Source organism: Salmo trutta, unplaced genomic scaffold (genome assembly GCF_901001165.1).
Source record: "Salmo trutta unplaced genomic scaffold, fSalTru1.1, whole genome shotgun sequence".
Lineage (NCBI taxonomy): Eukaryota > Metazoa > Chordata > Actinopteri > Salmoniformes > Salmonidae > Salmo > Salmo trutta.
In genome coordinates this window covers 2426499-2498587 of record NW_021822941.1, presented here as the reverse complement: position 1 = coordinate 2498587, position 72089 = coordinate 2426499, and the positions used below count along the sequence as shown (strand labels likewise).

General features: G+C 42.2%; 4 protein-coding genes and 1 long non-coding RNA gene across 5 annotated transcripts; 1 reads left to right on the top strand and 4 right to left on the bottom strand.

The window, feature by feature from the left end:
• Nucleotides 1-505: 505 nt before the first annotated feature.
• Nucleotides 506-3019, bottom strand: LOC115187389 (uncharacterized). Its single transcript, XM_029746472.1, has 6 exons — nt 2760-3019; nt 2464-2659; nt 1666-2046; nt 1242-1385; nt 1036-1112; nt 506-840 (listed from the first exon to the last, which is right to left on the bottom strand). The coding sequence occupies exons 2-6, from the start codon at nt 2525-2527 to the stop codon at nt 682-684; spliced, it is 825 nt and encodes a 274-aa protein (XP_029602332.1). The 5' UTR covers nt 2528-2659; nt 2760-3019; the 3' UTR covers nt 506-681.
• Nucleotides 3020-15652: 12633 nt separating this feature from the next.
• On the top strand, nt 15653-19577 carry LOC115187385 (uncharacterized). Its single transcript, XM_029746464.1, has 5 exons — nt 15653-16025; nt 18080-18487; nt 18616-18765; nt 19074-19150; nt 19473-19577. The coding sequence occupies exons 1-5, from the start codon at nt 15806-15808 to the stop codon at nt 19554-19556; spliced, it is 939 nt and encodes a 312-aa protein (XP_029602324.1). The 5' UTR covers nt 15653-15805; the 3' UTR covers nt 19557-19577.
• A 4344-nt stretch (nt 19578-23921) lies between these two features.
• On the bottom strand, nt 23922-25970 carry LOC115187400 (uncharacterized). The gene is made up of 5 exons (XM_029746488.1): nt 25934-25970; nt 25043-25423; nt 24646-24795; nt 24375-24451; nt 23922-24052 (listed from the first exon to the last, which is right to left on the bottom strand). Exons 1-5 carry the CDS (start codon nt 25968-25970, stop codon nt 23969-23971), a joined length of 729 nt encoding a protein of 242 aa, XP_029602348.1. The 3' UTR covers nt 23922-23968.
• Nucleotides 25971-36545: 10575 nt separating this feature from the next.
• Nucleotides 36546-57230, bottom strand: LOC115187375 (CD5 antigen-like). The gene is made up of 10 exons (XM_029746447.1): nt 57041-57230; nt 54164-54251; nt 39641-39670; nt 39098-39409; nt 38378-38683; nt 37977-38252; nt 37200-37520; nt 37008-37096; nt 36710-36880; nt 36546-36594 (listed from the first exon to the last, which is right to left on the bottom strand). Exons 1-9 carry the CDS (start codon nt 57074-57076, stop codon nt 36746-36748), a joined length of 1593 nt encoding a protein of 530 aa, XP_029602307.1. The 5' UTR covers nt 57077-57230; the 3' UTR covers nt 36546-36594; nt 36710-36745.
• Nucleotides 54646-55260, bottom strand: LOC115187433 (uncharacterized). Its single transcript, XR_003876075.1, has 2 exons — nt 55127-55260; nt 54646-55023 (listed from the first exon to the last, which is right to left on the bottom strand). It is a non-coding gene; the product is annotated as an uncharacterized LOC115187433 (long non-coding RNA).
• Nucleotides 57231-72089: the final 14859 nt, after the last annotated feature.

Genomic DNA, 72089 nt, shown 5'->3' with positions numbered 1-72089 from the left:
GTATTGATGGCTGGTATAGGTCTCACACTCTGCTGGTATTGATGGCTGGTATAGGTCTCACACTCTGTTGGTATTGATGGATGGTATAGGTCTCACACCCTGCTGGTATTGATGGCTGGTATAGGTCTCACACTCTGCTGGTATTGATGGTTGGTATAGGTCTCACACTCTGCTGGTATTGATGGCTGGTACTGGTCTCACACTCTGCTGGTATTGATGGCTGGTATAGGTCTCACTCTGCTGGTATTGATGGATGGTATAGGTCTCACACTCTGCTGGTATTGATGGATGGTATAGGTCTCACTCTGCTGGTATTGATGGCTGGTATAGGTCTCACACTCTGCTGGTATTGATGGCTGGTACAGGTCTCACACTATGCTGGTATTGATGGATGGTATAGGTCTCACACTCTGCTGGTATTGATGGCTGGTACTGGTCTCACACTCTGCTGGTATTGATGGATGGTATAGTTCTCACACTCTGCTGGTATTGATGGCTGGTACAGGTCTCACACTCTGCTGGTATTGATGGATGGTATAGGTCTCACTCTGCTGGTACTGAAGGCTGGTATAGGTCACACACTCTGCTGGTATTGATGGATGGTATAGGTCTCACACTCTGCTGGTATTGATGGCTAGTACAGGTCTCACACTCTGCTGGTATTGATGGATGGTATAGGTCTCACTCTGCTGGTACTGAAGGCTGGTATAGGTCACACACTCTGCTGGTATTGATGGCTGAGTAGGTACTGAAGTCAGAGTTCTGGACTCTCTTCTTCTTCTTTGGTCTCCTCTGTCCTTGACGGATATCTAACGAGGCGTAACACAGGTCTCCTTCCTCCTGAGAGAGAGAGACAGAGACATATTTTAATATTACTGACATATGAATATTAATATTATACAATATGTTTTGATGTATCTTATGTTTTTATTGATTATATCTGACATTGAAAATAAAGTTTGAATAGGGCTGGGTTAACAAACACATGGACTACAATATCAAGATGGCTACCCAACATAAAACTACAACACCCACTTTGACTGCAGTCTCCTCTCTGCTGTCACTTCCCCTGGTGGTGGTCCTGTTCAGAGGAACCTGAGTCTCAGTTGTTGCTGCAGAGGAAGCGTTATCACCATTAAAACACCAACATTAGTTAAATAATAGGTAAGATTGATTAGGAATACCCAGCCTTAAAACATGAATGAGTGATAAGTGAATCTTGACTGAGAGAGTGAGTTTACCTGTTGTTCTGCAGAAGGAGTAGACACAAGCAGAGGAGAGGAGAGAGGAGAGGAGAGCAGACACAGGACACAGACTGAACAGCAACATCCAACACAGAACACAGTCTACAGGAGGAGGAGAGGACGACTCAGGAGGACTGGTTTCTGGACAAAACAGAACTACACTCTTAGAAACAATCAAGGCCATGTCAATAATCTGTTGTTAGTCATGACTCTTGGTTGTTTAAACATCAATTTGAAGAGATATTTTATGAGTTTAGATTAGTCTCAGAGGGTTTATTCAAAATAAGTTACATTTACTTTAGCGTTCCTTGCAACTCAACCTCCTCTCATTCAAGGAAACCAGACACACCAACACTAATACATTATTAATAATACTAAAGATACAGACAGAAGATAAAGACAGAATAATAACTGTTCTTACCAAGTGAAATCCTAGTGGTGATGTTTCCATAGCGGTTCAACTCTTTCTGTTTAATTAGTTTTCCTTCTTCCACCATGTTAGTCTCCACAGTCCCACAGTAGTAGAGTCCCAGGTCAGATTCAGTGATGTTCTCAATCAGTAGATCATAGGAGTTGTTAGAGGGGTTCCACACCGCATTATATCCAGGTAAACGGTTGTAAATCAAATCTTTTGCTGAAATAACAAGAGGAGGCTGGTACGTGTGAGAACAGTTCCTATACCACAAAATGTATACTCCAGTAGTTATGGTACAGTCACAGTAGAGGGTGATGTTGTCTCCTGGTCTGACTCTCAGCAACACCTCTGCTGCAGAGATCCCATCCTGACTGGAGGAAACAGCACCTACAGGTAGCAGAGGAACAGTGTTAGGATGAACTGACTGGAGGAAACAGCACCTACAGGTAACAGAGGAACAGTGTTAGGATGAATCCCACAATGTCACTTTGACATCATAAACTTCTCCACTTGAAAATATAAATGTAATGTCTTTACCACAGTCATCACAATATCACAACAAAAAGATAACAAATCTGGTCAAATATAAAACCACATCAAGAAATCATCTATCATCCAGCTATAAGGCCCAGTAAAAAAGTTACACACATAAGAATGCCATCAGAGAAACACACAGCCTGTCCATCTGGTGGTCTGATGGTCTGATGGTGACTGTCAGAGAGTAGCTGGGTCTTTGAGTAACAAGGTCTTTGCTGCGTATTTCCGTGTTCATGACTAGATGTACTTTACCATGAAAGGACGTACGAGCAGCGATTGGTTCGATCGAGTGGAAAGTTTTCAGCTTGTGGTCCTTTTCTCGGAAACGCATGTTGTGACAGGAAGAGGAGGGTCTAGCATCCAGGTCAGCAGGTTTCACACCAACGTGACGTCAATGGAAAATATTCAGCTTCTTTGAGGTGTTCACCTTAGATAGCAACACCTTAAGAGACCTATAGACACTCTATGAAGAAACAAACACACATTTTGATGACTGAGTTGACCTTTAAACCAGAAAATACACTTAAACAGAGGCTTAAAAATATAACTTTAGGCATTTATACCTGTAGTCAGGCAGTAGGCCTAATATTAGATCGCATGTTTGACCTCATGTTTGCTTGATTAAACATTGAACATTCAGTTTTAATGCAGTAAAAGGTATAAATCAAATCCTGCCCTTGACCTATTAACTATTTCAGGTAACCTGGCAGTAAGACAGGTTTCTTTAAACTGGGACCCAAAGACGACCCTATTGACCCCAGTCCAGTGGTTGACCATAACACTCTGATAACATGGAGACTAAACACTAAGTATTAGACCATAACACTCTGATAACATGGAGACTAAACACTAAGTATTAGACCATAACACTCTGATAACATGGAGACTAAACACTAAGTATTAGACCATAACACTCTGATAACATGGAGACTAAACACTAAGTATTAGACCATAACACTCTGATAACTCAACACGACGTCCTGGATACAGCCATTAGACGTGATACACTGACCTATACCAGCCATCAATACCAGCAGAGTGAGACCTATACCATCCATCAATACCAGCAGAGTGTGAGACCTATACCATCCATCAATACCAGCAGAGTGTGAGACCTATACCATCCATCAATACCAGCAGAGTGAGAGACCTATACCATCCATCAATACCAGCAGAGTGAGACCTATACCATCCATCAATACCAGCAGAGTGAGAGACCTATACCATCCATCAATACCAGCAGAGTGAGACCTATACCATCCATCAATACCAGCAGAGTGATGCCTATACCAGCCATCAATACCAGCAGAGTGAGGCCTATACCATCCATCAATACCAACAGAGTGAGGCCTATACCAGCCATCAATACCAGCAGAGTGAGGCCTATACAATGCATCAATACCAGCAGAGTGAGACCTATACCAGCCATCAATACCAGCAGAGTGTGAGACCTATACCATCCATCAATACCAGCAGAGTGAGACCTATATCAGCCATCAATACCAGCAGAGTGAGGCCTATACCATCCATCAATACCAGCAGAGTGTGAGACCTATACCATCCATCAATACCAGCAGAGTGTGACCTATACCATCCATCAATACCAGCAGAGTGAGACCTATACCATCCATCAATACCAACAGAGTGAGGCCTATACCAGCCATCAATACCAGCAGAGTGAGGCCTATACAATGCATCAATACCAGCAGAGTGAGACCTATACCAGCCATCAATACCAGCAAAGTGTGAGACCTATACCATCCATCAATACCATCAGAGTGAGACCTATACCAGCCATCAATACCAGCAGAGTGAGACCTATACCATCCATCAATACCAGCAGAGTGTGAGACCTATACCATCCATCAATACCAGCAGAGTGTGAGACCTATACCATCCATCAATACCAGCAGAGTGAGAGACCTATACCATCCATCAATACCAGCAGAGTGAGACCTATACCATCCATCAATACCAGCAGAGTGAGACCTATACCATCCATAAATACCAGCAGAGCGAGGCCTATACCAGCCATCAATACCAGCAGAGTGAGGCATATACCATCCATCAATAGCAACAGAGTGAGGCCTATACCAGCCATCAATACCAGCAGAGTGAGGCCTATACAATGCATCAATACCAGCAGAGTGAGACCTATACCAGCCATCAATACCAGCAGAGTGTGAGACCTATACCATCCATCAATACCAGCAGAGTGAGACCTATACCATCCATCAATACCAGCAGAGTGAGAGACCTATACCATCCATCAATACCAGCAGAGTGAGACCTATACCATCCATCAATACCAGCAGAGTGAGGCTTATACCAGTCATCAATACCAGCAGAGTGAGGCCTATACCATCCATCAATACCAACAGAGTGAGGCCTATACCAGCCATCAATACCAGCAGAGTGAGGCCTATACAATGCATCAATACCAGCAGAGTGAGACCTATACCAGCCATCAATACCAGCAGAGTAAGACCTATACCAGCCATCAATACCAGCAGAGTGAGACCTATACCATCCATCAATACCAGCAGAGTGTGAGACCTATACCATCCATCAATACCAGCAGAGTGTGAGACCTATGCCATCCATCAATACCAGCAGAGTGAGAGACCTATACCATCCATCAATACCAGCAGAGTGAGACCTATATCATCCATCAATACCAGCAGAGTGAGAGACCTATACCATCCATCAATACCAGCAGAGTGAGACCTATACCATCCATCAATACCAGCAGAGTGAGGCCTATACCAGCCATCAATACCAGCAGAGTGAGGCCTATACCATCCATCAATACCAACAGAGTGAGGCCTATACCAGCCATCAATACCAGCAGAGTGAGGCCTATACAATGCATCAATACCTGCAGAGTGAGACCTATACCAGCCATCAATACCAGCAGAGTGTGAGACCTATAACTCCATCAATACCAGCAGAGTGAGACCTATACCATCCATCAAAACCAGCAGAGTGAGACCTATACCAGCCATCAATACCAGCAGAGTGAGACCTATACCATCCATCAATACAAGCACAGTGTGAGACCTGTACCATCCATCAATACCAGCAGAGTGTGAGACCTGTACCATCCATCAATACCAGCAGAGTGAGAGACCTATACCATCCATCAATACCAGCAGAGTGAGAGACCTATACCATCCATCAATACCAGCAGAGTGAGACCTATACCATCCATCAATACCAGCAGAGTGAGAGACCTATACCATCCATCAATACCAGCAGAGTGAGACCTATACCATCCATCAATACCAGCAGAGTGAGAGACCTATACCATCCATCAATACCAGCAGAGTGAGACCTATACCATCCATCAATACCAGCAGAGTGAGGCCTATACCAGCCATCAATACCAGCAGAGTGTGAGGCCTATACCATCCATCAATACCAACAGAGTGAGGCCTATACCAGCCATCAATACCAGCAGAGTGAAGCCTATACAATGCATCACTACCAGCAGAGTGAGACCTATACCAGCCATCAATACCAGCAGAGTGTGAGACCTATACCATCCATCAATACCAGCAGAGTGAGACCTATACCAGCCATCAATACCAGCAGAGTGAGACCTATACCATCCATCAATACCAGCAGAGTGTGAGACCTATACCATCAATCAATACCAGCAGAGTGTGAGACCTATACCATCCATCAATACCAGCAGAGTGAGAGACCTATACCATCCATCAATACCAGCAGAGTGAGACCTATACCATCCATCAATACCAGCAGAGTGAGAGACCTATACCATCCATCAATACCAGCAGAGTGAGACCTTTACCATCCATCAGTACCAGCAGAGTGAGGCCTATACCAGCCATCAATACCAGCAGAGTGAGGCCTATACCATCCATCAATACCAACAGAGTGAGGCCTATACCAGCCATCAATACCAGCAGAGTGAGGCCTATACAATGCATCAATACCAGCAGAGTGAGACCTATACCAGCCATCAATACCAGCAGTGTGTGAGACCTATACCATCCATCAATACCAGCCGAGTGAGACCTATACCATCCATCAATACCAGCAGAGTGAGAGACCTATACCATCCATCAATACCAGCAGAGTGAGACCTATACCATCCATCAATACCAGCAGAGTGAGGCCTATACCAGTCATCAATACCAGCAGAGTGAGGCCTATACCATCCATCAATACCAACAGAGTGAGGCCTATACCAGCCATCAATACCAGCAGAGTGATGCCTATACAATGCATCAATACCAACAGAGTGAGACCTATACCAGCCATCAATACCAGCAGAGTGTGAGACCTATACCATCCATCAATACCAGCAGAGTGAGACCTATACCAGCCATCAATACCAGCAGAGTGAGACCTATACCATCCATCAATACCAGCAGAGTGTGAGACCTATACCATCCATCAATACCAGCAGAGTGTGAGACCTATACCATCCATCAATACCAGCAGAGTGAGAGACCTATACCATCCATCAATACCAGCAGAGTGAGACCTATACCAGCCATTAATACCAGCAGAGTGAGGCCTATACCATCCATCAATACCAGCAGAGTGTGAGACCTATACCATCCATCAATACCAGCAGAGTGAGAGACCTATACCATCCATCAATACCAGCAGAGTGAGACCTATACCATCCATCAATACCAGCAGAGTGAGAGACCTATACCATCCATCAATACCAGCAGAGTGAGACCTATACCATCCATCAATACCAGCAGAGTGATGCCTATACCAGCCATCAATACCAGCAGAGTGAGGCCTATACCATCCATCAATACCAACAGAGTGAGGCCTATACCAGCCATCAATAACAGCAGAGTGAGGCCTATACAATGCATCAATACCAGCAGAGTGAGACCTATACCAGCCATCAATACCAGCAGAGTGTGAGACCTATACCATCCATCAATACCAGCAGAGTGAGACCTATACCAGCCATCAATACCAGCAGAGTGAGGCCTATACCATCCATCAATACCAGCAGAGTGTGAGACCAATACCACCCATCAATACCAGCAGAGTGAGAGACCTATACCATCCATCAATACCAGCAGAGTGAGACCTATACCATCCATCAATACCAACAGAGTGAGGCCTATACCAGCCATCAATACCAGCAGAGTGAGGCCTATACAATGCATCAATACCAGCAGAGTGAGACCTATACCAGCCATCAATACCAGCAGAGTGTGAGACCTATACCATCCATCAATACCATCAGAGTGAGACCTATACCAGCCATCAATACCAGCAGAGTGAGACCTATACCATCCATCAATACCAGCAGAGTGTGAGACCTATACCATCCATCAATACCAGCAGAGTGTGAGACCTATACCATCCATCAATACCAGCAGAGTGAGAGACCTATACCATCCATCAATACCAGCAGAGTGAGACCTATACCATCCATCAATACCAGCAGAGTGAGACCTATACCATCCATAAATACCAGCAGAGCGAGGCCTATACCAGCCATCAATACCAGCAGAGTGAGGCCTATACCATCCATCAATAGCAACAGAGTGAGGCCTATACCAGCAATCAATACCAGCAGAGTGAGGCCTTTACAATGCATCACTACCAGCAGAGTGAGACCTATACCAGCCATCAATACCAGCAGAGTGTGAGACCTATACCATCCATCAATACCATCAGAGTGAGACCTATACCAGCCATCAATACCAGCAGAGTGAGACCTATACCATCCATCAATACCAGCAGAGTGTGAGACCTATACCATCCTCAATACCAGCAGAGTGTGAGACCTATACCATCCATCAATACCAGCAGAGTGAGAGACCTATACCATCCATCAATACCAACAGAGTGAGACCTATACCAGCCATCAATACCAGCAGAGTGAGGCCTATACCATCCATCAATACCAGCAGAGTGTGAGACCTATACCATCCATCAATACCAGCAGAGTGAGAGACCTATACCATCCATCAATACCAGCAGAGTGAGACCTATACCATCCATCAATACCAGCAGAGTGAGAGACCTATACCATCCATCAATACCAGCAGAGTGAGACCTATACCATCCATCAATACCAGCAGAGTGATGCCTATACCAGCCATCAATACCAGCAGAGTGAGGCCTATACCATCCATCAATACCAACAGAGTGAGGCCTATACCAGCCATCAATACCAGCAGAGTGAGGCCTATACAATGCATCAATACCAGCAGAGTGAGACCTATACCAGCCATCAATACCAGCAGAGTGTGAGACCTATACCATCCATCAATACCAGCAGAGTGAGACCTATACCAGCCATCAATACCAGCAGAGTGAGGCCTATACCATCCATCAATACCAGCAGAGTGTGAGACCTATACCACCCATCAATACCAGCAGAGTGAGAGACCTATACCATCCATCAATACCAGCAGAGTGAGACCTATACCATCCATCAATACCAACAGAGTGAGGCCTATACCAGCCATCAATACCAGCAGAGTGAGGCCTATACAATGCATCAATACCAGCAGAGTGAGACCTATACCAGCCATCAATACCAGCAGAGTGTGAGACCTATACCATCCATCAATACCATCAGAGTGAGACCTATACCAGCCATCAATACCAGCAGAGTGAGACCTATACCATCCATCAATACCAGCAGAGTGTGAGACCTATACCATCCATCAATACCAGCAGAGTGTGAGACCTATACCATCCATCAATACCAGCAGAGTGAGAGACCTATACCATCCATCAATACCAGCAGAGTGAGAGACCTATACCATCCATCAATACCAGCAGAGTGAGACCTATACCATCCATCAATACCAGCAGAGTGAGGCTTATACCAGTCATCAATACCAGCAGAGTGAGGCCTATACCATCCATCAATACCAACAGAGTGAGGCCTATACCAGCCATCAATACCAGCAGAGTGAGGCCTATACAATGCATCAATACCAGCAGAGTGAGACCTATACCAGCCATCAATACCAGCAGAGTAAGACCTATACCAGCCATCAATACCAGCAGAGTGAGACCTATACCATCCATCAATACCAGCAGAGTGTGAGACCTATACCATCCATCAATACCAGCAGAGTGTGAGACCTATGCCATCCATCAATACCAGCAGAGTGAGAGACCTATACCATCCATCAATACCAGCAGAGTGAGACCTATATCATCCATCAATACCAGCAGAGTGAGAGACCTATACCATCCATCAATACCAGCAGAGTGAGACCTATACCATCCATCAATACCAGCAGAGTGAGGCCTATACCAGCCATCAATACCAGCAGAGTGAGGCCTATACCATCCATCAATACCATCAGAGTGAGGCCTATACCAGCCATCAATACCAGCAGAGTGAGGCCTATACAATGCATCAATACCAGCAGAGTGAGACCTATACCAGCCATCAATACCAGCAGAGTGTGAGACCTATACCATCCATCAATACCAGCAGAGTGAGACCTATACCATCCATCAAAACCAGCAGAGTGAGACCTATACCAGCCATCAATACCAGCAGAGTGAGACCTATACCATCCATCAATACCAGCAGAGTGTGAGACCTGTACCATCCATCAATACCAGCAGAGTGTGAGACCTGTACCATCCATCAATACCAGCAGAGTGAGAGACCTATACCATCCATCAATACCAGCAGAGTGAGAGACCTATACCATCCATCAATACCAGCAGAGTGAGACCTATACCATCCATCAATACCAGCAGAGTGAGAGACCTATACCATCCATCAATACCAGCAGAGTGAGACCTATACCATCCATCAATACCAGCAGAGTGAGAGACCTATACCATCCATCAATACCAGCAGAGTGAGACCTATACCAACCATCAATACCAGCAGAGTGAGGCCTATACCAGCCATCAATACCAGCAGAGTGTGAGGCCTATACCATCCATCAATACCAACAGAGTGAGGCCTATACCAGCCATCAATACCAGCAGAGTGAAGCCTATACAATGCATCACTACCAGCAGAGTGAGACCTATACCAGCCATCAATACCAGCAGAGTGTGAGACCTATACCATCCATCAATACCAGCAGAGTGAGACCTATACCAGCCATCAATACCAGCAGAGTGAGACCTATACCATCCATCAATACCAGCAGAGTGTGAGACCTATACCATCCATCAATACCAGCAGAGTGTGAGACCTATACCATCCATCAATACCAGCAGAGTGAGAGACCTATACCATCCATCAATACCAGCAGAGTGAGACCTATACCATCCATCAATACCAGCAGAGTGAGAGACCTATACCATCCATCAATACCAGCAGAGTGAGACCTATACCATCCATCAGTACCAGCAGAGTGAGGCCTATACCAGCCATCAATACCAGCAGAGTGAGGCCTATACCATCCATCAATACCAACAGAGTGAGGCCTATACCAGCCATCAATACCAGCAGAGTGAGGCCTATACAATGCATCAATACCAGCAGAGTGAGACCTATACCAGCCATCAATACCAGCAGTGTGTGAGACCTATACCATCCATCAATACCAGCCGAGTGAGACCTATACCATCCATCAATACCAGCAGAGTGAGAGACCTATACCATCCATCAATACCAGCAGAGTGAGACCTATACCATCCATCAATACCAGCAGAGTGAGGCCTATACCAGTCATCAATACCAGCAGAGTGAGGCCTATACCATCCATCAATACCAACAGAGTGAGGCCTATACCAGCCATCAATACCAGCAGAGTGATGCCTATACAATGCATCAATACCAGCAGAGTGAGACCTATACCAGCCATCAATACCAGCAGAGTGTGAGACCTATACCATCCATCAATACCAGCAGAGTGAGACCTATACCAGCCATCAATACCAGCAGAGTGAGACCTATACCATCCATCATTACCAGCAGAGTGTGAGACCTATACCATCCATCAATACCAGCAGAGTGTGAGACCTATACCATCCATCAATACCAGCAGAGTGAGAGACCTATACCATCCATCAATACCAGCAGAGTGAGACCTATACCATCCATCAATACCAGCAGAGTGAGAGACCTATACCATCCATCAATACCAGCAGAGTGAGACCTATACCATCTATCAATACCAGCAGAGTGAGGCCTATACCAGCCATCAATACCAGCAGAGTGAGCCCTATACCATCCATCAATACCAACAGAGTGAGGCCTATACCAGCCATCAATACCAGCAGAGTGAGGCCTATACAATGCATCAATACCAGCAGAGTGAGACCTATACCAGCCATCAATACCAGCAGAGTGTGAGACCTATACCATCCATCAATACCAGCAGAGTGAGACCTATACCATCCATCAATACCAGCAGAGTGAGAGACCTATACCAGCCATCAATACCAGCAGAGTGTGACCTATACCAGCCATCAATACCAGCAGAGTGAGCCCTATACCAGCCATCAATACCAGCAGAGTGAGACCTATACCATCCACCAATACCAGCAGAGTGAGACCTATACCAGCCATCAATACCAGCAGAGTGAGACCTATACCAGCCATCAATACCAGCAGAGTGAGACCTATACCAGCCATCAATACCAGCAGAGTGAGACCTATACCAGCCATCAATACTAGCAGAGTGAGACCTATACCATCCATCAATACCAGCAGAGTGAGACCTACACCATCCATCAAATACTCATAACTTGGATGAACTCTCTTCCTCAGGACAAACGGTAGACAGAAAGCAACATAACAACGGTAGACAAACAGCAGCATGGCAACAGCAACAGGAAGTGTGGGTTTCCTGTGTGCTGAGTGTGTGTCTTCTCAGCCAATCAGTGACTAGCTCTTATATGAGTACTGTAATACCAACATCATAATATCAGACTTATCAACATTAGTAGTGGTCAATGTATGTTTATGTTTACATGTGTTTACATGTGTTTATATATACATTATGTGTGTATATGGGAGTGTTTGTGTCAACATGATTGCATATCATATATAGTCCTATGTGTGTGGTTGTGGTTTACTCAGCTAGTGCTGCTGCTCTGTAGGGGAGGGGTTAAGGGGGCACTGGGTTTCAGGTCTGAGGAGCAGTGTCAGAGTAGCTGGGTCTGTCAGTAACAGTATCAGAGTAGCTGGGTCTGTCAGTAACAGTATCAGAGTAGCTGGGTCTGTCAGTAACAGTATCAGAGTAGCTGGGTCTGTCAGTAACAGTTTCAGAGTAGCTGGGTCTGTCAGTAACAGTATCAGAGTAGCTGGGTCTGTCAGTAACAGTATCAGAGTAGCTGGGTCTGTCAGTAACAGTATCAGAGTAGCTGGGTCTGTCAGTAACAGTATCAGAGTAGCTGGGTCTGTCAGTAACAGTATCAGAGTAGCTGGGTCTGTCAGTAACAGTGTCAGAGTAGCTGGGTCTGTCAGTAACAGTATCAGAGTAGCTGGGTCTGTCAGTAACAGTATCAGAGTATCTGGGTCTCTGATCCAGATATCAGTTAGTATAACAGGTAAACACAACCATAAAGGATACAATCACAACTACTGCCCTGCCCTCTCATTTTAACAGTTCACATCTCTTGACTTGAACTAGTCCATCTCAAGGCCTGATGGGTAATGTTAGACTCCAGATGTGGAACACAGCCAGACTGAGATGGACCCACATCACATGAGGAAGTCACACCTCATGACTTGAGTCTTAGAGGTGTTGATACAGCTGAATGAATTTGTTGTTTCAGTCAAAGTAACGTCATAAAGTATCTATCTGGTATCTGTTTCCTCATACAGACTGTTAATACTACACTTTATACCATGCATACTGGAGAAATATTACATATTATTCTATAATAATGTCACATAGTATTTTGCACACACACAAACACACACGTATTGTCACGTCCTGACCAGTAAAAGGGGTCATTTGTCATTATAGTATGGTCAGGGCGTGGCAGGGGGTGTTTGTTTTGTGTGTTTTGGCTTTTTTGGGTTTTCTTCTATGTTTTCTATTTCTATGTTTAATTCTAGATTTCTATTTCTATGTTGGGTTTTTGGCAGAACCTCCAATTAGAGGCAGCTGGTTGTCGTTGTCTCTAATTGGAGGCCATATTTAGTTGATGTTTGTTTCACTTGTGTTTTGTGGGTGGTTGTTTTCCGTATAGTCTATGTTGCCTTACGGAACTGTCGTGTGTGGTTTTGTTATTTTTGTTTAAGTGTTCACGTTACTTCAATAAATGAAGATGAGCACTCTTCACGCTGCGCCTTGGTCCCCTTTGTACGACCCGCGTTACACGTACGTGCAGTTCCACAGTGGCTGGCCAAGCAGTTGACACATCACTAGTCAAGTAGATGGAAACATTGTGGTTTCTACAGACCTGAAAACTACCCCTCAGACCTGAAGTGATGTGAACCACTCTACTCTTTCGCAATATCTCTGTTTGTCACTCTCTCTCTCTCTTCCCGCCTCTCTCAGTACCAGGCCCAGCAACTGTCTGAAACACAGGCCCCCCTTAACCCCTCAGTCCTCCCCTCAGACCTGAAACCCAGGCCCCCTTAACCCCTCCCCTACAGAGCAGCAGAACGAGCTGAGTAAACCACAACCACACACATAGGACAATATATGATACACAATCACATGGACTCACTCCCATATACCCACATATATATATAAACAGATGTAAACATGTACATACATTGACCACCAATAATGTTGATAAGTCTGATATTATGATGTTGGTATTACAGTACTCATATAAGAGCTAGTTACTGATTGGCTGAGAGGACACACTCAGTACACAGGAAACCCACACTGACTTCCTGTTGTTGTTGCCATGGTGCTGTCATTCAGCCTGAGGAAGAGAGAACAAACGTTGTTATTACAAGTTAATTTGTCACATATATCTCTCCCTTTCACACATATTGACCAGAGTGTGGATGTTAACTGATTGGCCACTGTTCATTGATAAACACAGAGATCATTCATCAGATGGTATAAAAAGTACTGTTTAACACTGGGTCTATAGCACATCCTCCAATGCATCTTGGGTATTGTAGTTTACTATTATCAGCACCATAGTTCAGTGTTCTAAATAAAATGGTCCATCATGAAAAATAAGATACGATGCTTAACTTCTTGTTTACTGTTCTAATTACATTGGTAACCTGTTTATAACAGCAATAAGGCACCTTGGAGGGTTGTGGTATATTACCAATATATCACAGCTAATGGCTGTATCCAGGACGTAGTGTTGAGTTATCAGAGTGTTATGGTTTAATACTTAGTGTTTAGTCTCCATGTTATCAGAGTGTTATGGTTTAATACTTAGTGTTTAGTCTCCATGTTATCAGAGTGTTATGGTCTAATACTTAGTGTTTAGTCTCCATGTTATCAGAGTGTTATGGTTTAATACTTAGTGTTTAGTCTCCATGTTATCAGAGTGTTATGGTCTAATACTTAGTGTTTAGTCTCCATGTTATCAGTGTGTTATGGTTTAATACTTAGTGTTTAGTCTCCATGTTATCAGAGTGTTATGGTTTAATACTTAGTGTTTAGTCTCCATGTTATCAGAGTGTTATGGTTTAATACTTAGTGTTTAGTCTCCATGTTATCAGAGTGTTATGGTCTAATACTTAGTGTTTAGTCTCCATGTTATCAGTGTTATGGTCTAATACTTAGTGTTTAGTCTCCATGTTATCAGTGTTATGGTCTAATACTTAGTGTTTAGTCTCCATGTTATCAGAGTGTTATGGTCTAATACTTAGTGTTTAGTCCCCATGTTATCAGAGTGTTATAGTCAACCACTGGACTGGGGTCAATAGGATCATCTGTGTGTCCCAGTTAAAGAGTTTGTCTGTCAGGTTACCTGAAATAGATCAAGCATGAGGTCTAACATTAGGTCTACTGCCTGACTACAGGTAAAAAGGCCTACTTTAGGTCTAACATTAGGTCTACTGCCTGGCTACAGGTATAAAGGCCTACTTTAGGACTAACATTAGGTCTACTGCCTGGCTACAAGTATAAAGGCCTACTTTAGGTCTAACATTAGGCCTACTGCCTGACTACAGGTACAAAGGCCTACTTAGGTCTAACATTAGGCCTACTGCCTGACTACAGGTAAAAAGTCCTACTTTAGGTCTAACATTAGGTCTACTGCCTGGCTACATGTATAAAGGCCTACTTTAGGACTAACATTAGGTCTACTGCCTGGCTACAGGTATAAAGGTCTACTTTAGGTCTAACATTAGGCCTACTGCCTGACTACAGGTACAAAGGCCTACTTTGGGTCTAACATTAGGCCTACTGCCTGACTACAGGTAAAAAGGCCTACTTTAGGTCTAACATTAGGCCTACTGCCTGACTACAGGTATAAAGGCCAACTTTAGGTCTAACATTAGGCCTACTGCCTGACTACAGGTATAAAGTCCTATGGTTCTACTTTAAGCTTCTGTATAAGTGAATTGTCTTTAAGGTTTAAAGGTCAACTCAGTCATCAAAATGTGTTTTTGTTTCTTCATGGTGTCTATAGGTCTAAGGTGAACACCTCAAAGAAGCTGAATATTTTCCATTGACGTCACGTTGGTGTGAAACCTGTTTACCTCGATGCTAGACCCTCCTCTTCCTGTCACAACATGGGTTTCAGAGAAAAGGACCACGAGCTGAAAACTTTCCACTCCATCGAACCAATCGCTGCTCCTATGTCCTTTCATGGTAAAGTACATCTAGTCATGAACACGGAAATACGCAGCAAAGACCTTGTTACTCAAAGACCCAGCTACTCTCTGACAGTCACCATCAGACCATCAGACCACCAGATGGACAGGCTGTGTGTTTCTCTCATCACTCTCTTGTGTAAGTAGCCTTTAGAATTAGTTTTATTAGGCCTCACAGCTGCACGATAGCTCATCGTTTGATGTGGTTTTATAGTTCTCTACATTTATTAACCTACCCTTTTGGGTTCTATAGAACCCTTTTGGGTTCCCTCTGTGGAAATGGTTCGATCTTGAACCCAAAAGGGCTCTACCTGGAACCAAAAGGGCTCTACCTGGAACCAAAAGGGCTCTACCTGGAACCAAAAGGGCTCTACCTGGAACCAAAAGGGTTCTACCTGGAACCAAAAGGGTTCTACCTGGAACCAAAAGGGCTCTACCTGGAACCAAAAGGGCTCTACCTGGAACCAAAAGGGCTCTACCTGGAACCAAAAGGGCTCTACCTGGAACCAAAAGGGCTCTACCTGGAACCAAAAGGGCTCTACCTGGAACCAAAAGGGCTCTACCTGGAACCAAAAGGGCTCTACCTGGACCAAAAGGGTTCTACCTGGAACCAAAAGGGTTCTACCTGGAACCAAAAAGGGTTCTACCTGGAACCAAAAAGGGTTCTACCTGGAACCAAAAAGGGTTCTACCTGGAACCAAAAAGGGTTATTCTAAGGGTTCTCCTATGGGGACAGCCAAAGTACCCTTTTTACTAAGAGTGTAGTGTGTACGGATAAGAGCGTCTGCTAAATGACTTAAATGTAAATGTAAATGTGTACGTGCTGTTACTTTGCATGCCATCTTTGTCTATGGAGGATCCCACTTTATATAATGTTTACATACCCTACATTACTCATCTCATATTTATATACTGTACTCTATACCATCTACTGCATCTTGCCTATGCCGTTCGGCCATCGCTCATCCATATATTTATATGTACATATTCTTATTCATTCCTTTACACTTGTGGGTATAAGGTAGTTGTTGTGAAATTGTTAGATTACTTGTTAGATATTACTGCATGGTCGGAACTAGAAGGACAAGCATTTCGCTACACTCGCATTAACACCCGCTAACCATGTGTATGTGACCAATAAAATTTTATTTGATGATGGCATGCCATAGCTCTCTGTAGTTGCCATAGCTCTCTGTTGTTGCCATAGATCTCTGTTGTTGCCATAGCTCTCTGTAGTTGCCATAGCTCTCTGTTGTTGCCATAGATCTCTGTTGTTGCCATAGCTCTCTGTAGTTGCCATAGCTCTCTGTTGTTGCCATAGATCTCTGTTGTTGCCATAGTTCTCTGTTGTTGCCATAGCTCTCTGTTGTTACCATAGCTCTCTGTTGTTGCCATAGCTCTTTGTTGTTACCATAGCTCTCTGTAGTTGCCATAGCTCTCTGTTGTTGCCATAGCTCTTTGTTGTTGCCATAGATCTCTGTTGTTGCCATAGATCTCTGTTGTTGCCATAGCTCTCTGTTGTTGCCATAGCTCTCTGTTGTTGCCATAGATCTCTGTTGTTGCCATAGCTCTCTGTTGTTGCCATAGATCTCTGTTGTTGCCATAGCTCTCTGTTGTTGCCATAGCTCTCTGTTGTTGCCATAGCTCTCTGTTGTTGCCATAGCTCTCTGTTGTTGCCATAGCTCTCTACTGTTGCCATAGCTCTCTGTTGTTGCCATAGCTCTCTGTTCTGAGACCAGTGTCTCGGCAGATGTTGTCCACGTAGGTTTCATGTGGTGTTCCTGAGGGTGAACCCACAATATGAGACTGTAGAAAGTGAATCATATCCAAACAAGATTCTGGTTCATCCTAACACTGTTCCTCTGCTACCTGTAGGTGCTGTTTCCTCCAGTCAGTTCATCCTAACACTGTTCCTCTGCTACCTGTAGGTGCTGTTTCCTCCAGTCAGTTCATCCTAACACTGTTCCTCTGTTACCTGTAGGTGCTGTTTCCTCCAGTCAGTTCATCCTAACACTGTTCCTCTGCTACCTGTAGGTGCTGTTTCCTCCAGTCAGTTCATCCTAACACTGTTCCTCTGCTACCTGTAGGTGCTGTTTCCTCCAGTCAGTTCATCCTAACACTGTTCCTCTGTTACCTGTAGGTGCTGTTTCCTCCAGTCAGTTCATCCTAACACTGTTCCTCTGTTACCTGTAGGTGCTGTTTCCTCCAGTCAGGATGGGATCTCTGCAGCGGAGGTGGAGCTGAGAGTCAGACCAGGAGACAACATCACTCTCTACTGTGACTGTAACATAACTACTGGAGTATACATTATGTGGTATAGGAACTGTTCTCACAAGTACCAGCCTTCTCTAGTTATTTCAACTTACTACGTTTACCAAAATCTTCAGGATGTTTCTCATATTCCCAACCGTTTCCCTGGATATAATGTGGTGTGGAACCCCTATAACAACTCCTATGATCTACTGATTGAGAACATCACTGAATCTGACCTGGGACTCTACTACTGTGGGACTATGGAGACTAACCTGGTTGGAGAAGGAAAACTAATTAAACAGAAAGAGTTGTACCACTATGGAAACATCACCACTAGGATTTCACTTGGTAAGAACAGTTATTATTCTGTCTTTATCTTCCTGCTGTATCTTTGGTATTGACTAACAATAGATCATTGAGAAGGCCTTGATTGTTTCTAAGAGTGTAGTTATGTTTGTGTTTAATATTTTGTCTAGAAACCAGTCCTCCTGAGCCCTCCTCCTCCTCCCCTCCTCCTGTAGACTGTGGGCTGTGTTGGATGTTGCTGTTCAGTCTGTGTCCTGTGTCTGCTCTCCTCTCCTCTCTCCTCTCCTCCACCTGTGTCTACTCCTTCTGCAGAACAACAGGTGCACTGACTCTCTCACTCTCTCAGTCAAGATTGACTTTTTCACTCATTCATGTTTTAAGTCTGGGTATTCCTGATCAATCTCACCTATTATTTAAAATAATTACCTAAGTTTATAACCAGCATTTTGACCACAATAAGTTAACATTTTTATTATTATTATTATTTTTTTCACCTTTATTTAACCAGGTAGGCAAGTTGAGAACAAGTTCTCATTTACAATTGCGAAACATCTACCAACTATTAACTGATATGTCCTAGTTTAACCTGAAACTTGGTGTTTTAATGATGCTAACTCTTCCTCTACAGCTCCAACTGAAACTCAGGTTTCTCTGAACAGAACGACCACCAGGGGAAGTGACAGCAGAGAGCAGACTACAGTCGAAGTGGGTGTTGTAGTTTTATTATGGGTAGCCATCTTGATTTGTAGTCCATGTATTAGGTAACCCTGCCCTTTTCAAAGAGTTTTTTTCATGCCAATTATAGTCATTAATAACAGTAGATATATATTATATCAAAACATGTTGTAAAATATTAATTTTCACATATCACTAATATTAAAATATAACATATTAGCTCTCACTCTCTGTCTTTCTCTTGGCCTCTTTCTCTGTCTCTCTCTCTTTCTCTTTCTCTCTGTCTCTGTCTCTGTCTCTGTCTTGGTTTCTTTCTCTGTCTGTCTCTCTCTCATCGTTGGATATCCGTCAGGAACAGAGGAGACCAAAGAAGAAGAAGAGAGTCCAGAACTCTGACTTCAGTACCTACTCAGCCATCAATACCAGCAGAGTGTGACCTATACCATCCATCAATACCAGCAGAGTGTGAGACCTATACCATTCATCAATACCAGCAGAGTGAGACCTATACCATCCATCAATACCAGCAGAGTGATACCTATACCATCCATCAATACCAGCAGAGTGATACATATACCACCCATCAATACCATTAGAATATGAGACCTATACCATCCATCAATACCAGCAGAGTGAGACCTATACCATTCATCAATACCAGCAGGGTGAGACCTATACCATCCATCAATACCAACAGAGTGAGACCTATACCAGCCATCAATACCAGCAGAGTGAGACCTATACCATCCATCAATACCAGCAGAGTGAGACCTATACCAGCCATCAATATCATTAGAATGTGAGACCTATACCATCCATCCATACCAGCAGAGTGAGACCTATACCATCCATCAATACCAGCAGAGTGAGACCTATACCATCCATCAATACCAGCAGAGTGAGACCTATACCAGCCATCAATACCAGCAGAGTGTGAGACCTATACCATCCATCAATACCAGCAGAGTGTGAGACCTATACCAGCCATCAATACCAGCAGTGTGAGACCTATACCATCCATCAATACCAGCAGAGTGAGACCTATACCATCCATCAATACCAGCAGAGTGTGAGACCTATACCATCCATCAATACCAGCAGAGTGAGACCTATACCATCCATCAATACCAGCAGAGTGAGACCTATACCATCCATCAATACCAGCAGAATGTGACCTATACCATCCATCAATACCAGCAGAGTGAGACCTATACCATCCATCAATACCAGCAGAGTGAGACCTATACCATCCATCAATACCAGCAGAGTGAGACCTATACCATCCATCAATACCAGCAGAGTGAGACCTATACCATCCATCAATACCAGCAGAATGTGAGACCTATACCATCCATCAATACCAGCAGAGTGTGAGACCTATACCATCCATCAATACCAGCAGAATGTGACCTATACCATCCATCAATACCAGCAGAGTGAGACCTATACCATCCATCAATACCAGCAGAGTGAGACTTATACCAGCCATCAATACCAGCAGAGTGAGACCTATACAACAATAATAACATTTGGACTCTCTTCCTCAGGCTGAATGACAGCACCATGGCAAGAACAACAGGAAGTCAGTGTCGGTTACCTGTGTGCCTAGTGTGTCTTCTCAGCCAATCAGTGACTAGCTCTTATATGAGTACTGTAATGCCAACAACATAATATCAGTTTATCAACATTAGTAGTGGTCAATGTATGTATAAGTTTACATATAAATAATGTTGGTATATGGGAGTGTTTGTTCATTTGATTGCATGTAATGTATTGTCCTATGTGTGTGATTGTGGTTTACTCAACTAGTGATTCTGCTCTGTAGCGGAAGTGTTATGGGAGGCCTGGGCTTCAGGGGGGGGTTAAGGGGAGAGAAGTCTCCAGGTCTGAAAGGAGCCATGTTTTTCTGGTTCCCTCCAGAACTCTGTTTCTGCTCCTCATTCCTGCTGCCTTCCTGACTGTGGTCTGATCTGTGTCCTGGTTGTGATCTCCAGAACTCTGTTTCTGCTCCTCATTCCTGCTGCCTTCCTGACTGTGGTCTGATCTGGGTCCTGGTGGTGGTCTCCAGAACTTGTTTTCTGTTCCTCAACCCTGCTGCCTTCTGGGTTGGGACAACACAAGGTGGATCAGGACATTGGGATACTCATATCAGTTTGTGTTAACTTAACTTTTCATCCAGTAGAGGGATGTGGCAACAGTTAAACATGTTGTGTTAAAACCAGGAGTTCATAAGGAGAGGAGGGAAGTCCAGAAAAGAAGCAGAGACCAGTCATTCTTCTTGTCTGTAGTGAATTGAACTTCTCTATCAGAGACCAGTCATTCTCCTTGTCTGTAGTGAATTGAACTTCTCTATCAGAGACCAGTCATTCTCCTTGTCTGTAGTGAATTGAACTTCTCTATCAGAGACCAGTCATTCTCCTTGTCTGTAATGAACTTCTCTTCTACGTGTCCAATTAGATCAGCATCAACTTTTTTGTATTTTCTTTTACAATGTAATTTGTATTTACCATTTCAAAATGTCTACATTTTATTGGTATGCATTTACTATGTTGTATTGAGCTAATGTTAATGTCTGATTTATAGTTGGTGAATATACCTGTAATAAATATATTTTTGGAATAAAATTGTTTTTCAGAGATTATAATGTTCTGTGGTATAATTAACCTGATTTCACTATGTAACTCTATTGATAATGTGGTATAATTAACCTGATTTCACTATGTAACTCTATTGATAATGTGGTACAATTAACCTGATTTCAATATGTAACTATATTGATAATGTGGTATAATTAACCTGATTTCAATATGTAACTCTATTGATGTGGTATAATTAACCTGATTTCACTATGTAACTCTGTTTAGAATGTTGTTGCTCTGAAATCTTTTACTGAGAAACATTGAAAACGTTTAAAATGTTCAACCATAGGCTGAGTCAGGGCCCTCCAACCCTGTTCATTGAGAGCTACCCTCCAGTAGGTTTTCGCTCCAACCCCAGTTGTAACTAACCTGATTCAGCTTATCAACCAGCTGATTATTAGAATCCTTTTCCATTGTGCTAGATGAGGTTTGTAGTGAAAACCTACCGGATGGTAGCCTCCAGTAACAGGGTTATAGATTTCTGGGCTTCATGTTGATGAAACCATAGAAACTACTGTGGTTCTTTACATGTTAAGGGAGGTGATATAAATCACACCCCTTAACATATAAACCACACCCCTTAACATATAAATCACACCCCTTAACATATAAACCACACCCCTTAACATATAAATCACACACCTTAACATATAAACCACACCCCTTAACATATAAATCACACCCCTTAACATATAAACCACACCCCTTAACATATAAACCACACCCCTTAACATATAAACCACACCCCTTAACATATAAACCACACCCCTTAACATATAAATCACACCCCTTAACATATAAACCACACCCCTTAACATATAAATCACACCCCTTAGCCTCCATGCTCTGTATATGCATCTCTGTCATCCTCTAAAGCCACACCCTCTTTATCTCTAAAGCCACACCCTCTTTATTTCTAAGTCACCCCTTCAAATCTAAGCCACACCCTCAGATAGCTCTGATTGGTTTCCTGGAGCGTTCGTCAAACCAAATATAATGACCTCGTGCTCTAAGAGAAGTTAAGGGGAGACAAATAAATAATGAAATAAAATGTAATTAATCTGAATCAATATTTATTCAGACTCATTAACACACATCAATACACTTACAAATGGAAAGCAATGAACTTTAACACCTAGAATTACAAACTAAAACAATAACAATAGATATTTAACCATTATTCCCTGAGCTTAACAACATTTTCGAAATCATTATTGTTATTATTATGAAAAGGCTACAGAAAAAAGTTAAACATAAACAATTTGTATGAGAGGGTTTTTAAAAAGCACAACATTTTCCCCTAAAAATTAAGTAAATAAAAAAAAAATATCAAAATTACTGTTGTTACACCTTGTCCTCCCAGCAATGTTGGTATAGGTCTCACTCTGCTGATATTGATGGATGGTATAGGTCTCACTCTGCTGGTATTGATGGATGGTATAGGTCACACTCTGCTGGTATTGATGGATGGTATAGGTCACACTCTGCTGATATTGATGGATGGTATAGGTCTCACTCTGCTGGTATTGATGGATGGTATAGGTCTCACTCTGCTGGTATTGATGGATGGTATAGGTCTCACTCTGCTGGTATTGATGGATGGTATAGGTCACACTCTGCTGGTATTGATGGATGGTATAGGTCTCACACTCTGCTGGTATTGGTGGATGGTATAGGTCTCACACTCTGCTGGTATTGATGGATGGTATAGGTCTCACTCTGCTGGTATTGATGGATGGTATAGGTCTCACTCTGCTGGAATTGATGGATGGTATAGGTCTCACTCTGCTGGTATTGATGGCTAGTACAGGTCTCAGTCTGCTGGTATTGACGGCTGGTATTGGTCACACTGCTGGTATTGATGGCTGGTATAGGTCTCACTCTGCTGGTATTGATGGCTGGTTTAGGTCTCACTCTGCTGGTATTGATGGATGGTATAGGTCTCAGTCTGCTGGTATTGATGGATGGTATAGGTCTCACTCTGCTGGTATTGATGGATGGTATAGGTCTCACTCTGTTGGTATTGATGGATGGTATAGGTCTCACACTCTGCTGGTATTGATGGATGGTATAGGTTTCACTCTGCTGGTATTGATGGCTGGTATAGGTCTCAGTCTGCTGGTATTGATGGATGGTATAGGTCTCACTCTGCTGGTATTGATGGATGGTATAGGTCTCACTCTGCTGGTATTGATGGATGGTATAGGTCTCACACTCTGCTGGTATTGATGGCTGAGTAGGTACTGAAGTCAGAGTTCTGGACTCTCTTCTTCTTCTTTGGTCTCCTCTGTTCCTGACGGATATCCAACGATGAGAGAGAGACAGACAGAGAAAGAAACCAAGACAGAGACAGAGACAGAGACAGAGAGAAAGAGAAAGAGAGAGAGACAGAGAAAGAGGCCAAGAGAAAGACAGAGAGTGAGAGCTAATATGTTATATTTTAATATTAGTGATATGTGAAAATTAATATTTTACAACATGTTTTGATATAATATATATCTACTGTTATTAATGACTATAATTGGCATGAAAAAAACTCTTTGAAAAGGGCAGGGTTACCTAATACATGGACTACAAATCAAGATGGCTACCCATAATAAAACTACAACACCCACTTCGACTGTAGTCTGCTCTCTGCTGTCACTTCCCCTGGTGGTGGTTCTGTTCAGAGGAACCTGAGTCTCAGCTGGAGCTGCAGAGGAAGAGTTATCACCATTAAAACAACAAGTTTCAGGTTAAACTAGGACATATCAGTTAAACGTTAGTAGATGTTTACTTATTGTGGTCAAAATGCTTTAAAAAAGGTTAAAAACGTAGGTACCCAGACTTAAAACATGAATGAGTGATAAGTGAATCCTGACAGAGAGAGTGAGAGAGTAAGTTTACCTGTTGTTCTGCAGAAGGAGTAGACACAGGCGGAGGAGAGGAGAGAGGAGAGGAGAGCAGACACAGGACACAGACTGAACAGCAACATCCAACACAGACCACAGTCTACAGGAGGAGGGGAGGAGGAGGAGGACTCAGGAGGACTGGTTTCTGGACAAAACATTAAACATAAACAGAACTACACTCAGAAACAAATCAAGACCTTCTCAAAAATATATTGTTAATCATGACTCTTGGTTGTTTAAACATGAATTTGAGGAGACATTTTATGAGTTTAGATTAGTCTCAGATGGTTGATTCAAAATAAGATACATTTTCTTTAGCGTAACTCTCGTTCAAAGAAACCAATACCAAAGATACAGCAGGAAGATAAAGACAGAATAATAACTGTTCTTACCAAGTGAAATCCTAGTGGTGATGTTTCCATAGTGGTACAACTCTTTCTGTTTAATTAGTTTTCCTTCTCCAACCATGTTAGTCTCCATAGTCCCACAGTAGTAGAGTCCCAGATCAGATTCAGTGATGTTCTCAATCAGTAGATCATAGGAGTTGTTAGAGGGGTTCCACACCACATTATATCCAGGTAGAGAGATGGAACTTAAAAACTTAGTTGAAAAAACTAGAGGAGGCTGGTACTTGTGAGAACAGTTCCTATACCACACAGTGTATACTCCAGTAGTTATGTTACAGTCACAGTAGAGAGTGATGTTGTCTCCTGGTCTGACTCTCAGCTCCACCTCTGTTGCAGAGATCCCATCCTGACTGGAGGAAACAGCACCTACAGGTAGCAGAGGAACAGTGTTAGGATGAACTGACTGGAGGAAACAGCACCTACAGGTAACAGAGGAACAGTGTTAGGATGAACTGACTGGAGGAAACAGCACCTACAGGTAGCAGAGGAACAGTGTTAGGATGAACTGACTGGAGGAAACAGCACCTACAGGTAGCAGAGGAACAGTGTTAGGATGAACTGACTGGAGGAAATAGCACCTACAGGTAACAGAGGAACAGTGTTAGGATGAACTGACTGGAGGAAACAGCACCTACAGGTAACAGAGGAACAGTGTTAGGATGAACTGACTGGAGGAAATAGCACCTACAGGTAACAGAGGAACAGTGTTAGGATGAATCACAGAATGTCACTTTGACATCATAAACTTCTCGTCATGTCTTTACCACAGTCATCACAATATCACAATAATAAGATAACAAATCTGGTAAATAATAAAACCACATAAAGAAATCATCTATCATCCAGCTAAAAGGCCCAGTAAAAAAAGTTACTCACATAAGAATGCAATCAGAGAGACACACAGCCTGTCCATCTGGTGGTCTGATTTTATTTATTTATTTAAGTCATTTAGCAGACGCTCTTATCCAGAGCGACTTACAAATCGGGAGGTCTGATGGTCTGATGGTGACTGTAAGAGAGTAGCTGGGTCTTTGAGTAACAAGGTCTTTGCTGCGTATTTCCGTGTTCATGACTAGATGTACTTTACCATGAAAGGACATACGAGCAGCGATTGGTTCGATCGAGTGGAAAGTTTTCAGCTCGTGGTCTCATTTCTCTGAAACAATTTTTGTGTGACAGGAAGAGGAGGGTCTAGCATCGAGGTAAACAGGTTTCATACCAACGTGACGTCAATGGAAAATATTCAGCTTCTTTGAGGTGTTCACCTTAAATAGCAACACCTTAAGAGACCTATAGACACTCAATGAAGAAACAAAGAAACATTTTGATGACTGAGTTAACCATTAAACCAGAAAATACATTTATTCAGAGGCTTAAAATAGATATATAATCCTTTATACCTGTTGTCAGGATGTAGGTCTAATGTTAGACCCAAAGTAGGTCTAATACCTGTAGTCAGGCAGTAGGCCTAATGCTATACATCAGGTAGTGCTTATATCTGTAGTCAGGCCTAATGTTAGACCTAAAGTAGACCTTTATATCTGTAGTAAGGCAGTAGACCTCATTTATGACCTCTTGTTTGACCTATTTCAGGTAACATGGAGACTAAACACTAAGTATTAGACCATAACACTCTGATAACATGGAGACTAAACACTAAGTATTAGACCATAACACTCTGATAACATGGAGACTAAACACTAAGTATTAAACCATAACACTCTGATAACATGGAGACTAAACACTAAGTATTAAACCATAACACTCTGATAACATGGAGACTAAACACTAAGTATTAGACCATAACACTCTGATAACATGGAGACTAAACACTAAGTATTAAACCATAACACTCTGATAACATGGAGACTAAACACTAAGTATTAGACCATAACACTCTGATAACATGGAGACTAAACACTAAGTATTAGACCATAACACTCTGATAACATGGAGACTAAACACTAAGTATTAGACCATAACACTCTGATAACATGGAGACTAAACACTAAGTATTAAACCATAACACTCTGATAACATGGAGACTAAACACTAAGTATTAAACCATAACACTCTGATAACATGGAGACTAAACACTAAGTATTAGACCATAACACTCTGATAACATGGAGACTAAACACTAAGTATTAGACCATAACACTCTGATAACATGGAGACTAAACACTAAGTATTAGACCATAACACTCTGATAACATGGAGACTAAACACTAAGTATTAGACCATAACACTCTGATAACATGGAGACTAAACACTAAGTATTAAACCATAACACTCTGATAACATGGAGACTAAACACTAAGTATTAGACCATAACACTCTGATAACATGGAGACTAAACACTAAGTATTAGACCATAACACTCTGATAACATGGAGACTAAACACTAAGTATTAGACCATAACACTCTGATAACATGGAGACTAAACACTAAGTATTAGACCATAACACTCTGATAACATGGAGACTAAACACTAAGTATTAGACCATAACACTCTGATAACATGGAGACTAAACACTAAGTATTAGACCATAACACTCTGATAACATGGAGACTAAACACTAAGTATTAGACCATAACACTCTGATAACATGGAGACTAAACACTAAGTATTAAACCATAACACTCTGATAACATGGAGACTAAACACTAAGTATTAGACCATAACACTCTGATAACATGGAGGCTAAACACTAAGTATTAGACCATAACACTCTGATAACATGGAGACTAAACACTAAGTATTAGACCATAACACTCTGATAACATGGAGACTAAACACTAAGTATTAAACCATAACACTCTGATAACATGGAGACTAAACACTAAGTATTAGACCATAACACTCTGATAACATGGAGACTAAACACTAAGTATTAGACCATAACACTCTGATAACTCAACACTACGTCCTGGTTACAGCCATTAGCTGTGATGTATTGGTAATATACCACAACCCCCCAAGGTTCCTTACTGCTGTTATAAACAGGTTACCAATGTAATTAGAACAGTAAACAAGTTGTTTTGCATCGTACCTATGGTATATTGGCTCATATATGCAGTATATAGCACAGCTTTCAGCCAATTAGCATTCGTGGCTCTAACGAGCGAGTTTTAAAAATTACTTTTAATTAATCAATAGAGATTGTGATATTTTTCATGATGGACCATTGTATTTGGAACACGAAACTATGGTGGTGATAATAGTAAACTACAATACCCTAGATGCATTGGAGGATGTGCTATAAACCCAGTGTTAAACAGTACTTTTTATACCATCTGATGTATGATCTCTGTGTTTATCAATGAACAGCGGCCAATCAGTTAACATCCACACTCTGGTCAATATGTGTGAAGGGGAGAGATATATGTGACAAATTAACTTGTAATAACAATGTTTGTTCTCTCTTCCTCAGGCTGAATGACAGCACCATGGCAACAACAACAGGAAGTCAGTGTGGGTTTCCTGTGTACTGAGTGTGTCTTCTCAGCCAATCAGTGACTAACTCTTATATGAGTACTGTAATACCAACATCATAGTATCATAATTATCAACATTAGTATTGGTCAATGTATGTTTATGTTTACATATATGTGGGTATATGGGGGTGTGTCCATATTATTTTACATCATATATAGTCCTATGTGTGTGGTTGTGGTTTACTCAGCTAATGCTGCTGCTCTGTAGGGGAGGGGTTAAGGGGGGCCTGGGTTTCAGGTCTGAGGAGCAGTGGCAGAGTAGCTGGGTCTGTCAGTAACAGTATCAGAGTAGCTGGGTCTGTCAGTAACAGTATCAGAGTAGCTGGGTCTGTCAGTAACAGTATCAGAGTAGCTGGGTCTGTCAGTAACAGTATCAGAATAGCTGGGTCTGTCAGTAACAGTATTAGAGTAGCTGGGTCTGTCAGTAACAGTATCAGAGTAGCAACAAAAGGACTATGCATGATATACAATCATATGGACACACCCCCATATACCCACATATATATAAACATATACATACATTGACCACTACTAATGTTGATAAGTCTGATATTATGATGTTGGCATTACAGTACTCATATAAGAGCTAGTCATGATTGTCTCAGAAAACACACTCACTACACAGGAAACCCCCACTTACTTCCTGTTGGTGTTGCCGTGGTGCTGCTATTCTCCTGATGATGAACTCACGTTTCACACTGAGTGCGTTTCTCACTTTTTCTATGTCCTATTTGTTGTCCTACTAATCCTGAAATACAGAATACATCCACAAAGATAAATAACTACAATTGGCTTGGCTGTACCATCACATCCTATCCAGGGGATCATGGTTATTGTAGTTTCTGGTTGTAGTTTCTGGCTGCCTTCAATTCAGGGTGTCCAAGACTGGTGAGGCCAAGATGTTTTGTGGATAAATACTACATTTAAGGACACAGATCATAGTGAGATTTAAATGTTATGATTACTGGATGTTCATAATTTGGTAAATCAAACATTAATACTGGCAAGCTACAGCTATAGATGCCAACCTTAAGTCTCTGTCTCATGATAGGTCTCTGTCAGAAGTGTCTTCTCTTTCATGGGTCAACAGTTACATCAACATTAGTATTTGGTTCTTCATGTTGTGTTTGATGATGTTGCAGCAGGTTGACTTGACCAGGTGCTGCTATTTAGGTGTTGCTATCTACAACGACCACAGAAAAGAAGCTGAATATTTTCCAAACCTGTTTACCTCGATGCTAGACAATCCTCCTTCATGTCACAACATGGGTTTCAGAGAAAAGGACCACAAGCTGAAAACTTTCCACTCGATCGAACCAATCGCTGCTCGTATGTCCTTTCATGGTAAAGTACATCTAGTCTTGAACACGGAAATATGCAGCAGAGACCTTGTTACTCAAAGACCCAGCTACTCTCCGACAGTCACCATCAGACCATCAGACCACCAGATGGACAGGCTGTGTGTTTCTCTCATCACTCTCTTGTGTAAGTAGCCTTTAGAATTAGTTTTACTGGTCCTCATAGCTGCACGATAGCTCATCGTTCAAATCAAATCAAATTGTATTCGTCATGTAGGAGGAGGGTCTCAGAGACCCTCCCCATTATGTATTAAGGGGACTTTAAGATTCATATGTTTTGCTGCAGGCCCTATAATAGATACTGTTGCTATGTGTCTAAAACTCTGCCACTATACGTTGCAGTAGCATCTATATTAGTGTTTGTGGTTAAGCCCTGGCTGCTGTGAGAGTGAGCTGCAGGCTGGGTCTGAGTCAGACTGAAACTAGATAAAGAGAAGTAACCACTGTCTGGTTTTGACATGTTGATCTTGTGTGACAGTGGACAATGCTAATGAATTCAGAGAAGCTACTGTACTGGGTTACTTTATAAGGTAACCTCAGCTTATTGATACACACATACATTGACGTAGGTGATCAGACCACCAGGTAGTGATCACATGTATATAATCAGCTGTGTCTGTAGGTGGGATGCAGAACTTACTCTGAAACATACATGATGTGTTTCCATTGTTAACTTCTGTCTGCAATTGCATTAATAAAGGTTTAATTGATTTACTTAAAGAAGATATTGTCTGACTGCTGATTTCACCAATAAGCCAATGATTGACAAGGAACAAGGAACCTACCCCAACAGTTACGTGTGCCAAATACAACAGTAAAATGATAACTTGTAAGCCCATAATCAACAATGCAGTTTAAAAAAAAAAAGTTTAAGTAAAAAAATAACAAATAATTAAAGAGCAGCAGTAAAATAACATTATCGAGGCTATATACAGGGGGTACCAGTACTGAGTCAATGTGAGGGGGCACCGGTTAGTCGAGGTAATTGAGGTAATATGTATGTGTAGGTAAAGGTAAAGTGACTATGCTTAGATTATAAACAGAGAGAAGCAGCAGCGTAATGGGGGGGGGGGGGGCAATGCGAATAGTCTGGGTGGCCATTTGATTAGATGTTCGATTAGATGTTCAGGAATCTTATGGTTTGGGGGTAGAAGCTGTTAAGAAGCCTTTTGTACCTAGACTTGGCGCTCCGGTACCGCTTGCCATACAGTAGCAGAGAGAACAGTCTATGACTAGGGTGGCTGTAGTCTTTCAACATTTTAGGGCCTTCCTCTGACACCGCCTGGTATAGAGCTCCTGGATGGCAGGAAGCTTGGCCCCAGTGATGTACTGGGCCAAACGCACTGCCCTCTGTAGTGCCTTGCGGTCGAAGGACGAGCAGTTGCCATACCAGGCAGTGATGCAACCAGTCAGGATGCTCTCGATGGTGCAGCAGTAGAACTTTTTGAGGATCTGAGGACCCATGCCAACTCTTTTCAATCTCCTAAGGGGGAATAGGCTTTGTCGTGCCCTCTTCACGACTGTCTTGGTGTGTTTGGACCATTCTAGTTTGTTGTTGATGTGGACACCAAGGAATTTGAAGCTCTCAACCTGCTCCACTACAGCCCCGTCGATGAGAATGGGGGCGTGCTCTGTCCTCCTTTTCCTGTAGTTCACAATAATCTCCTTAGTCTTGGTTACGTTGAGGGATAGGTTGTTATTCTGGCACCACCCGGCCAGGTCTCTGACCTCCTCCCTATAGGCTGTCTCGTCGTTGTCGGTGATCAGGCCTACCACTGCTGTGTCGTCTGCAAACTTAATGATGGTGATGGAGTCGTGCCTGTCGTATGTCTCAAACCTTCTCTCATTGGTCGAGACAGGTGTCTATCATCATGCCATGCGGCACTTTGGGGTGGACCCACCTGTCTCGATCAATGAAAGAAGACTTGAAATTGACAAGATGGCAGCATACACATTGTTGGATTACTTCTTGGAGCAAAAAATGTATTTATTTGAATAAGGAAGCATTTTCTAAATTCCAACGGACCCCTTGCTACTTGACATTGGCATTTTGTGAGACTACACAAATTGAGGACAAAGACAGTATCAATAAGTCTGGTTGAAAATGCTCTGTGTTACACCAAACCGTACCTCTCCTGTAACTCCCAGTAATGGATACCAAAAATCTTTGGTTAAATCACATTAGCCTTGTCCAAATACCCAGACTTGTGTTCTAAATGGTAGGTATTTTGGGTTTGTGAAAAAATTACATTTTAGAGTAGCACATGTCAAATTAAAACAAATTAAATACACTTTAAATGCCAGGATGTCATATTAAAGTCAGGTTTTCATCTAGTAGAATTCACTGCAAACTATTGAGGAAGAGAATCATCTTTCTAGACTCACATGTGACTGACAACAGCTGATAACCAGCTGAAGGGAACACTACCAAAATAAACTAGTGGTGGGAATGCCATTGTATTCTCAGTATGATGAGTGTAGTCTGCTGCAGGGTGAACTGGGACAGGAAATCATATTATATAAAATATATATCTTAACAGGCACCTGTTGATTACGAAGCATGTTACAAATATAATTTTATCTGTAGGTGCTCTTTCCTCCAGTCAGTTCATCCTAACACTGTTCCTCTGCTACCTGTAGGTGCTGTTTCCTCCAGTCAGTTCATCCTAACACTGTTCCTCTGCTACCTGTAGGTGCTGTTTCCTCCAGTCAGGATGGGATCTCTACAGCAGAGGTGGAGCTGAGAGTCAGACCAGGAGACAACATCACTCTCTACTGTGACTGTAGTGTTTCCATTGGAATATTTATTGTGTGGTTCAGGAATTGTTCTCATGAGCACCAGCCTACTCTTACGATCTCCGTCTACGACTATTTCCAAAGTCCTCTCCCTCCCTTCTAACAACTCCTATGATCTACTGATTGAGAACATCACTGAATCTGACCTGGGACTCTACTACTGTGGGACTAAGGTGATGAATGAAGTGGAGATTCAGGTCTACCACTATGGAAAGGTCACCACTTGGATTTTAATTGGTAAGAATTGTTTCCTTGTTTCATGTGTGAACATCCAGTAAAGTCCATGTTCCTCTGGGAGTGAACATGTTCTGAAGCTTTTTGAAGTTCCTGTTAAAACAACTCATAGTTGGTAGGAACTCTATCCAGGGGACTAGATGATAGGTTAATATAACCTTACACAGTAATCTGTTTAGTGATGTTGTTCCTCTCTACTGTACAGAGGACTCCATCACCTCTCGTGACTTTCCTGACTGTGGTGTGTCTGCTGACTGTGGTCTGATCTGGGTCCTGATGGTGGCCTCCAAAGCTCTGTTTCTGCTCCTCATTCCTGCTGCCTTCCTGACTGTGGTCTTATCTGGGTCCTGGTGGTGGCCTCCAAAGCTCTGTTTCTGCTCTTCATTCCTGCTGCCTTCTGGGCCAGGGAACACACACGGTGGCTCAAGACCAGGGTTTCTGTTAGGCACCAGACACTTGACATCCGCATGTTAATTTACCGGACATTTGGTAAATTTACCTGACCCATATACAATGGGTGTGTAACCTGATCAGGGCGTCCACCCACAGTGCTCAGAATGACAAATCATATGTAGATTATGGTAATTAATATCAACAGAACATGCAAGTCAAGGATGCAACAATGTGTGGTCCTTCTAACCTAACACTGATTAGCTCTTACAAAACATTTACTTTACCTCAGACAACAAGACGAGTATCCCCCATAGTAGAACATTTTACCTTTTCTATTCATCAGCTTGTAGAGAAAATAAATATCCTATTCCAAACAGACTCTGAGATAGTTGTGGGACGATAGATTCCAAATTCATACAACCATTAGACCTAGGCTACAACGAAGAGGCTAATTAACATTATTTCTCAATGGGATTTTTTCTTCTTCTCCAAGACAATAGGCCGGCCAAAAGCCGGCTATTACCGGTTAACAGAAACCCCAGTCAGGACATACAGCTTCTCATGTGAACTTAATTTCTCAACAACTACAGTGATTGATGACCTGTTTTACATGTTGTGTTTTGTTGTGTTAAAACCAGGACTTCATAAGGAGAGGAGGGAAGTCCAGAAAAGAAGCAGAGACCAGTCATTCTCCTTGTCTGTAGTGAATTGAACTCCTCTATCAGAGACCAGTCATTCTCCTTGTCTGTAATGAATTGAACTTCTCTATCAGAGACCAGTCATTCTCCTTGTCTGTAGTGAATTGAACTTCTCTATCAGAGACCAGTCATTCTCCTTGTCTGTAATGAATTGAACTTCTCTATCAGAGACCAGTCATTCTCCTTGTCTGTAGTGAATTGAACTTCTCTATCAGAGACCAGTCATTCTCCTTGTCTGTAGTGAATTGAACTTCTCTATCAGAGGCCAGTCATTCTCCTTGTCTGTAATGAACTTCTCTATCAGAGACCAGTAATTCTCCTTGTCTGTAATGAACTTCTCTATCAGAGACCAGTCATTCTCCTTGTCTGTAGTGAATTGAACTCCTCTATCAGAGACCAGTCATTCTCCTTGTCTGTAGTGAATTGAACTTCTCTATCAGAGACCAGTAATTCTCCTTGTCTGTAGTGAATTGAACTTCTCTATCAGAGGCCAGTCATTCTCCTTGTCTGTAATGAACTTCTCTATCAGAGACCAGTCATTCTCCTTGTCTGTAGTGAATTGAACTTCTCTATCAGAGACCAGTCATTCTCCTTGTCTGTAGTGAATTGAACTTCTCTATCAGAGACCAGTCATTCTCCTTGTCTGTAGTGAATTGAACTTCTCTATCAGAGACCAGTCATTCTCCTTGTCTGTAATGAACTTCTCTTCTACATGTCCAATTAGATCAGCATCAAACTGTTGTGATTTGTTATTTTGCCTTTCTTTTTTGTCTATAGATCCTTTTAACAAAGTTTCTACTTTTATCTGAACTTTTTTGTCGCTTCTTTTACAATGTAATATTTTTTTACCATTTGAAAATGTCTTCAACATTTTATTGTTATGCATTTTCTATTTTTTATGGACATAATGATCAGGTCTGATTTATAGTTCAGATATAGAAATTGTTAGTGCCTGATTTATAGTTCAAATTGAGATAATGATAATGTCTGATTTATAGTTCAGATTGAGATAATGATCATGTCTGATTTATAGTTCAGAGTGAGATCATGATAATGTCTGATTTATAGTTCAGATTGAGATCATGATAATGTCTGATTTATAGTTCAGATTGAGATCATGATAATGTCTGATTTGCAGTCATGTGGTCTGTGTGTATCTAACCTAACGTAGCAGGTGTAAAAGTGTATCCACCCTCCAGAGATCTGTATATAGTGACAAGATGCTCATGTCTATGTCTCTAACAATGGGAGTTGTTGTCCTGTGTAGTGATATTCAGAACACCTCCAGATATCTGTATATAGTGACAAGATGCTCATGTCTATGTCTATAACAATGGGAGTTGTTGTCCTGTGTAGTGATATTCAGAACACCTCCAGTTGCAGTAGAAAGCTGTTATTGTGATATGAAGATGCAGAATTCTGCCTCTGTCTGTCTGTCTGTCTGTCTGTCTGTCTGTCTGTCTGTCTGTCTGTCTGTCTGTCTGTCTGTCTGTCTGTCTGTCTGTCTGTCTGTCTGTCTGTCTGTCTGTCTGTCTGTCTGTCTGTCTGTCTGTCTGTCTGTCTGTCTGTCTGTCTGTCTGTCTGGGGGAGAGGTGTCACTAAGGGTCAAGGTGCTGAGCTGATGTCTGGTGTCACTGATGGAATCATTAATGATCAATAACCCCTTGACCACTGGGAAATAAAAAACTGGAGGGGAAATCACACAAGACTGACAGCCTGTGAGTTTATTAAAAGCATTCAGTGATTACATGACAGTTTAGAGAACAACAGGTCTTTATCTGGAAAGAGTAAATAACATAACAGCTACATCATCTGAACTCACAACTATACACTGAGTGGACAAATCATTAGGAACACCTTCATAAGAAAATAACATCATTATCTCTATACTACTAACATCATAACAATGATATATCATAATCAATAACAGGGGTAAACAACACAAACAACAACAAAAAACCACTTCATTAAAAAATGTTTCAAAATACAAAGAATGACCAGATGATTATAATAATACATGGACTAATAATGGAAACACTTCAAATAAAGAATCTAAGAGACACTAAATAAGATAAAGAATCTAAGAGACACTAAATAAGATAAAGAATCTAAGAGACACTAAATAAGATAAAGAATCTAAGAGACACTAAATAAGATAAAGAATCTAAGAGACACTAAATAAGATAAAGAATCTAAGAGACACTAAATAAGATAAAGAATCTAAGAGACACTAAATAAGATAAAGACATTAAGACAAAAGCAAAAAGTAATACTACTGCAATTTAATACATTCTGGAACACAAAACAGACGTAATTGAGCTACTCGCTTAAAATAATCAAAACCCCATGTTACCCAGAACCCCATGTTACCCAGAACCCCATGTTACCCAAAACCCCATGTTACCCCAAACCCCATGTTACCCAGAACCCCATGTTACCCAGAACCCCATGTTACCCAGAACCCCATGTTACCCAGAACCCCATGTTTCTCTGGTGGTAAAACCAAACTAAAGGAATAATGGTGGTTGCAGTCACTCCTTTTAGATTTCTTCCAAGGTTCTAGAAAAATAAACTAATTCTGAACTTGTTATTAAAATTAGAACCACTTCAGGTTTGTCACCACATTTTAAACACCAGTCCACTGCTGACCATCCATTTAAAACACATAACTGACCTAAGATCAGCATGTAGGGTCAGCTTCATTCTACTCCTACTCCGTCCCCTGGGCTGCTCTCTCCTCTCCCGGTCCAGCTTCAGCTCTGGAGCTCAGAGAGACCATCTCCATGGCATTGACATAAAAATCCATGCTGTTCACCCTGTTCACTCTCTTCTGCCTCCTGGTGGGCTAGGGAGACACAGCACCAACAGTCAGACATTTACTCTCTAGTATCTCCATTCTCTCTCCCTCCCTCTCCCCCTCACCCTCTCCCTCTTGTTTAAATGACTTGTAACGTCTGAGTAAATGTCTTTACCTTGTAGTACAGGTAGGAGGTGATGATGGCTGTCAGTAGCATCAGCAGCACTACAACGTGTCTGATGATGAAGGCTGGCAGAGGAGAGGCTGCAAACAGAAACACCTTTGATGAGGGGACTGATCATCATCACATAGATCTGTGGGAAATCTGTCAATGACAAAGTTATAAGTCTGGTTCATGTTCAGTTACCTGTGATGGTGAGGGAGAGGAGCTCACTCTCAGAGGAGAAGTTATGAGAGAAAACATAATTGTCATAAACACAGCTGTAGATCCCTTGGTGGGAGTCATCTGCAGCAGGGAAGAGGAAGGCAGCAGAGTGATTGACAGCTGGCTGGGTCTGGGTTCTGTTGGAGCCGGTGAACGTGAGGAGGAAGGAGCCTCCTGGGTACTGTGGCTGAGTGGAGCAGGTGATGGTGAAGCTGTAGCCCTTGAACACCTCGGGCCCCTGGTGGCCCCTGGAGACCCCTCCCATTGAGTCAGTCAGGGAGATATCAGGCTGGACCAGGAGATCTGTAACAATAAAAGAGAACAAGACAAACCTCTTCAACTAGTTTCCTATAGATATGACAATAACATCAGCATGTAACAGTGCTAGCCACCCTCCCTCACAGGGCAACATGAGTAGTGGGCCTACAGTCACTGAGACAACATATGTTGATATCAGGCTTAAGCAGGACATCTGGAACAAGAGGAGAGAAAAAGAAAACGTAGCTCCTCAACTACTTTCCTCATTTAGATATGACAATAACATGACATGTGACAGTGGTAGTGAGTAGAGACGTTCACTGAGATAACACTCAAATACAAAACCATTCTGGAATTTTAAGTAGTATTTGATTCCTACTTGACTGAGTGATCTATTTAGTAAAGCAGACTGACAAGCTAAACAGTCATCATGAGAGGTGCAGAGGAAGTTGTATGAATGAAGGAAATCAGATGAATATAATTATAATATCTTGTTATTACCTGAGCAGATCCCTGTGAGTCCAGGAGAGAGATAATAACTTCTCCAACACTCCCTCAGTGAAGACTCAGACCCAGAACAGGAAACTAAAAACCCTCCAGTGGTGTTTCCAGGTAGAACTGAAACAGTGGAGCCACAACCCAGCTGTCTACACACTACTGCAGCTACATCCCTCTGGTTCCAGTCAGATCCCACAGTCCTCCACTCTCCCTGGTCGTACCGCTCCACTCCACCAGCACAGCGACTGCCTCCTCCCAACAGCCTCACATCATCAGGCTCTGAGAAAAGAAAAGAGAGAGACAGTAATCTTACTATTTTCTCACTAAAACACACCTATATTGTCTCTCATATTCTTCACTCCAGGTGAGAAACAATGTTGATTGAGTGACAAACGGTTTCTTACCTGAGCAGGTGAGTCCAACAGCATTACCAGGTAGACAGGTGTTGTTTTCTCTGTCTGAGGTGTCACAGTCCAGGAGAAGGGACTCTTTGCCTTTACACTGGAACTCTTTATCCCAGGTCTGACCCTCACCTTCTCCATAGAGCCCCCCCTGTAGAGCTGCAGGAGCCCCACAGCCAAGCACCCCACAGACTACCTCTGCATCCTGCCGGTCAAAGTCAGCTTCACACACTGAGGCCCAGGACTGATTGGACTTCACCTCCACTCTCCCAGAGCAGAGACCAGCTCCATCCACAAGCCGCACAGACTCTGGAGAAAAAGACTTGGTTGAACATTCAATCAGTTTTGTTGATGACACTGTCAAGGACTAAACACAAATATGTTGGATAAAATATTGTAGTTTGCTATGTTTGATACTGTAAGAGGTAGAAATGGGTTCTTAGTCACTCAGGATAGGGTTGGGAATAATGCAGGCAGGAGACAGGAATAAGTTCACTTCACTTTATAGAAAATAAACAGCTGGACATCCATCAGGCAGCTTCACTTCAGTACCATCTGAACTACAATGATCTCCCATAAACCAATATGACAAACACAAATAAAATGTTTAAATACATCTGACATCTCTCCCTCTATTTAAATGAAATAAAAACACATAAAACATGATACATGGTAATATTGTATAATGTATAAATAAATCTCTCAATATGGCCAGCCTCTTACCTGAACAGGTCACATGATGATAATATCCACCACTACAGGCACCAGGTCCTCCTCCTATGATGACACACTGTCTAATAGAAGACTCATCTCCACTACATCTCAATAGTCTGACTCCTCTTCTTCCATCTTCAACCAGAGGTCTTCTAGATTCAGCTACAGGATTCCCACAGTCCAGCTCTCTACACACAACCTTAACCTCTCTCATCATGCTCCATAACACAGAACATAGAACTGACCACTCTCTTCTGAAGAAGACTTCCACTGTCCCAGAACAGGAAGTGGTCCCATCCACCAGTCTGACTGAGAGTTCAGCTGTAAACAGCAGAGAGGAAAACACAGTGGTGAGGACAGATGATGACAGTGATTGTGTTATTCTAACAGCAGTAGTGCTTTGTGGTTGACAAGTATTAGTAGTTCCATAAAACACTACTTGTTATTGGGGTTTAGAATGGTTTGTATGGACACATGAATTTCTCCATGTGGGATAATAAAGTTGACTAATATTGAACTGCTATAATCACTGTAGATTTATACTCTACCTACCTGGTGGACTGACGCTTTGAGCCTGGAGATCTGAGGAGGAAGAGAGAGACAGAGGAGAAAGAGAGAGAAAGAGACAGAGAGATAGAGAGAAACAAAGGAGAAAGGGAGGAGTCAGAGGAAGAGAGAGACAGAGGTTAAATGAACATCAACATGACCTTTCATGATGTGATGGGGAAGACAGGCTTATCGTTGGTATGGTGCAACAACACCCATGTGTACATACACTATATATACAAAAGTATGTGGACACCCCTTCATATTAGTGGATTCTATTTCAGCCACTCCCCTTCCTGACAGATGTATAAAATCAAGCATTCAGCCATGCAATCTCCATAGACAAACATTGGCAGTAGAATGGCCTTCATGAAGAGCTCGTGACTTTCCCCTCTCTTCTCCTCTCCTTACCCTCCCCTCCCCCCTCTACTCTTCTCCCCTCCCCTCCCCTCTCTTCATCCCCTCTTTTCTCCTCTCCACTCCCTTCCTTTCCCCTCTCCTCCCCATCTCCCCTCTCCTCTTCTCTTCCCCCCTCTCTTCTCCTCTTCTCCCTCTCTCCTCTTCTCCCCCTCTCCTCTTCTCTCCCTCTCTTCTCCCCGTCTCCTCTTCATCCCCTCCCATCGCCCCTCTCCTCTCCTCTTCTCCATTTCTCCTCCCCCCTCCTCTTCTCCCACCTAACTTCTCTCCCTCACTTCTCCCCCTCTCCTCTTCTCTCCCTCTCCTCTCTTCTCCCCCTCTCCTTCTCTTCTCTCCCTCTCCTCTTCTCCATTTCTCCTCTTCTCCCCCTCTCCTCTTCTCTTCCCCCCTCTCTTCTCTCCTTCTCCCCTCTCCTCTTCTCCCCCTCTCCTCTCCTCTTCTCCATCTCTCTGCTACTCCCCCTCTAATCTCCTCTTCTCCCCCTCTCCTCTCCTCCCCCTCTCCTCTCCTCTTCTCCCCCTCTCCTCTCCTCTTCTCCCATTCTCCCCCTCTCATCTTCTCCTCTTCTCCCCCTCTCTTCTCCCTTTCTCCCCCTCTCCTCTTCTCCCCCTCTACTCTCCTCTTCTCCCATTCTCCCCCTCTCCTCTTCTCCCCTTCTCCCCCTCTCCTCTTCTCCCCCTCTCTTCTCCCTTTCTCCCCCTCTCCTCTTCTCCCCCTCTCTTCTCCCTTTCTCCCCATCTCCTTTTCACCCCCTCTCTTCTCCCTTTCTCCCCCTCCTCCCCCTCTCCTCTTCTCCCCCTCTCTTCTCCTCTTCCCCCCCTTTTCTCCCCTTCTCCCCTCTCCTCTTCTCCCCCTCTCCTCTCCTCTTCTCCCATTCTCCCCCTCTCCTCTTCTCCCCCTCTACTCTCCTCTTCTCCCATTCTCCCCCTCTCCTCTTCTCCCCTTCTCCCCCTCTCCTCTTCTCCCCCTCTCTTCTCCCTTTCTCCCCCTCTCCTCTTCTCCCCCTCTCTTCTCCCTTTCTCCCCATCTCCTCTTCACCCCCTCTCTTCTCCCTTTCTCCCCCTCTCCTCTTCTCCCCCTCTCCTCTTCTCCCTTTCTCCCCCTCTCCCCCTCTCCTCTTCTCCCCCTCTCTTCTCCTCTTCTCCCCCTCTCTTCTCCTCTTCTCCCCCTCTCTTCTCCTCTTCTCCCCCTCTCTTCTCCTCTTCTCCCCCTCTCTTCTCCCATTCTCCCCCTCTCCTCTTCTCCCTTTCTCCCCCTCTCCACTTCTCTCCCTCTCCTCTTCTCCCCCTCTCCTCTTCTCCCCCTCTCTTCTCTTCTCCCCCTCTCCTCTCCTCTTCTCCCCTCTCTTCTCCCCTTCTTCCACTCTCCTCTTCTCCCCCTTCTTCTCTCCCTCTCTTCTCCTCTTCCCTCCCTCTCTTCTCCTCTTCAACCCCTCTCTTCTTCTCCCCCTCTCTTCTCCCTTTCTCCCCCTCTCATCTTCTCCCCCTCTCCTCTTCTCCCCCTCTACTCTCCACTTCTCTCCCTCTCCTCTTCTCCCCCTCTCTCCTCCCCCTCTCCCTCTCCTCTTCTCCCCCTCTCCATCTCTCCTCTTCTCCCCCTCTCTTCTCCCCCTCTCCTCTCCTCTTCTGCCCCTCTCCTCTTCTCCCCCTCTCCTCTCCTCTTCTCCATCTCTCCTCTTCTCCCCCTCTCTTCTCCCCTTCTCTCCTCTCCTCTCCTCTCCTCTCCTCTCCTCTCCTCTCCTCTCCTCTCCTCTCCTCTCCTCTCCTCTTCTCCCCCTCTCCTCTTCTCCCCCTCTCTTCTTCTCCCCCTCTCTTCTCCCCTTCTCCCCATGGTGGCAGACTATATACAGTAGAGAGGCTATATACAGTAGAGAGACTATATACAGTAGCGAGGTTATATACAGTAGAGAGACTATATACAGTAGAGAGGCTATATACAGTAGAGAGGTTATATACAGTAGAGAGACTATATACAGTAGAGAGGTTATATACAGTAGAGAGGTTATATACAGTAGAGAGGATATATACAGTAGAGAGGTTATATACAGTAGAGAGGCTATATACAGTAGAGAGGTTATATACAGTAGAGATACTATATACAGTAGAGAGGCTATATACAGTAGTGAGGCTATATACAGTAGCGAGGATATATACAAGCAGACAGAGTTCAGTGTGTCAGATCAGAGGGCCTGTTTTCCGGACCTCTGGCAGTCTCTATGGGGGTACCACAGGGTTCAATTCTCGTGCCGACTCTTTTCTCTGTATATTTCAACGATGTCGCTCTTGCTGCTGGTGATTCTCTGATCCACCTCTACGCAGACAACACCATTCTGTATACTTCTGGCCCTTCTTTGGACACTGTGCTAACAAACCTCCAAACGAGAACACTAGAACACATAGAACACTCCTTTCGTGGCCTCCAACTGCTCTTAAACGCTAGTAAAACTGAATGCATGCTCCTCAACTGATAGCTACATGCACCCGCCCGCCTGTCCAGCATCACTACTCTGGACGGTTCTGACTTAGAATATGTGGACAACTACAAATACCTAGGAGTCTGGTTAGACTGTAAACTCTCCTTCCAGACTCATATCAAACATCTCCAATGCAAAATCAAATCTAGAATTGGCTTTCTATTTCGCAACAAAGCCTCCTTCACTCACGCGCCAAACTTACCCTAGTAAAACTGACTATCCTACCGATCTTCGACTTCAGCGATGCCATCTACAAAATAGCTTCCAATACTCTACTTAGCAAATTGGATGCAGTCTATCACAGTGCCATCCGTTTTGTTACCAAAGCCCCATATACCACCCACCACTGCGACCTGTATGCTCTAGTCGGCTGGCCCTCGCTACATATTCGTCTCCAGACCCACTGGCTCCAGGTCATCTATAAGTCTATGCTAGGTAAAGCTCCGCCTTATCTCAGCTCACTGGTCACCATAGCAACACCCACCCGTAGCATGGGCTCCAGCAGGTATATCTCACTGGTCATCCCGAAAGCCAACACCTCCTTTGGCCGCCTTTCCTTCCAGTTCTCTGCTGCCAGTGACTGGAACGAATTGCAAAAATCGCTGAAGTTGGAGACTTTTATTTCCCTCACTAACTTTAAACATCAGCTATCTGAGCAGCTAACCGATCACTGCAGCTGTACATAGTCCATCTGTAAACAGCCCATCCAATCTACCTACCTCATCCCCATATTGTTTTTATTTACTTTGCTGCTCTTTTGCACACCAGTATTTCTACTTGCACATCATCACCTGCTCATCTATCACTCCAGTGTTAATTTGCTAAATTGTAATTACTTTGCTACTATGGCCTATTTATTGCCTTACCTCCTCATGCCATTTGCACACACTGTATATATACTTTCTTTTTTTCTATTGTGTTATTGACTGTACGTTTGTTTATTCCATGTGTAACTCTGTGTTGTTGTTTCTGTCGCACTGCTTTGCTTTATCTTGGCCAGGTCTCAGTTGTAAATGAGAACTTGTTCTCAACTAGCCTACCTGGTTAAATAAAGGTTAAATAAAAAAATAGAACACACACACATACACCTGGTTAAATAAATGTGGGGGGATCTAATTTAATACATTTGCTTTCATCTGTTTTTTAAATCATTTATATCAGAGGTCAGGGTCAAGGTGAGCCGGACCAAGAGTGGAAAAGGTTACTGGTTATGATGACATCACTGGTGAGAAGTCAGTAATGAAAAGATATTCAGTTGACTGCATGTTAGTCTGTCAGCCCCATCTCTGATGACATCTCCCTCTCTCTCCATCTCTCCTCCCCTCCTCCTCTGTCCCATAGCCACATTATGTAGTTTGGGGGGTGTAGAAATACAGCTAAACCTATGGTATGGCTAAATGGGGTGTGTAGAAAAACAGCTAAACATAGGGTATGGCTAAATGGGGTGTGTAGAAATACAGCTCAACCTAGGGTATGGCTAAATGGGGTGTGTATAAATACAGCTAAACCTTGGGTATGGCTAAATGGGGTGTGTAGAAATACAGCTAAACCTAGGGTATGGCTAAATGGGGTGTGTAGAAATACAGCTAAACCTAGGGTATGGCTAAATGGGGTGTGTAGAAATCCCCACACCAGATAATTTACTGTACTTAAAACTCTAAAATACTATTTGGAGAACGGCAAAAACTAACAAAAATGCCCCCAGACATTAATTATCAGTGCAATATTAGGTTTATATTAGGTTTAAAGGTCTGTGGAATGGAGTGTACAATGTACTACTCAACTTCATCATACATAGACTACATTGACTCATTTAGTCTACTGGTGGAACAGTACAATGAAATAAATGCATAATAAACTCAGCAAAAAAAGAAAAGTCCACTCACTCTCAACTGGGTATATTTTCAGCAAACTTAACATGTGTAAATATTTGTATGAACATAACAAGATTCAACAACTGAGACATAAACTGAAGAAGTTCCACAGACATGTGACTAACAGAAATTGAATAATGTGTCCCTGAACTAAGGGGGGGGGGGGTAAAAATCAAAAGTAACAGTCAGTATCTGGTGTGGCCACCAGCTGCATTAAGTACTGTAGTGCATCTCCTCCTCATGGACTGCACCAGATTTGCCAGTTCTTGCTGCGAGATGTTACCTCACTCTTCCACCAAGGCACCTGCAAGTCCCCGGACATTTCTGGGGAGAATGGCCCTAGCCCTCACCCTCCGATCCAACAGGTCCCAGACGTGCTCAATGGGATTGAGATCCGGGCTCTTCGCTGGCCATGGCAGAACACTGACAATCCTGTCTTGCAGGAAATCACGCACAGAACGAGCAGTATGGCTGGTGGCATTGTCCTGCCAGAGGGTCATGTCAGGATGAGCCTGCAGGAAGGGTACCACATGAGGGAGGAGGATGTCTTCCCTGTAACGCACAGCATTGAGATTGCCTGCAATGACAACAAGCTCAGTCCGATGATGCTGTGACACACCGTCCCAGACCATGACGGACCCTCCACCTCCAAATCGATCCCGCTCCAGAGTACAGGCCTCGGTGTAACGCTCATTCCTTTGACTACAAACATGAATCCAACCATCACCTCTGGTGTGACAAAACAGCAACTCGTCAGTAAAGAGCACTTTTTGCCAGTCCTGTTTGGTCCAGCAACGGTGGGTTTGTGCCCATAGGCGACGTTGTTGCCGGTGATGTCTGGTGAGGACCTGCCTTACAACAGGCCTACAAGCCCTCAGTCCAGCCTCTCTCAGCCTATTGCGGACAGTCTGAGCACTGATGGAAGGATTGTGCGTTCCTGGTGTAACTCGGGCAGTTGTTGTTGCCATCCTGTACCTGTCCCGCAGGTGTGATGTTCGGATGTACCGATCCTGTGCAGGTGTTGTTACACGTGGTCTGCCACTGCGAGGACGATCAGCTGTCTGTCCTGTCTCCTTGTAGCTCTGTCTTAGGCGTCTCACAGTACGGACATTGCAATTTATTGCCCTGGCCACATCTGCAGTCCTCATGCCTCCTTGCAGCATGTCTAAGGCACGTTCACGCAGATGAGCTGGGACCCTGGGCATCTTTCTTTTGGTGTTTTTCAGAGTCAGTAGAAAGGCCTCTTTAGTGTCCTAAGTTTTCATAACTGTGACCTTAATTGCCTACTGTCTGTAAGCTGTTAGTGTCTTAACGACCGTTCCACAGGTGCATGTTCATTAATTGTTTATGGTTCATTGAACAAGCATGAGAAACAGTGTTTACACCCTTTACAATGAAGATCTGTAAAGTTATTTGGATTTTTACGAATTATCTTTGAAAGACAGGGTCCTGAAAAAGGGACTTTTTTTAAAAATTGAGTTTACAAGCGTCAAAGGCTGACTTCAAATACCAACATCATTGTGAAACTAACCGGAGCATAAAACAGCTGACTGTGAATGTAAACTGTGCCAGATAAATCCTACACATGTATTGAAATAAAAGGCAGACATCAAAGGATTTACTTAGAACTACAATCGACAAGGACGAGTAACGACAAACAGGCTCAACCAAAGAACGAAGAAAATGATGAAATACAAAAGGAAAATCTGCACATTAAAGGAAAAATCCACCCAAAACCACTCAATATTTTTTATTTACTGTGATAAATTACTCTAATATGTGAGAACAATCATTTTTGTTAACAGATTTTTCATTTTGGTGTTATAATAAGGTTGGTAGAAATATGGAAAATCTGAGGAAATTTGTTGCAGCTCAAGTTGAGTACAAAATCCACAATGCAATGTTCTCGCCTAAACACACTGCACTATCATTTTATGGTTCAACAATCTCACCATGTTCAACCTGCAGATCGATGTGTCTCACAGAGTGGAGTTTAAATCACAACGGCAGATATACTTCTGAGGAGATGGGAAACTTTGCCCGTTCTACGTCATCCCTCGTTATTGGCCCACGCGGTGCATTCTGGGCGATTCTGGGGCAGGAGGCGAATGGGAGTCTACTGAGCGCTAGCTCAAAAACCCAACGTTAACACGAATTTAGTCAACAAGAAGTACAACATGACTAATCTTTTCCGAGATGTGAGGTAAATTGACTTGCTATCTGTAGTATCATCCAGCTTTGGAATCGTGGCATTACGTACTTTCGAAGAAAATAGCCACATTTCTCGACATACAGTATACTGACTATGAGAAGGGATTGCGTGACGAGTAGCTTAGCAACCGTGTGACGCAGCATGACAACCTGAACGTGATTGGTCGACAGTGTGCTGGGAAGGGCGGTATACATTGTTCATTAATGGATTCCTATCTCCTTTCTATAATATCTCTGGCAAAGGCACCACGCAATGCACCCTGGACTATAGAGGCAGACAAATAGGAGAAACGTGTTAGACCCTCCGTTAAATTATCAATTTCCCAAGGCAGGAATATCACAAAAATATGATAAACTTCTCATTAGAAAGAAGACCTCCCGAGTTACATCGTCCAGTATTGAAATCTGTATGAATAACGTTTTGGCGATCTAAAAGTCATATTCCTATTAACTACCAGTGTAGTGAGACTCTATCATGATGCTACATCATACCGGACATATTTCTGCCTGCTTGAAGGCAAATAACTCAGATACACATGAAAACATGACATGACGCAGGGAATCGATAGAACATCACTCAGAAATGAACAAAAACAATACAATATTTAACTTTACCTTAAGGCTGCACCGCTGATTGGACAGCGCCTCCATACAGGAAGACAATGCATAGTGGGGCTCCGTGGCCTGTGGTTGAATGGACAACGTTTCTGTCTAGTAGCCAGCAACAAATATTCAGTTTGTGGGCATTTAAACATTTTTTGGGCACAGTTGAGTAGCATAAAATGCTGATATGGAAATAATTACAGTCACGCAGATCTTTAGAAATTGTAGGATCAATTGTAAATTGGATCTCGTGAAAAGCGTTGTTGACCCCCTGCTATAATGTATATGAAGTCACCCTTGTGGAGCGGTTCATATAGTGTACTATGACAGTGTCATTGTCTCATGTGCTTCCCACCAAAATTGTTGCTTTGCATCCAGAGATGTTCCTTATGATGTCTGCACCCAGCTCATTATGTATCTGCCTGTCTGCATTATTCACCAGGGAAAGGAAACATTCTGTGAATACTGAAGCATTGCATCAACAAGGTGGCTCTGATAATATTGAAACATTGTATAAATGAACAAGGCGGCTTGGAGAAACTGAAACATTTAGTATCAACAAGACAACTCTGAGAATATTCATATTGCAACATAGTAGCCAACGTGGAGGCAGCAGGGCCAGCTTGTCTGTCTGATATTATTGTGTTGCCTTCGCAGCATCTGGGTGCTCATTATATACTAAAACCAGCCCTACATCCACACTACAGCTAAATAACTTAGCAATATTTAATGATGTTATGCCAGCAATATTGATCTGTTCATCTTTTAATTCAGGAAGATGGACAAGCAACACTGATGGAGTGAGAGGTGGAAATGCATTATACCAGAGGTAGGTAGGCTACAGGTAGGGATTAGGATGCAGACAGAGCAACACTGATGGAGTGTGAGGTGGAAATGCATTATACCAGAGGTAGGTAGACTACAGGTAGGGATTAGGATGCAGACAGAGCAACACTGATGGAGTGAGAGGTGGAAATGCATTATACCAGAGGTAGGTAGACTACAGGTAGGGATTAGGATGCAGACAGAGCAACACTGATGGAGTGTGAGGTGGAAATGCATTATACCAGAGGTAGGTAGACTACAGGTAGGGATTAGGATGCAGACAGAGCAACACTGATGGAGTGTGAGGTGGAAATGCATTATACCAGAGGTAGGTAGACTACAGGTAGGGATTAGGATGCAGACAGAGAAACACTGATGGAGTGAGAGGTGGAAATGCATTATACCAGAGGTAGGTAGACTACAGGTAGGGATTAGGATGCAGACAGAGCAACACTGATGGAGTGAGAGGTGGAAATGCATTATACCAGAGGTAGGTAGACTACAGGTAGGGATTAGGATGCCGACAGAGGATGATGATGTTGGCCTATTTTTTATTTAACTAGGCAAGTCAGTTAAGAACAAATTCTTATTTCCAATGACGGCCTGGTTCAGGGGCAGAACAGATTTTTACCTTGTCCTTGTCAGCCCGGGGATTCAATCTAGAAACCTTTCAGGTACAGGCCCAACGCTTTAACCACTAGGCTACCTGCCGCCCCTATAAGCAAGAAGGTTATTTTTGGCTGACTACAGAAGGCTATATCAGACCGCTGATACAGTACTGCACTACTAGGGTGAAAAAAAAAAATCCCAAAAGTTTACAAAAATATTACAATTACATTTTTGTATTTTTCTGGGGTCGCTGCAGCACCCTCATCACACCTACTTCCCTCGGCGATACTCTGTCCCCTCCCCTCTCTCCCCTCTGCCCTCCCCTCTCTCTCCACTACTGTCTCCTCTGCCCTCCCCACCCCCTCCTTCCTCTCTCTCTCGTTCTCTCTCTCTTCCTGACATGTAGCATCAGGCCTGTTGATCTTGACTCAGGTCACAGACCTCTGGCATCTACACTCCCCCCTTCTCCTGCTCTAACATCAGACCAATATTAAATAGATACATAAAATATACTCTCATTCATTTACATAGAGACAGATACAATCAATCATTGACACACTGAATATACAACAGTCAGATGCATGACACCATCACAACTTAACTGACATTAGTGCCCAGGTGGACAGTTAGGCTACAGTAAAGTACATTTACAGGTGATCACATCATTGTCCTGCTTTGAGACACATTTCTACTGTCTGCTTCCAGTTGTATGTTCTTTTACTAGCCCTGAAATGTATAATATATCTTACAATATCAAAACATATCTCAGTAACTGTCACAAGTGTATAACAGCATCCTACCTGTGTTCCAGAAGAGGATCAACAACATCATCACTGCAGGTATCATATCTGTCTCTAACTGGGGCTCCACTGAGCTATACAGTCTACTGTCGTAGAGAGGACTGAAGAATGGAAAATACTGCTAGGCAAAATGACTTCTCTCTCATTACTTCCTTATTTCAGTGGTGTGAAAAACTTTTCTTAGATCAGTGGTTGAGCTCAGCTAAATAGAGCAAACTGATCTGTTCTGAAAAACCCCACAGGAAACTGCTGACAGAGCAGCAAAGTTTCACATACAGTTGAAGTTGGAAGTTTACATACACTTAGGTTGGAGTCATTAAAACTCATTTTTCAACCACTCCACAAATTTCTTGTTAACAAACTATAGTTTGGCAAGTCAGTTAGGACATCTACTTTGTGCATGACACAGATCATTTCCCCAACAATTGTTTACGGATTATTTAACTTATAATTAACTGTATCACAATTCCAGTGGGTCAGAAGTTTACATACACTAAGTTGACTGCGCCTTTAAACAGCTTGGAAAATTCCAGAAAATGATGTCATGGCTTTAGAAGCTTCTGATATGCTAATTGACATCATTTGAGTCAATTGGAGGTGTACCTGTGGATGTATTTCAAGGCCTACCTTCAAACTCAGTGCTTCTTTGCTTGACATCATGGGAAAATCTAAAGAAATCAGCCAAGTCCTCAGAAAATAAATTCTAGACCTCCACAAGTCTGGTTCATCCTTGGGAGCAATTTAAAAATGCCTGAAGGTACCACGTTCATCTGTACAAACAATAGTACGTAAGTATAAACACCATGGGACCACGCAGCCGTCATACTGCTCAGGAAGGAGACGCGTTCTGTCTCCTAGAGATGAACGTACTTTGGTGTGAAAAGTGCAAATCAATCCCAGAACAGCAGCAAATGAACTTGTGAAGATGCTGGAGGAAACAGGTACAAAAAATATCTATATCTACAGTAAAAATGAGTCCTATATCGACATAACCTGAAAGGCCGCTCAGCAAGGAAGAAGCCACTGCTCCAAAACCGCCATTAAAAAGCCAGACTATGGTTTGCAACTGCACATGGGGACAAAGATTGTACTTTTTGGAGAAATGTCCTCTGGTCTGATGAAACAAAAATAGAACTGTTTGGCCATAATGACCATCGTGATGTTTGGAGGAAAAAGGGGAGGCTTGCAATTCAAAGAACACCATCCCAACCGTGAAGCCCGGGGGTGGCAGCATCATGTTGTGGGGGGGCTTTGCTGCAGGAGGGACTGTTGCACTTCACAAAATAGATGGCATAATGAGGATGGAAAATTATGTGGATATATTGAAGTAACATCTCAAGGCATTAGTCAGGAAGTTAAAGCTTGGTTGCAAATGGGTCTTCCAAATGGACAATGACCCAAGCATACTTCCAAAGTTGTGGCAAAATGGCTTAAGGACAACAAAGTCAAGGTATTGGAGTGGCCATCACAAAGCCCTGACCTCAATCCTATAGAACATTTGTGGACAGAAGTGGAAAAAGCGAGTGCGAGCAAGGAGGCCTACAAACCTGACTCAGTTACACCAGCTCTGTCAGGAGGAATGGGCCAAAATTCACCCAACTTATTGAAGGAAGCTTGTGGAAAGCTACCTGAAACATTTGACCCAAGTTAAACAATTTAAAGGCAATGCTACCAAATACTAATTGAATGTATGTAAACTTCTGACCCACTGGGAATGTGATGAAATAAATAAAAGCTGAAATAAATCACTCTCTCATATTATTCTGACATTTCAAATTCTTAAAATAAAGTGGTTATATGTCAGGAATTGTGTAAAACAGAGTTTAAATGTATTTGGATAAGGTGTATGTAAAATTCCGACTTCAACTTTAGTGTGTGTTATAATATCACCTCTAACTTTCTACTGCTTGAGTTCACCTCTTATAGAATATTGGCTAAATGTTCCAGAACCTAAATATAAACAGTACCAGCACCCAAAATGAGTTCTGATGAGGTCTCATGTTAGAGCAGGAGAAGGGGGGATGTGGTGTAGAAGCTAGAGGTCTGTTACCCAAGTCAACTCAACAGGTCTGATGGTTTAATGTCAGGGTCAGGATGGACTGGGACAAGAGAGGAAAAGGTTACTGGTTATGATGACATCATAACTGCTCCAATATCCAAGAGAGGAAAAGACATGGAGGGGGGTCATGAATACATATTAGACATGGGGGGGTCATGAATACACATTAGACATGGGGGGGTCATGAATACATATTAGACATGGGGGGGTCATGAATACACATTAGACATGGGGGGGTCATGAATACACATTAGACATGGGGGGGTCATGAATACACATTAGACATGGGGGGGTCATGAATACACATTAGACATGGGGGGGTCATGAATACACATTAGACATGGGGGGGTCATGAATACACATTAGACATGGGGGGAGGCATGAATACACATTAGACATGGGGGGGTCATGAATACACATTAGACATGGGGGGGTCATGAATACATATTAGACATGGGGGGGTCATGAATACATATTAGACATGGGGGGGTCATGAATACACATTAGACATGGGGGGAGGCATGAATACACATTAGACATGGGGGGGTCATGAATACATATTAGACATGGGGGGGTCATGAATACACATTAGACATGGGGGGGTCATGAATACACATTAAACATGGGGGGGTCATGAATACACATTAGACATGGGGGGGTCATGAATACATATTAGACATGGGGGGGTCATGAATACATATTAGACATGGGGGGGTCATGAATACATATTAGACATGGGGGGGTCATGAATACATATTAGACATGGGGGGGTCATGAATACATATTAGACATGGGGGGGTCATGAATACATATTAGACATGGGGGGGTCATGAATACATATTAGACATGGGGGGGTCATGAATACATATTAGACATGGGGGGGTCATGAATACATATTAGACATGGGGGGGTCATGAATACACATTAGACATGGGGGGGTCATGAATACACATTAGACATGGGGGGAGGCATGAATACACATTAGACATGGGGGGGTCATGAATACACATTAGAAATGGGGGGGTCATGAATACACATTAGACATGGGGGGAGGCATGAATACACATTAGACATGGGGGGGTCATGAATACACATTAGACATGGGGGGGTCATGAATACACATTAGACATGGGGGGGTCATGAATACACATTAGACATGGGGGGGTCATGAATACACATTAGACATGGGGGGGTCATGAATACACATTAGACAGGAAAATAACAATATTGAGGCTTTATACAGGGGTACCAGTACAGAGTCAATGTGGAGGCTATATACAGGGGGTACCGGTACAGAGTCAATGTGGAGGCTATATACAGGAGGTACCTGTACAGAGTCAATGTGCGGGGGCACCGGTTAGTTGAGGTAATTGAGGTAATATGTACATGTAGGTAGAGTTAAAGTGACTATGCATAGATAATAAACAGAGAGTAGCAGCAGCGTAAAAGAGGGGTCTCGGTAGCCCTTTGATTAGCTGTTCAGGAGTCAGTGACTACGACTAAACCATCACAATACAGTAACTACGACTAAACAATCACAATACAGTAACTACGACTAAACCATCACAATACAGTAACTAAACAATCACAATACAGTAACTACGACTAAACCATCACAATACAGTAACTAAACAATCACAATACAGTAACTACGACTTAACCATCACAATACAGTAACTATTACTAAACAATCACAATACAGTAACTAAACAATCACAATACAGTAACTATGACTAAACCATCACAATACAGTAACTATTACTAAACCATCACAATACAGTAACTATTACTAAACAATCACAATACAGTAACTAAACAATCACAATACACTAACTAAACCATCACAATACAGTAACTAAACCATCACAATACAGTAACTAAACAATCACAATACAGTAACTAAACAATCACAATACAGTAACTACGACTAAACCATCACAATACAGTAACTATTACTAAACAATCACAATACAGTAACTAAACAATCACAATACAGTAACTATGACTAAACCATCACAATACAGTAACTATTACTAAACAATCACAATACAGTAACTAAACAATCACAATACAGTAACTACAACTAAACCATCACAATACAGTAACTACGACTAAACCATCACAATACAGTAACTATGACTAAACCATCACAATACAGTAACTATTACTAAACAATCACAATACAGTAACTATTACTAAACAATCACAATACAGTAACTAAACCATCACAATACAGTAACTACTGGTCACTATTATGTAATATATTCTAATATGAATTCATTCTAGAATTGTGTCTGTTATTAATGATAAACCTTTAAACTCCACTCTTCCTCCCATCTCTCTATTTTTCAGCTCCAGATGACAAAACCTACACAGTCCAGGGGTTGCAGGTCTGCTGACTTCCTTCTGGTCACACTTTGTATTCAGAGAAATATCCAATAAACCAAAGACATTGCTTTAACTGTGAATGTACTTTATTGCAGATATTTTCCTCAAATAAAATAAACAAGTTATTACAATTTATTTACATTGGGTCTAATGTGTGTGTGAGAGGGAGGCATGTGAAGGGTTAAAGTTGATTTTGGGGGTCTTCTAAAGACCCCCACCACTGATTATGTTGTTATTAATTTGCTGACGTGCCATTGTACTTATACTCACTGTATAGCTGAATATTGAGGCCTCTCTGTGTGTAGCTCTCTGCCAAAACCCGCAGCCCTGCGTCTGTGAGAAGAGGTGAGAAAAGGGACTGTGGATGACAGAGAGACACAGAGAGACACAGAGAGACACAGAGAGACACAGAGAGACACAGAGAGACACAGAGAGACACAGAGAGACACAGAGAGACACAGAGAGACACAGAGAGACACAGAGAGACACAGAGAGACACAGAGACAGCTTCTGTTTTTCTCTGAAACAAGGGCAGATTTACATACTGCTGAGACCGGTTCTCAGAAACCTTGTGTTAAGAATAACTTGTTCTTTTAGCTGCACATACAGGGTTTGACGCCATAAGGTGTGATCTATATAAGATCCTGTCTTTCTTTTGTTCGGGGCAGAACTCAGGAGAGACATCAGTTGTATGTTGATCTTTGACTTCTGTCTACGGCTGTATTCTAATTATAATATCTTCATTTTATATATTCACATTTTAAGTATTCCTTATTTGTAAATAACGGAGCCCAGAAAAGTGGAACCAACACATGTTTTCAACTCAGAAAAAAGCACACAGAATTTCCTCAAACTGTAAACATTAAGCCATAGTCTTTTACAATATTATCAATCACCCTTTGATTTGATAGATATGGACAGTAATTATGTAGATATTGAGAATGGATATGAAGGAGTAGATCTCTCCAATCCTCAAATAAAATGCAGCAAACATGAAATAAACAAGTAATTACAATGTATTTACATTGTGGATAATGTGTGTGTGTTTTATTTTTCCTTGTCAGCCACCCATCTCTGCTTTGTCAGTCTTGATAGGCCCAGTGTCTTCTGGGTGAGGCTGTCAGGCAGATCTGAAAGAGAGACACACAAAGTGACAGTAAGTATACAGGTGAACAACATGTGTGTGTACATCTGTTGGTGTGACTGAGCATATGCAATCGAATTCTGAATTACCTGTAACCATCTGGGTCTCCTCAACAGTTTCTCCCTTCACGGCCAGTGTAGTAGGAACTGGTGCAGCCGGTAAATGAAAGACCACAGCAGAGGACTGCTGAGACTGCAGCTGAACTGCTGGGGCTGGCAGATCTAAAAGAGAGAGGCACAATATTCTGAACTGACAATAATCATAAACTAAACATACTGAATGAGTGTAAGGCCTAGATCCAATCAGATCAAGTGTTAACCGGTGATATCTGACACCACATAGCTGATGTTTTGGCCGTGTCAGAGGTGAATAACAACGACGCTAGTTAACTGCACCCCATATCAACCAACTACTATCTGGTCACAAGGCTACGTTGTTATCATTTAGTAATGTTGTACTGTAGTCTACTGCACCATATCAACCAACTACTATCTGGTCACAAGGCTACGTTGTTATCATTTAGTAATGTTGTACTGTAGTCTACTGCACCATATCAACCAACTACTATCTGGTCACAAGGCTACGTTGTTATCATTTAGTAATGTTGTACTGTAACCTACTGCACCATATCAACCAACTACTAGCTGGTCACAAGGCTACGTTGTTATCATTTAGTAATGTTGTACTGTAACCTACTGCACCATATCAACCAACTACTATCTGGTCACAAGGCTACGTTGTTATCATTTAGTAATGTTGTACTGTAACCTACTGCACCATATCAACCAACTACTAGCTGGTCACAAGGCTACGTTGTTATCATTTAGTAATGTTGTACTGTAGTCTACTGCACCATATCAACCAACTACTATCTGGTCACAAGGCTACGTTGTTATCATTTAGTAATGTTGTACTGTAACCTACTGCACCATATCAACCAACTACTATCTGGTCACAAGGCTACGTTGTTATCATTTAGTAATGTTGTACTGTAACCTACTCCACCATATCAACCAACTACTATCTGGTCACAAGGCTACGTTGTTATCATTTAGTAATGTTGTACTGTAACCTACTGCACCATATCAACCAACTACTATCTGGTCACAAGGCTACGTTGTTATCATTTAGTAATGTTGTACTGTAGTCTACTGCACCATATCAACCAACTACTAGCTGGTCACAAGGCTACGTTGTTATCATTTAGTAATGTTGTACTGTAGTCTACTGCACCATATCAACCAACTACTATCTGGTCACAAGGCTACGTTGTTATCATTTAGTAATGTTGTACTGTAACCTACTGCACCATATCAACCAACTACTAGCTGGTCACAAGGCTACGTTGTTATCATTTAGTAATGTTGTACTGTAGTCTACTGCACCATATCAACCAACTACTATCTGGTCACAAGGCTACGTTGTTATCATTTAGTAATGTTGTACTGTAACCTACTGCACCATATCAACCAACTACTATCTGGTCACAAGGCTACGTTGTTATCATTTAGTAATGTTGTACTGTAGTCTACTGCACCATATCAACCAACTACTATCTGGTCACAAGGCTACGTTGTTATCATTTAGTAATGTTGTACTGTAACCTACTGCACCATATCAACCAACTACTATCTGGTCACAAGGCTACGTTGTTATCATTTAGTAATGTTGTACTGTAACCTACTGCACCATATCAACCAACTACTATCTGGTCACAAGGCTACATTGTTATCATTTAGTAATGTTGTACTGTAGTCTACTGCACCATATCAACCAACTTGCCAACTAGTAGAGACAAGGCTATATGTTGTCATTCAGTAATACTGTAACGTTACTGTACATCACATTATTATCCACCTAGGTAGCTAGTGATAGCTTAGCTAGCCCCAAAGAAACAACCAATGAGCCAACAGGCTTTCAACAAAATATCTATCTAGCTTGTATGACTGCATGTAAAACAACTTTACAGATGATTACGAAGTTTGAAAGCAAAGTTGACTTACCAGTATGCTGCTCTCTCGGGAACTAGAGTGAGGCATCCAGATATGAGGTTAGCTAGCGCCGTTAGCATTAGCTAGCTAGCAGCGCCAGCATGTTAGTTAAGAAAGTATCTATCCAGCAACAATGTCGAGGTCAAAAACGAAATGAACTATGTTAAGCCGCGCTGACTTTGTAAGATAAGTCAACTCGTACTGAAATAATTAACAGGCTGAACGTACATATCTGTGACTAACATAATGTAAACATAATGTCTGACCAATCGGAATCCAGGTTTCAAGATTGTTTTGGTCATGCGGACTGGGAAATTTTCTGTGAAGCCTCAGACAATAACATTGATTTATACGCTGACTCGGTGAGTGAGTTTATTAGAAAGTGCATTGGAGATGTTGTACCCACTGTGACTATTAAAACCTACCCTAACCAGAAACCATTTGTGCAAAACTGAAAGCGCGAACCACCATATTCAACCATGGAAAGAGGTTGGGGAATATGGATTAATATAAACCGTGTAGTTATTCCCTCCGCAAGGCAATCAAACAAGCGAAATGTCGGTATAGGGACAAAATGAAGTCGCAATTCAACGGCCCAGACACGAGACGTATGTGTCGCCCCAACAGGAACAGAAAGTCCAGGACCCAGTTTCACAGGGAGGGGTTGAGACCCAGGGCCTTAAGCTTAATGATGAGCTTGGAGGGTACTATAGTGTTGAATGCTGAGCTGTAGTCAATGAACAGCATTCTTACATAGGTATTCCTCTTTTCCAGATGGGATAGGGCAGTGTGCAGTGTGATGGCGATTGCATCGTCTGTGGACCTGTTGGGGCGAAATGTTGGTGTTACTACCATGCTGTGTTGTCATGTGTTGCTGCCTTGCTATGTTGTTGTCTTATGTCTCTCTTTATGTAGTGTTGTGTTGTCTCACTTGTCGTGATGTGTGTTTTGTCCTATATTTATATTTTATGATTTTATTTTTAATCCCAGCCCCCTAGAAGGCCTTTTGCCTCCTGCCAGGCCATCATTGTAAATAAGAATTTGTTCTTAACTGACTTTCCTAGTTAAATAAAGGTTAAATATAAACATGGCAATGTCCTACTGCATGTAGGTCTACTGCAGCTCTGATTGGTTCTGCAGCACCGGTCTGTGTAGAGTCGGGATGAGTCGTGTTGATGTAATAGAATCCTACTCCGATGTGTTCTGTCTACAACATCTCTTACATAGTTGCTTTAGTTTCGGTATGTTGCAGTGAAAGTGGATAATATTCCATTGATCACATTTACCACAGTAAAGGGACACGTTGATGGTGTTAACAGGGAAAACTCTAGAACAGTGGTCACCAACCTTTGAGTCAAAATGCAAGCCGAGATCTACCAATCAGCTTTTCTTTTTAACATGACTTGAAAAACGTAACATTAACCAATTAAAAACAGTACTGTAGCAGTGAGTTTTGTGCAGTAAGCTACAGGCCCAATACATTATCACCGTCTGACGGAGAAGTCAGTCACTGGCCTCGGACAGCATTTAGTAAACTAACACACCTCCTCCCTGCTCCGTTTTCAGCTCCGTTAGCAATGTGTCGACACAGTTCATTTAGCATCTCAGTTCATACAATACACACATTATTATTACCTTCCTTCAGTAACAATATGGTATAAGGAACAGGCAGACAAGCGTTCATGTTTGATTCATGTGATGTTTATTGTACTGATCAATGTTTTGGAGTAGCGCTGTTTGATTATTTCTGTTCCTCTCCGTCTCTGTAACTTTCGGGTTTGCTGGAATAAGGACGCGAGCTTCTTCTTCTATGGTATAATTACGTTCACAACAATTATATGTGCATTCCGCCACCTACTGTTCAGGTGGATAATACGTCTCCAAAAAGGATAAACATTTAATCAAATAAATACAATAAATTCAATACAAACTATAAGTAACGAAATGTTAATTAAAGTAAATCAGCCTGCTTTTCTATTTTAATCAGGTCCCTACACAGGCTCAGAGGGATCCTGTGATGGAGGGACATTTCCTGGTGACAGTCGTCCTTGAAGTGCTTCTGACATAAGTCTTGGAGGCCCAAAAACTTCTCGGCTGCAGTTATAATAATGTGCAGTACAATGAATAACTGTGGCTGTAAATGCTACAAAATCCACCTTCTCCACAATAAGTGTATCCAGATCACTTGATTGACGTATAACATTTACAACTGGTTGTGGTACATCCACCTCCATATCTTCTTCAGAACTGTGGCCTCTTTTACATTTACATTTACATTTACATTTAAGTCATTTAGCAGACGCTCTTATCCAGAGCGACTTACAAATTGGTGGATTCACCTTATGATATCCAGTGGAACAGCCACTTTACAATAGTACATCTTCCCTTCAACTCTATTCACCACCTCCACATAGGAGACTTGCTGTACAGCCCTGATCCTTGACTCCTCAACCTCTTTCACCCTAACAGGGCATTCTGGGAATTCAGAAATATGATCCCAACCACAGTTACAACATTTTACATTCACAGACTCTTCTAGAACATATTCCGTCAATCTGAAAACACTTATATATCCCAACTTTACATAGGGTGGTAAATACTAAGCAAACACCAATAATACAGACAAACTCTGCTCCTTTCCCCCCATTCTCCATAGGGTCAATATTACAGATGAACAGCTATATTCTCCATAGGGTCAATATTACAGATAAACAGCTATATTCTCCATAGGGTCAATAATACAGATAAACAGCTACATTCTCCATAGGGTCAATATTACAGATAAACAGCTACATTCTCCATAGGGGTCAATAATACAGATAAACAGCTACATTCTCCATAGGGGTCAATAACACAGATAAACAGCTACATTCTCCATAGGGTCAATAATACAGATAAACAGCTACATTCTCCATAGGGGTCAATAATACAGATAAACAGCTACATTCTCCATAGGGGTCAATAATACAGATAAACAGCTACATTCTCCATAGGGGTCAATAATACAGATAAACAGCTACATTCTCCATAGGGGTCAATAATACAGATAAACAGCTACATTCTCCATAGGGGTCAATAATACAGATAAACAGCTACATTCTCCATAGGGTCAATAATACAGATAAACTCTGCTCCTTTTCCCCATTATCCATACGGGTCAAGAGATGTGCATTAATAACCTCTTGAGCATATCATCCCGTTAGCGGGATCATTTTCCAGCGAAAACTCCTAGCGACATTAGCATAACGAAATTCAATATTTTTTTTTTTCAAATATAGGACTGTCTCATACTGTTTTATAGATACACCTCTCTTGAATCGACCCTCGTTGTCCGATTTCAAAAAGGTTTTACAGGAAAAGCACAATATTAGATTATGTTAGAGGAGTACATGGTAAAAGTAGCATCATATGAATTTTCCGACCAAGCACACGCATCACATATAACCAAAAAACAGCTAAATGCAGCACTAACCTTTTACAAACTTCATCAGATGACACACCTAGGACATCATGTTACACACAGCATGCAATCTTTTGTTCAATAAAGGTCATATTTCTATATAAAAACAGCATTTTACATCGGCACCTGACGTTGACTAACTATTTTCCCATAAAATGCGTCCCGGGAAACAGTGCTACAATTTTATAAATTACTATTCGAAAACGATTTTTTTTTTTTATATTGTCAATCTAAGATTTATAGATGAATATCTCTTGAAAACACCCGTCATAACAGATTTTAAATTAACTTTACAGAGTAATCACACTTTGAGATAAAAGGGGATGCGATACCCAGAAAATGAGCTAGAAAGCCTAGCTCGTCGCCATCTTGGAAAAATCGCACATCACATCTGATCTTGTATAATATTGCCAATAATCCCTCACCTTTAGTTGTCTTCATCAGAAAGCACTTCCCGGGATCCCAGGTCCACGACAAATGTATTTTCGGTCGAAAAAGTCCATCTTTTATGTTCCATTAGCTTGCTGTTGTTAGCGCGTCCTAAGGCTGTAATCAAATGTTGATACGGGCGCGGGACCTGCCTAACGAAAAATGACTTTTTTGACTGCTGTAGGTTCGTTCAAACATGTCAAACGTTGTATAACATTAATCTTCAGGGCCTGTTTCAACAAGAGAGCCAATCAGATTCGAGTGGGACGATTTCATTGTGTTTCAAAAGGTTTCCAAAGGTGGGGGCAGACACGGCCGCCGACGTCACAATGCTGATGGCCCTACTACTGTGACCAATTGCCACATCGTCTCCTTCACTGAGTTTCGACCGCAGAAGCCTCAAAACACTTTGTAAAGACTGGGGACATCTAGTGGAAGCACTGGAAAGTGCTCAATTATCATTTTTTCACGTTGTAAATTATAGGGAAGGCTGTGAAGTCGAGTCCACAATTCAGAATCCCACTTCCTGGTTCAATCGGTCTCGGGGTTTTGACTGCCATACGAGTTCTGTTATACTCACAGACACCATTCAAACAGTTTCAGAAACTTTAGGGTGTTTTCTATCCATATAAAATAAGTATATGCATGTCCTAGCTTCTGAGTTTGATTAGTAGGCCGTTGAAAATGGGAACGAATTTTTTCCAAAATGCGCTGTGGCGCCCCCATTGGTAGGGTACTCGCAAGAGGTTTTAACTACTCCTGGAATTTTATGTCTAAGATATTGATCATCAATGTCCAATGGGACGCCAGAGAAACACCTTTTACTGGTGGCTGCTCCGAATATCAAACTGTTCACTTCATGTGTCGATAAATTCACGAGCCACAATGCATGTTCCCTTTGGCTTTTTATATACACACCATATCAACACCATACCACTCCTGGTTACTATGACTACACCATATCAACACCATACAACTCCTGGTTACTTTGACTACACCATATCAACACCAAACCATTCCTGGTTACTATGACTACACCATATCAACACCATACCACTCCTGGTTACTATGACTACACCATATCAACACCATACCACTCCTGGTTACTATGACTACACCATATCAACACCATACCACTCCTGGTTACTATGACTACACCATATCAACACCATACCACTCCTGGTTACTATGACTACACAATATCAACACCATACCACTCCTGGTTACTATGACTACATCATATCAACACCATACCACTCCTGGTTACTATGACTACACCATATCAACACCATACCACTCCTGGTTACTATGACTACACAATATTAACACCATACCACTCCTGGTTACTATGACTGCATCCACAATTCCCAACACCTTCTTCACCATCCTCCTGACTTCAACAGGGTTTCCCAACTAAACATCCATATCCAACGAAGAACGTTCTCCAACAAGCAACGATTCATCAGACTCATTTTACACAACATGTTAGTCCTTTTTGTTCCATTCATGGACTTCACTGTTGTCCACTCATCTTTCTCGCTAACTGTACTCGACGCGCTTTCAACTTCAAACGACATTTCTGCTTCTGTCATCACACGGTCCTCCTCTCCCTTTTCCACACCAAGGACCAGAGCTACCACAGTCAGGCTGGCTTTGTAGTGCCTGTCCAGAATTGCGCGTTCATGTGAATGGCTGTATTGGAAGACACCATGTTAGTAGTGATGGGTTTATACAAATGTTTTATATTGTGCTATATAGTATTATGATAAACTGATTGCAAAGGTTCTATTAAGATAATTCATGATATGTTTAGCTGAGTGGAAAATGTAGTCTTTCATGTTTGTAATGGCTTAATTCATGAGTTTTGTATGTTCTGTTGGGAGCGGGCTTCCCCTACAAAAGGGAAAGGGGGATACCTAGTCAGTACAACTGAATGCATTCAACTGAAATGTGTCTTCTGCATTTAATCCAACCCCTCTGAATCAGAGAGGTGCGGAGCCCCTTCGGCGCCCGGGGAACAGTGGGGAGCCTCTCAGTTCAAGGGGGAACCTTTTTCATTGAGCTGTTGATGGGGAAGCACTGTTTAGCTGTCCCCATAATGTATACTTTAGTGGCAGTACAGTTTTCTTTCTGAATCACTATGTAAATAAACATCCTGCAGCGAAGTGTGTTTGAGGCTCCACCATAGTTTTATTAGGCAGTTTCAGTTTAATACAGGCTGAAGTTTCAGTAAAGGTTGTCCAGTTTAGCCTTCTGACCTACTCTACACCACACACCACATATTAGCTTAGCTTGAATTACTCTGCCAATACATTGTTCAGGACATATTTTAAAGTTGAGGTAGGCTATATGATTACACCGGTAATAGTTGTATTACTTGTGAGGCACAGCTGAGGGAGCATACATTTAAATAATTAGCTTTTTATTTTACAGGGCTGATGGTGCCTGCATCTGATGGCAGCAATGTCCACATGGCAGTAGACCTACTCCTGAATGTCCACATGGCAGTAGACCTACTCCTGAATGTCCACATGGCAGTAGACCTACTCCTGAATGTCCACATGGCAGTAGACCTACTCCTGAATGTCCACATGGCAGTAGACCTACTCCTGAATGTCCACATGGCAGTAGACCTACTCCTGAATGTCCACATGGCAGTAGACCTACTCCTGAATGTCCACATGGCAGTAGACCTACTCCTGAATGTCCACATGGCAGTAGACCTACTCCTGAATGTCCACATGGCAGTAGACCTACTCCTGAATGTCCACATGGCAGTAGACCTACTCCTGAATGTCCACATGGCAGTAGACCTACTCCTGAATGTCCACATGGCAGTAGACCTACTCCTGAATGTCCACATGGCAGTAGACCTACTCCTGAATGTTCCAACAAGCAGTTTGGGGGAAAACAGTGTACTAAAATGCACAGGGCACATGGAAGAGGTTTCATGGACAGACATGGAAATATCAGTTAGAAAGAGGAGGGTTTAAAGATACAACTACTATCATGTGTTGATAATATGATTATTTAGGATAATGTCTTTGACTGACAGATAATGTAATATTTTTTAAAGAAAACCAATGGAACAGGAGATCTCATATTTATAAAATAATTACCTCAACGTTTCTATGGTGGGATTTTGTCAACAGGCTACTTTGAAGCAAGGTAAGACATGCCTCATAATACAGTATGAAGTAAAACGTCCAGGTTTCAAAGCATTAAGGAACAGAAACAATATAGAGATGGTAATGACAGACCTGTCTTCTGGTAGCTGGAAAGGCTTTCTCTAAAACCTGCTCTATTCAATGTTAAACAGCTACAAAGTAGTCTATACCTACCTGTCAGAATGATATCATGATTATTTGCATCAATCCAGTGGCCATTTCTTCTGCAAACTCCAGTCCACCCTGCTAATCAACCAACAGTGTTTGGTGCCTGTATACTTGAATTAAAGGGGAACTACTCTCAAAAATAATAAAAAATTAACGTTTCTTATATTCTTCCCAGACCTCAAATGTGGTCTCCTGATGTGGTTTAAGCATTGTTATGGACAGAACATACAATTGTATTGTTTATCTGTTTACATTATTACTTTTTTTAAAGATTTGAAACCTGTGAATTTCTGACTCAGTTTCTCGGTTTCAATAAAAAGTATACTATTATCCTACTGAACAGTACAGCTTGGGTTGGTCTACTATTATCCTACTGACCAGTACAGCTTGGGTTGGTCTACTATTATCCTACTGACCAGTACAGCTTGGGTTGGTCTACTATTATCCTACTGACCAGTACAGCTTGGGTTGGTCTACTATTATCCTACTGAACAGTACAGCTTGGGTTGGTCTACTATTATCCTACTGAACAGTACAGCTTGGGTTGGTCTACTATTATCCTACTGAACAGTACAGCTTGGGTTGGTCTACTATTATCCTACTGAACAGTACAGCTTGGGTTGGTCTACTATTATCCTACTGAACAGTACAGCTTGGGTTGGTCTACTATTATCCTACTGAACAGTACAGCTTGGGTTGGTCTACTATTATCCTACTGAACAGTACAGCTTGGGTTGGTCTACTATTATCCTACTGACCAGTACAGCTTGGTTTGGTCTACTATTATCCTACTGAACAGTACAGCTTGGGTTGGTCTACTATTATCCTACTGAACAGTACAGCTTGGGTTGGTCTACTATTATCCTACTGAACAGTACAGCTTGGGTTGGTCTACTATTATCCTACTGAACAGTACAGCTTGGGTTGATCTACTATTATCCTACTGAACAGTACAGCTTGGGTTGGTCTAGTATTATCCTACTGACCAGTACAGCTTGGGTTGGTCTACTATTATCCTACTGAACAGTACAGCTTGGGTTGGTCTACTATTATCCTACTGAACAGTACAGCTTGGGTTGGTCTACTATTATCCTACTGAACAGTACAGCTTGGGTTGGTCTACTATTATCCTACTGAACAGTACAGCTTGGGTTGGTCTACTATTATCCTACTGACCAGTACAGCTTGGGTTGATCTACTATTATCCTACTGACCAGTACAGCTTGGGTTGATCTACTATTATCCTACTGAACAGTACAGCTTGGGTTGGCCTGACTGTGAAAGACCAATATGAACAGTACAGCTTGAGTTGGTCTGACTGTTAAAGATCAATATGGGATTTATAATTTTAGGTCATTCAGAGTGTATGTCACTGTGTCTCATGCTGTTCACACAGGGGGCCTTTCCTTCACTGGGCCGTTTGGAAAATGTTTTACTAAATTAGAGTACTGTATACCCACTTCTCCAGGCACCACTACACCACTGGCCGACACAACAGCTTTCAACATACCAGTATTTAGTTTGGAAACTTTCTAAAGAAATGCTGGTATAAATAATACAATATTAAAATACATCAAATTATCCATTTATTTGTTTCTAAAGTGGTTGCACTGCTGTGACAAACAGTTGTACTGCACTACAGTGCTAAAATAATTGATATTCTTAAAGTTGATCTTGTTTTTGCAGGGGGACTCTTATTTAGAAGAAAATAATCTGATGTTGTGCTGCCTGCATATTATCCTGCTGCTTGCAGAATGATAATATAGGCTTTTAACCTCGAATATGTGTACGGTGTGCTGCGAGGTACAAACTTCAGAGATCTCTACAGAGAGCCACATCAATAAGAGGTTCTTTCCACAAGGGGGCAACAAACGCCAGTTAATATTCCAGAATAGAGCACCACAGAATATATAGGCTCCCTTTGCTAAGTGGTCAATGTGGAGATCCTCTGGCCTGGGCCAGGCCTGCATCCCAAAAGTATTTACTGCTTCCTGAAGTGTGCACTCGTTCACTACTCCCCATAAAGTGTAAAAGCATTGGATTGGTGAAGGCATAGGTTAAAGCATGAGTTTCCATACTAATCAATTCCTGTCAAATCCTGTCCTTGAAGGGAAGAGAACAAGTGTACACTTTGGGAGGAAGGAGAGATTATTGGGGCACAGACCAGGTATGCAGACGTTTCCCAGCCCAGTACCACTTCAACACATACCAATCAATCAATATATCATCAAATCCTTTATGATTAGCCAATTTAACTTCAGGCGTTCAGTGGTGGTCTGGAACAAAATCCTGCAAGGCCTGTATCTCTCCAGGGTTGGTGGGTCACTGTATCTCTCCAGGGTTGGTGGGTGACTGTATCTCTCCAGGGTTGGTGGGTGACTGCATCTCTCCAGGGTTGGTGGGTGACTGCATCTCTCCAGGGTTGGTGGGTGACTGTATCTCTCCAGGGTTGGTGGGTGACTGTATCTCTCCAGGGTTGGTGGGTGACTGTATCTCTCCAGGGTTGGTGGGTGACTGAATCTCTCCAGGGTTGGTGGGTGACTGTATCTCTCCAGGGTTGGTGGGTGACTGTATCTCTCCAGGGTTGGTGGGTGACTGTATCTCTCCAGGGTTGGTGGGTGACTGTATCTCTCCAGGGTTGGTGGGTGACTGTAATCTCTCCAGGGTTGGGGGTGACTGAATCTCTCCAGGGTGGTGGTGACTGTATCTCTCCAGGGTTGGGGGGTGACTATCTCTCCAGGGTTGGTGGGTGACTGTATCTCTCCAGGGTTGGTGGGTGACTGTATCTCTCCAGGGTTGGTGGGTGACTGTATCTCTCCAGGGTTGGTGGGTGACTGTATCTCTCCAGGGTTGGTGGGTGACTGTATCTCTCCAGGGTTGGTGGGTGACTGTATCTCTCCAGGGTTGGTGGGTGACTGTATCTCTCCAGGGTTGGTGGGTGACTGTATCTCTCCAGGGTTGGTGGGTGACTTCTGGACCCTGACCAGACATGGAGTAGTTGGCTCTGCATTTACACTCACAGCAAACCCACCTATCACCACACACACACACACACACACACACACACCACACACACACACACACACACACACACACACACACACACCACACACACACACACACACACACACACACACACACACACACACCAGGACAACAATACATCATAGTCTATGGAGGATAAATAACTACACACCAGGACAACAATACATCATAGTCTATGGAGGATAAATAACTACACACCAGGACAACAATACATCATAGTCTATGGTGGATAAATAACTACACACCAGGACAACAATACATCATAGTCTATGGAGGATAAATAACTACACACCAGGACAACAATACATCATAGTCTATTGGAGGATAAAATACTACACACCAGGACAACAATACATCATAGTCTATGTGGAGGATAAATAACTACACACCAGGACAACAATACATCATAGTCTATGGAGGATAAATAACTACACACCAGGACAACAATACATCATAGTCTATGGAGGATAAATAACTACACACCAGGACAACAATACATCATAGTCTATGGAGGATAAATAACTACACACCAGGACAACAATACATCATAGTCTATGGTGGATAAATAACTACACACCAGGACAACAATACATCCTAGTCTATGATGGATAAATAACACACACCAGGACAACAATACATCATAGTCTATGTGGAGGATAAATAACTACACCCCAGGACACAATACATCATAGTCTATGTGGAGGATAAATAACTACACACCAGGACAACAATACATCATAGTCTATGGAGGATATAACTACACACCAGGACAACAATACATCATAGTCTATGGAGGATAAATACTACACCAGGACAACAATACATATAGTCTATGGAGGATAAAATAACTACACACCAGGACAACAATACATCATAGTCTATGGAGGATAAATAACTACACACCAGGACAACAATACATCATAGTCTATGGAGGATAAATAACTACACACCCAGGACAACAATACATCATAGTCTATGGAGGATAAATAACTACACACCAGGACAACAATACTCATAGTCTATGGAGGATAAATAACTACACACCAGGACAACAATACATCATAGTCTATGGAGGATAAATAACTACACACCAGGACAACATACATCATAGTCTATGGAGGATAAATAACTACACACCAGGACACAATACATCATAGTCTATGTGGATAATAACTACACACCAGGACAACAATACATCATAGTCTATGAGGATAAATAACTACACACCAGGACAACAATACATCATAGTCTATGTGGATAAATAACTACACACCAGGACAAACAATACATCACAGTCTATGGAGGATAAATAACTACATACCAGGACAACAATACATCATAGTCTATGGAGGATAAATAACTACACACCAGGACAACAATACATCATAGTCTATGGAGGATAAATAACTACACACCAGGACAACAATACATCATAGTCTATGGAGGATAAATAACTACACACCAGGACAACAATACATCATAGTCTATGGAGGATAAATAACTACACACCAGACAACAATACATCATAGTCTATGGAGGATAAATAACTACACACCAGGACAACATACATCATAGTCTATGAGGATAAATAACTACACACCAGGACAACAATACATCATAGTCTATGGTGGATAAATAACTACACACCAGGACAACAATACATCATAGTCTATGGAGGATAAATAACTACACACCAGGACAACAATACATCATAGTCTATGGAGGATAAATAACTACACACCAGGACAACAATACATCATAGTCTATGGAGGATAAATAACTACACACCAGGACAACATACATCATAGTCTATGGAGGATAAATAACTACACACCAGGACCACAATACATCATAGTCTATGGAGGATAAATAACTACACACCAGGACAACAATACATCATAGTCTATGGAGGATAAATAACTACACACCAGGACACAATACATCATAGTCTATGGAGGATAAATAACTACCTTGATGTCTTCTCTTCTCTCTTTCTGTTTGTTTGTAGTTTCTCACTGTTTGAATTAGCAGGTGTTATTATTAGCCCCTCATCTGTGTATCAGAGAGAGAGAGAGACAGAAAGACGACGAAAAGAGCGAGAGACACAGAGAGAGAGAGAGAGACAGACAGAAGAGTCCCCTAAGAATAGCTGGACCTGGGGCTTTGTTCACAAACACAAACAGACCCCACAGAGCCCCAGGACAGCAAACATATTAGACCCAACCTGTAACGTGGGTCGTCTAAAGGAGAACAAGGCGCAGCGTGTATAGTGCTCTCTCTTTTCTTTAATGAAAAAACACTTCAACAAAACGCAACCGACAACAGTTCCGTAGTGTGCACTCGACTAAACGGAAAACAACTACCCACACATGAAAAACAGGCTGCCTAAGTATGGCTTCCAATCAGAGACAACGATAGACAGCTGCCTCTGATTGGAAACCATACCTGGCCAAAACATAGAAAACAAAAACATAGAAATAGAAATCTAGAAAACCCCACATAGAAACAGAAAACCAAACCACCCAAAACACCCACCTGTCACGCCCTGACCAACTCTACTATGGAAAATGACCTCTTACAAGGATCAGGACGTGACACCAACCAAATCATGAATAAACCAAAAGATAATTACTTGACACATTGGAAAGAATTACAAAGAATAAAAGAGCAAACTAGAATGTTATTTAGCCCTGAACAGAGAGAACACAGAATGTTATTTAGCCCAACAGAGAGAACACAGAATGTTATTTAGCCCTGAACAGAGAGAACACAGAATGTTATTTAGCCCTGAACAGAGAGAACACAGAATGTTATTTAGCCCTGAACAGAGAGAACACAGAATGTTATTTAGCCCTGAACAGAGAGAACACAGAATGTTATTTAGCCCTGACAGAGAGAACACAGAATGTTATTTAGCCCTGACAGAGAGAACACAGAATGTTATTTAGCCCTGAACAGAGAGAACACAGAATGTTATTTAGCCCTGAACAGAGAGAACACAGAATGTTATTTAGCCCTGAACAGAGAGAACACAGAATGTTATTTAGCCCTGAACAGAGAGAACACAGAATGTTATTTACCCTGAACAGAGAGAACACCGAATGTTATTTAGCCCTGAACAGAGAGAACACCGAATGTTATTTAGCCCTGAACAGAGAGAACACAGAATGTTATTTAGCCCTGAACAGAGAGAACACAGAATGTATTTAGCCGGAACCAGAGAGAAACACATAATGTTCTTTAGCCCTGAACAGGAGAACACAGAATGTTTTTAGCCCTGAACAGAGAGAACACAGAATGTTATTTAGCCCTGAACAGAGAGAACACAGATGTTATTTAGCCCTGAACAGAGAGAACACAGATGTTATTTAGCCCTGAACAGAGAGAACACAGAATGTTATTTAGACCTGAACAGAGAGAACACAGAATGTTATTTAGACTGAACAGAGAGAACACAGAATGTTATTTAGAGCCTGAACAGAGAGAACACAGAATGTTATTTAGCCCTGAACAGAGAGAACACAGAATGTTATTTAGCCCTGAACAGAGAGAACACAGAATGTTATTTAGCCCTGAACAGAGAGAACACAGAATGTTATTTAGACCTGAACAGAGAGAACACAGAATGTTATTTAGACCTGAACAGAGAGAACACAGAAGGTTATTTAGCCCTGAACAGAGAGAACACAGAATGTTATTTAGACCCTGAACAGAGAGAACACAGAATGTTATTTAGCCCTGAACAGAGAGAACACAGAAGTTATTTAGCCCTGAACAGAGAGAACACAGAATGTTATTTAGCCCTGAACAGAGGAGACACAGAATGTTATTTAGCCCTGAACAGAGAGAACACAGAATGTTATTTAGCCCTGAACAGAGAGACACACAGAATGTTATTTAGCCCTGAAAGAGAGAACACAGAATGTTATTTAGCCCTGAACAGAGAGAACACAGAATTTATTTAGCCCTGAACAGAGAGAACACAGAATGTTATTTAGCCCTGAACAGAGAGAAAATCACAGAATGTTAGTTAGCCCTGAACAGAGAGAACACAGAATGTTATTTAGCCCTGAACAGAGAGAACACAGAATGTTATTTAGCCCTGAACAGAGAGACACAGAATGTTATTTAGCCCTGAACGAGAGAACACAGAATGTTATTTAGCCCTGAACAGAGAGAACACAGAATGTTATTTAGCCTGAACAGAGAGAACACAGACTGTTATTTAGCCCTGAACAGAGAGAACACAGAATGTTATTTAGCCCTGAACAGAGAATGTTATTTAGTCCCTGAACAGAGAGAACACAGAATGTTATTTAGCCCTGAACAGAGAGAACCACAGAATGTTATTTAGTCCTGAACAGAGAGAACACAGAATGTTATTTAGCCCTGAACAGAGAGTACACAGTGGCAGAATACCTGACAACTTTGTCTGACCCAAACTTAAGGAAAGCTTTGACTATGTACAGACTCAGTGAGCATAGCCTTGCTATTGAGAAAGGCCGCCGTAGGCAGACCTCAAATCAAATCAAATTGTATTACTTACGAGCCACAATCAACAGTGCAGTTAAAAAAAATATGAATAGAAATGAAGTAACAAGTAAATAAAGAGCAGCAGCAACATAACAATAGCAAGACTATATACAGGTGGTACCTGGCTCTCAAGAGAAGACAGGCTATGTGCACACAGCCCACAAAATGAGGTGGAAACTGAGATGCACTTACTAACCTCCTGCCAAATGTATGTTAATTCATACTGTATGTTGTAGTCTGTCCAAGAGGAGAATCACAC

What these genes read in the sequence shown, in the direction of transcription:
- LOC115187375 (XM_029746447.1), bottom strand. Translation starts at nt 57,076, where the DNA reads ATGCCTCACTCTAGTTCCCGAGAGAGCAGCATACTG. An exon ending in TCATCATGTGACCTGTTCAG is followed by an intron (nt 38,684 to 39,097) that starts GTAAGAGGCTGG and finishes CTTTTTCTCCAG; the next exon opens with AGTCTGTGCGGCTTGTGGAT. An exon ending in CCTCCTACCTGTACTACAAG is followed by an intron (nt 36,881 to 37,007) that starts GTAAAGACATTT and finishes GTGTCTCCCTAG; the next exon opens with CCCACCAGGAGGCAGAAGAG.
- LOC115187400 (XM_029746488.1), bottom strand. Translation starts at nt 25,970, where the DNA reads ATGGACAGGCTGTGTGTCTCTCTGATTGCATTCTTAT. An exon ending in CACCACTAGGATTTCACTTG is followed by an intron (nt 24,796 to 25,042) that starts GTAAGAACAGTT and finishes TGTTTTGTCCAG; the next exon opens with AAACCAGTCCTCCTGAGTCC. An exon ending in CTCCTTCTGCAGAACAACAG is followed by an intron (nt 24,452 to 24,645) that starts GTAAACTTACTC and finishes CTTCCTCTGCAG; the next exon opens with CTCCAGCTGAGACTCAGGTT.
- LOC115187389 (XM_029746472.1), bottom strand. Translation starts at nt 2,527, where the DNA reads ATGCGTTTCCGAGAAAAGGACCACAAGCTGAAAACTTTCCACTCGATC. An exon ending in CTCCTTCTGCAGAACAACAG is followed by an intron (nt 1,113 to 1,241) that starts GTAAACTCACTC and finishes CTTCCTCTGCAG; the next exon opens with CAACAACTGAGACTCAGGTT. An exon ending in GAGAGGAGACTGCAGTCAAA is followed by an intron (nt 841 to 1,035) that starts GTGGGTGTTGTA and finishes TCTCTCTCTCAG; the next exon opens with GAGGAAGGAGACCTGTGTTA.
- LOC115187385 (XM_029746464.1), top strand. Translation starts at nt 15,806, where the DNA reads ATGGGTTTCAGAGAAAAGGACCACGAGCTGAAAACTTTCCACTCCATC. An exon ending in TTCTCTCATCACTCTCTTGT is followed by an intron (nt 16,026 to 18,079) that starts GTAAGTAGCCTT and finishes TGTTACCTGTAG; the next exon opens with GTGCTGTTTCCTCCAGTCAG. An exon ending in CTCCTTCTGCAGAACAACAG is followed by an intron (nt 18,766 to 19,073) that starts GTGCACTGACTC and finishes CTTCCTCTACAG; the next exon opens with CTCCAACTGAAACTCAGGTT.